This window comes from Coptis chinensis, chromosome 3 (genome assembly GCF_015680905.1).
Source record: "Coptis chinensis isolate HL-2020 chromosome 3, ASM1568090v1, whole genome shotgun sequence".
NCBI lineage: Eukaryota > Viridiplantae > Streptophyta > Magnoliopsida > Ranunculales > Ranunculaceae > Coptis > Coptis chinensis.
The window spans coordinates 1,863,689-1,915,712 of NC_141458.1; the positions used below are offsets into that span (position 1 = coordinate 1,863,689).

At 35.0% G+C, this 52,024-nt stretch overlaps 4 protein-coding genes and 2 pseudogenes across 5 annotated transcripts; 1 reads left to right on the forward strand and 5 right to left on the reverse strand.

The window, feature by feature from the left end:
* Positions 1-14,745: 14,745 nt before the first annotated feature.
* On the reverse strand, positions 14,746-17,160 carry LOC147507158 (uncharacterized). Its single transcript, XM_086599025.1, has 3 exons — positions 16,958-17,160; positions 16,197-16,492; positions 14,746-15,814 (listed from the first exon to the last, which is right to left on the reverse strand). Exons 1-3 carry the CDS (start codon positions 17,118-17,120, stop codon positions 14,951-14,953), a joined length of 1,323 nt encoding a protein of 440 aa, XP_086455151.1. The 5' UTR covers positions 17,121-17,160; the 3' UTR covers positions 14,746-14,950.
* A 14,737-nt stretch (positions 17,161-31,897) lies between these two features.
* On the forward strand, positions 31,898-32,268 carry LOC147507159 (small ribosomal subunit protein uS12 pseudogene; annotated as a pseudogene).
* A 1,755-nt stretch (positions 32,269-34,023) lies between these two features.
* On the reverse strand, positions 34,024-34,968 carry LOC147507160 (cytochrome P450 93A3-like). The gene is made up of 2 exons (XM_086599666.1): positions 34,279-34,968; positions 34,024-34,119 (listed from the first exon to the last, which is right to left on the reverse strand). Exons 1-2 carry the CDS (start codon positions 34,966-34,968, stop codon positions 34,024-34,026), a joined length of 786 nt encoding a protein of 261 aa, XP_086455792.1.
* A 1,169-nt stretch (positions 34,969-36,137) lies between these two features.
* Positions 36,138-39,250, reverse strand: LOC147507161 (uncharacterized; annotated as a pseudogene). Its single transcript, XR_015217563.1, has 2 exons — positions 38,888-39,250; positions 36,138-38,776 (listed from the first exon to the last, which is right to left on the reverse strand). The product of XR_015217563.1 is annotated as an uncharacterized LOC147507161 (transcript).
* A 594-nt stretch (positions 39,251-39,844) lies between these two features.
* LOC147507162 (anoctamin-like protein At1g73020) lies at positions 39,845-41,083 on the reverse strand. The gene is made up of 3 exons (XM_086599880.1): positions 40,950-41,083; positions 40,382-40,540; positions 39,845-40,299 (listed from the first exon to the last, which is right to left on the reverse strand). The coding sequence occupies exons 1-3, from the start codon at positions 41,010-41,012 to the stop codon at positions 40,192-40,194; spliced, it is 330 nt and encodes a 109-aa protein (XP_086456006.1). The 5' UTR covers positions 41,013-41,083; the 3' UTR covers positions 39,845-40,191.
* A 61-nt stretch (positions 41,084-41,144) lies between these two features.
* On the reverse strand, positions 41,145-46,008 carry LOC147507163 (anoctamin-like protein At1g73020). The gene is given in 14 exon segments (XM_086599667.1): positions 41,145-41,239; positions 41,344-41,385; positions 41,388-41,470; positions 41,597-41,667; positions 41,763-41,876; positions 41,996-42,128; positions 43,339-43,608; positions 43,705-43,809; positions 43,917-44,008; positions 44,169-44,269; positions 44,348-44,474; positions 45,112-45,227; positions 45,321-45,390; positions 45,503-46,008. Coding segments are annotated over 14 exon segments (1,584 nt in total). The 5' UTR covers positions 45,668-46,008.
* Positions 46,009-52,024: the final 6,016 nt, after the last annotated feature.

Below are 52,024 nucleotides of genomic sequence, written 5' to 3' on the forward strand. Positions count from 1 at the left end.
TCGACTGATAGTGGAATTGAAATTTGACTTTCTTTTTGTGTGTATTTAGGGGGGGGAGACCCTAATTTCCCATCTAGTGGGGAGGAAATCCTAATTGGCTCATCTAATAGGGGGTAATACTTGTTAACCCTCAAATTAATATATAAGAGCAAGTTGAATAATAGTGTAATATAGAAGATCTGAGAATTAAAGACTTTAAAAAATCAGACCAAATTAGGATTGCCATTGATATGCAAGTCTTACCTCACTGATCTTTGATGAAGTATCGACATCAACTGTTGAAATGTCAATGTAGCATTTTCCCTCTCCTATTTGCTCAAGCACACCATCTTTGTCAAAAACTACCTGCAAATCTTCCAAATGTTGCAACTTGGTGACCCGTACAAAAACATTTGATGTGACAAAAAATAGAAAACAAATAATTTCTCACTAACCGAGATAGAAGCAGATGGATCAGAGAGCATTCCAATGGTGTACTTACACTTCTTGACTACTTCTGCAGGGGTTGTTCCAACAGAAGCCCCATGCTCGAGAGGCTCGTCGCACTACAAAAGTTATATAAAGTTGTGAAAATGATTTGATGAAAGAAGGAAAAATGACTCCATAAAAATATAAACAATGATATTTAGGTACGTACATATAAGCGGACATTCTGCTGACGGTAACATTGCTTAAGATGTACTTCAAACAAAAAAAAAACTAAAGTAACACATTGGTCATTATATTAAATAGCATACTATTCCTTCAATATTTTCACAGCTCAGACATGAAACTGCACAACTTTTAGTATTTCATGTATGACCTACAGATCAGCTGCTCATTGAATCCCCCCATCCCTCTCCGACACATGCATGTTTAAGATAACCACCATTGCAACTCCAGGACTGTGACATGATAGACTAAATTATTGGTGACTTACAACTGCACAAAGAGTTACCTATCCTACATTCTTTGAGAATTGTTATTCTAGCATATCTCTTTAGAAGTTACATTTTTTTTTGCTAATCCTTAGGAGTTACAACTTTGACACATAATTAATACTTTTGTCCATTTGGTCAAGTTCACGAAACAGATAAGTAGAGACCATGGATAGTCCAACATGTTCCACTTTGACACATACGATGCGCTGTTAAAAAGCATTTAATTAACACACGTACATATTATGTTATGTACGTCCTTTAAGGTTGTTACGGTGCCGTCTTGGTTTATATCCATACAACTACAACATCATAACATGAAGTAGATTAAGACCAAATTTCATCAAAATCATGTACATGCAAACTTTTGGTTCATACCAAAGGTATGCTGCAATTTCTTATGCATGCTCATAAATCACACAAAGTATATACATAACAAGGGTAGTTCTCTAAATAAGCTTAAAAAAAAATTAATTCAGTGTCTCAATGACCAAAGTAAGCAAAATTTAACTTAAACCAAAAGCTGATAGCACGACATACTATATAGTTCAGATACAACCAACACCATTAAATTACAGTATATATACAATGTAAAGAGCAAGTCTTAGGGAATGAATCACCCCTTGATCTTTCCATGTAATTCTATTGGAAAAATGAAGGTTTCAAATTTCTCAATTGCAAACGCACATACCTAATATTCATTCTTTCTTTTGTTGTGGTTGGGTCCTCCTTATAATTGTTTCTCCTTCTAATTGATATTCGTCATCACAAATCAGAATAGAATGCTTTCTTTTTTGCTTTTTTGGTTATAAGGTTTGGTAGGTTATATATTTATCACATTCTTGCCAAAGGCATGCATTGACACGCTGAGTAAATGTTAAGAAGGTGTGCAATGCTGATGGTTGGGCAGTTATTGTTTGTAGTTCAATTAGTGCTGCAAACTAATTTACTTTTCTATTAATTATATATGAAATGAAATGTGAAGTCATTGTCAACATGAATTAATTAAGTGCTTACCTGACGGTGCAATTTCAAACACCTAATGCACCTTATGATGGGCAAAAAAAAATCATTGGAAATTGATTGCACAAATGTCAAGATCTTACTGTAATACCACGTAAAAGAGAACGCTGTTTGCCATTGTCCATTGAGAAGATAATCATAGACTAAAAGCAACTCATCCTGTAGGCATGAAAATTCGTAACTATTAGTGGCAGTTAACCATTAGCAAATGAAACTTCAAAAATGTTAATTGTCAAAACTATAATGAGTAATTATAATACTAATAACAATATATAGTAATAATGCAAACAAACTAAAAATATGTAATGCTCTGAACAACAAATCCTATCGTATCCATAAAGTAATAGTTATTCTATTTGTCGAAAAATAAACAAAATCATAAAAGGGTGAAAGATAGAAGTATAGAACCGGTAGCTGTTATGGAAGAAGCTAGCCAAAATATTGAAATTTATAGTTAGAGAAGAAGCACCATAAAAGGAAATCTATCAGGATGGGAAAGAATGAGGGAGTAACGGATGAGAACTTTAAGATGTAATTTGTGGAGTTTGGGAAAGGGGGTTTAAAGGAGGAAAGGGGGTTTAAGGGAGAGTAAGAAATGGGTAGGCGTTAATGCCATTTAAGATGAAGAAGGGCGTTGGTCTAGCAAATCTTTAAAGAGGACTCGCCATTTAAAACACCCATTTGTCATTTACTTTATCACTAAAGCCCAACCCACCTTCTTTTGAACGTTTTTAGGATTTAAATGAATTTATGTTAGTAATTTAATGGTTTTACTAATTTAGATATTAAATGAAGCAATCCCGTCCCCTATGTTTAATGCACTCCTAAAATTTCTCAATTTTTTTTGTGGATGATATTTTTTCTCAAACCCAAGCGTAATATTTTTAAATGGCATTGAAAAGGAGTTTCAAAATGCTCTAGATCGCACATCTGCCCCAATCTAACTCAGATCACCAGACAATTCTGACCACCCAGCTTTGTCTTTCCATTGTGTTTTATTATAATAGATATATATTCTAACATCGGGCCGGCTACGTCGACATACTATTCTAACATACTATCTTGACATACCCAGCCGACCCTCCGATCAAACAAAATCTAGTGGCTAGATCTACTTCTAGAAAACCAAACAAATAATTAAAAAAAAAAAAAAAAAAAAAAAATGACATTTTATTTCGCAAAAGGAAAAGCTTTATTCTTCTTCATAGCTTTTAAGCTTTTACACCCAAAAAAAACACCAAAGAGAAGAACTTTTGAGTGTTTGCTTCGATTGCCTGCTATTTGTTATCCCGAAGAAGAAGTTCTGACAAGATAGGAGTGAGACCGGCGCCCTTGGGTTTTGGCAGTTATTTCTCATCTTTTTGGGTGAAATACTTATTTATTTTGGACGATATATTTCACAAATTCCGTATTTTCCAAAAGAAAATTCCAGGCACCAGTTTGTACTTGGACGCTTTTTCAATTTCTCCCATTTTCAGCTTTGTAACATTTCTCAAAATATATGACAAACAATACCTACTTGTTATTTGTAACATTTTAAGTGAAAATGTTGCAAGCCCTACAAATTGAACTTGGTAACATTTAAAAAAAAATGTTGCAACCCAACAAAAATTTGGTAACATTTCACAGACAAATGTTGCAAGTCAACTAAAATTTGTAGCATTACACTATAAAATGACACAAAAACATGTGATATCTTATAATCAATAACATTTTATAGAAAAAATGTTACAAATATTTTATCTGCATAACGTTCCCCACAAAAATTGCAAAAGGCATGTTACAAAAGCCCATAATTGTTGTAGTGATGGGGACGAAATAGAAGGCAGAACAAGACTAGGAAATAAAGGCTGCAGGGAAGGTACCTTCATGGGATTTTCCACGATGGGTAATTGATGTCTTGAGTTCACATATTCATGCATGAACTAAGCTGTTCGCTGCCTAGGAGGATATTTTCCCTTCGTAAAACACAAGAGTTCTCTTAAAGCATTCTGTATTGCCATCTTTATCTGTCACAACTTTCTCTTCTAATTTCCAATGACCTTTACCCGCCCTAAGATCAGGTCTGTAACTATTTCGGGTTAATCGCTTCCTTGGGTTGAAAAAATAGCAGTGATACTCCTTGTTTAACCTGTGCTTAGCTGCGGAATGACAAAATTGTTAAGATAGTCAGTACTTGCATAAGATCGAACCAATTTGCAGATGTCTGTATAATAAAATCCTAGATGTAATAGTACCATGTAATATGAACAATTCTAGCATATATATATATATATATATATATTGAAAGACGACATTTAGAGCCAGCATATTGAAATGTTGAATCCAATAAATAGAAATCATCAAATCATGCTAAAGGTTTCTTTTGTTCTTTACTTCAAGTAATTAATAAGTATCTCTTCGCTTCATGTAAAGTTTCCTTTTGCAGTACACCCGACAGAGAGAAGAATAGGTGAAATCGTTTACATACCAAACAACTGCTCTGGATGATCAGCATAAACGTTGCCCTCAATAATCAGTTGGCACTGAAACTTGGAATATGCAATCTTATTGTTGAGATAAGACACCACGTCTATGTGATCTAGAACAACTCCTGTGTTTGGTTGGTCTGTAGTGACTAGAATGCTCATATTTCTTGAACCTTTACAAATTGATCAACATATATCGTTCTGAGTAAGACTGAGTCTTAAAATTCATATTGACATGAAATCAAAATAGTAAAAACACATATGAATCAAGTATAAACAGAAATTATTGTGAAAACTATTTTCGTTTATATACATTCTATTTAGTGTTGCCAGAAACTGATTCAAAGCCCACTTTATCAGCTAAACAACCACTACAACATTACATATCACAACACAAAAAGAAAGAAAAAACTATGTTACAACATGATTTATCCATACTTTATCAATATTCATGTTTCTTTTTATTAACATGGTTGAACATAAAAATCAAGAAAAAGGAAAACAACCGTCGATTATAAACCAATTCGTTCTAGATTACCAATCTTTAACCCATGCAGATTGTTTCACTTCATTTATCGAAAAACATACAAACAAATGTTTATCAATGTTGGGGTTCTTTGGTTTTACCTTTTTTTCCTATAAAAATTACTCAAAATCAGTTTACAAGTAGTTTTAACTCGTCCCCAAAGACAATTTGTTTTCGCACTGAATCATATCAAATGTTCATAATAACCATGCAAGATTACGAACACATTATGTTTATTATATGATAACATGAAACAAGGTGCTACCAAGAAAGTAAGAAGTTGAAAGAGTGAAGCAAGTACTATATATGTGATATTCTTGAAGAAAGAAAGTATGAATTGAAAGAAAAGATCGAGTAGTTAACTTACAGAGTTCTTGGTTGCAATCACTACAACATAAATGGTATTTTCCATTACTTAAAAAGTGATGTCAAAAGTATAAGACATCACTTTTGAGAGTGATGTGAATGGTGGCGACGTGAAAAGTCATTGTTTTCCACATCACTTTTTAAACGATGTCCACAAGTGATGTTATTTCACATCACTTTTGAGAGTGATGTGAATGGTGGCGACGTGAAAAGTCAGGGTTTTCCACATCACTTTTTAAACGATGTCCACAAGTGATGTTACTTCACATCACTTTTTAATTGATGTCCACAAGTGATGTCATAACTTTGTATCACTTTTTAATCGATGTCCACAAATGATGTTATAACATTTAACATCACTTTTTAAGTGAAATCAATAAGGCCCGATTAACATTTTTTTTTATCAGAGGCCGATTAACATCACTTAGGAAGTGATGTTTCATTCAGCTTCCAAATTACTTGCAAAGTGATGTGAAATAACTTTATAAATCACTTTAAAAGTGATGTCCCATTTATCAAAATAATAATAAAAAAATAATAATAATAAAAACAAAATTGCAAATATCATCCCAATATAATACCATTTTCCTGGTCATTTATCATCAAATAAAGATAAAATGTATCTTAAAATCACATTCATCACACAAATATCATCTCCAATTACAAATATTATACTATATACAAAAAATTGTAATGAGCCAACATATACTTACAAAATCTAATCTACAATAGCAAAATGAGCCAAAGAGAACCACAATCACCCAACCAAGAACCTATCACAGCCTGGCTTGATGCAATCAATTTAATCCTCGTTAAGAAGAATTGAAACCCCAATGAACGAGTCATCACTTAATCATATAGGAAAGTAAGATGATTTAAACTTCATGAAATGGAAAAAAACAAAAAAAAAACTTTACAAGTACAAGACAAGTGTTTGGGCAAACCCTACCCTTTCTCTCATGATGTGCAAAGACATCAATTGTGCTGCACATCTTAGATGTTGACTAAAAAACAACATTCTTTCTCTAATGCTATTTAACCAGTACCTGGGTTTCCTGAGTATGGCCTCATGAGTATGTAACTGAGAGAGAGAGAGAGAGAGAGAGAGAGAGAGAGAGAGAGAGAGAGAGAGAGAGAGAGAGAGAGAGAGACTTCTTTATAAACTTTCTCAGCCATCATGTCAGCTACCTCGAAAGACACCATAACCATAGACTAATAAGCATTTTATCTATCTGATTGTAGTCAGATCCTAACATATATATAAAAAACTTTACTTGCATCGCACTCAGAAACAACACCTTGAGTCATGTTCTTGGGAGGACCATATGACTTAATAAAACTTGATGCACTTTCCCTGACCAAATGCAATTTGAGCAGTCTTCTTTACAAGATATCAAAAAGAAAAGAACTAGGAAAAAGAAACAGTTAGCAAGCCTGAAGACTTCCTAAAGCTATGTAACAAAGATACTCCATATATAAATAAGTCTTTGTAAACGGCTCAACAAAAACGAAGTCACAAATAGGATGACACAAAGAAAAATCCTCGCAATGTAACTTGAAAAGTTAGAAAAACGTACATGTTTTCTGAACATTAGGCCTTCCCCTCCCAGAACCATCCTAAAAGACAGAAACAACAAGTAATTTGCTGACAGTCAGAAGGATCTTTGCACCAGTATGAGCTAGTCTTTGTATACTCTCTTTATAAAATTAGGACCAGAAGAAGCTAAGTGCTGGTTATCACCCCTTGCAGCTTGTAGGTCCAAGGCAGTTGACATGTGTTGATATGAAGACATCCGACGTGCATCTTCTAGGGGGACTTGGGAACACCCTATCGATACTATCTCAAAATTCATAAAACTACACCGGGTGCTTCTGTCCCGAAACATCATAGTGCAATATGATTAAGCTAAGATGATCTTAGCATTGGTGATAGCAATAAAATATAAAATATCATATATTAAGAAACTACCTCATTCTGTAACACAATATTCTCCTTAAACAATCTTCTGTTCTCATCTTGACCTTGACTACAATTTCTGCAATGCACTTTATCCCAATCTTCCTTGAGACGGCTGTTCTCAACCCTGAGTGCTTTGTATGTACCAGTGTACTCGTACCCCTACGAACAACCATCATTGGGTACTACTATAAGAGCCGCCTACTAATGAGGCGTGTTTGCTTGCCCACTACTATGGCAGTCCCACTTGCCTACTAGTGAGGCATGGTTGCTTGCCCACTACTGTGGCATCACTTGCCTACTAGTGAGGCGGGTTTGCTTGCCTGCTACTGTGGCAGTCCCACTTGCCTACTAATGTGGCATTCGGGCATGCCCTCTATTGGAGCAATGACACTGCCCACTAATATGGCACCCAAGTTATATATAGCAGGTCCAAAGATATATCAAGGGATTTTTTCCATATGAAGCTTTTGAAAAGATTTCATACAAAAAGGGAAATATCTCATCAAATAAGGAAAGGATATTTTAAGCACATATTCATTTTCCTATAAATACCCAACAATCATTTCAAACAAAGAACTACATGCATTTTTTAGACTTGATTCCAAAGAACGATTTGGATACGTAAGCAGTCATTGGTGGTACAGTCTCTCTCACTTCATATCAACGTCTCCAACAAGATCATTGGTGTGTTTACGTGAGTTCTCACCCAAACATGCTTCATTCTTTGTACCAAGTAAATTCAACAAGCCTTCTAATAAAATGAAGGCAGTACCAAGTAAATTCAAAATAAAAATTGCACCTTTGAACCAAGAAAATTAAAATCGAATTGGTATCAACCCTAGTCTAGCAATGGAACCCTAGAAAATGGAAAATAGAATTCGAAAGTGATAGTTGAAGATTCGAATGGGTACTTACTAAATCGGGAGAGAGAGAGAAGATTGAATAGCGTCCGCAAGAGAGAACATTGAGAAGTGGCAGACGAGAAATGTTTTTCGGTTTGAGAAGATTGAGCAGGTGGCAGAAGAGAAGGAAACCTAAGTTTAGAAGAAGAAGTGTGAGAAAGAGATGGTTGTGTTTTCTGGTTCATGGAAAATAATAGAGCACGATTTTGTGTTGGTTTCGCTCTCCCGAAATTTCAAAGTTGTTTATGGGTTTTTGGATTTGCAACCCTTTTCACACAGTTTGGATTTGCAACCCTTTTCACATAGTTCCATGCAGTTGCGCGCGTGCGTCTAGTTTCCAATTTCCCGTTAATTATGTTTTGAGGTTAGTTCGATACACTTGCATAAAGTTTTCGATTTCCTGTTAATTATTCTTTGAAGTTAATTATCCGATGCATTTGCATCCAGTTTCTGGTTTCCTGGTAATTATTTTTTGAGGTTAGTATGATGCATTTACACCCAGTTTATGATTTTCCGTTAATTCTTTGAGGTTACTTTCATGCAGTTGCATCCAATTTTTGATTTCTCGTTAATTATGTTTTGAGGTTAGTTTGATGCATTTGCTACTAGTTTCTGATTTCCCATTAATTATATTTTGAGGTTAGATTGTTGCATTCACATCCAATTTCTGATTTCCCGTTAGTTTTTTTATTTGAAGTTAGTTCAATGCATTTGCATCCAATTTTCCAATTTCCCGTTAATTATCTTTTGAAGTTATTAGTTAAATGCAGTTACAACCAGTTTTCAATTTATCGTTAATAATTCTTTTAGGTTACTTTCATGCATTTGGATTCAGTTTATGATTTCCAGTTAATTATTCTTTGAGGTTAGATTGATGCATTCACATCCTGTTTACGATTTCTCATTAGTTATTCTTTGATGTTAATTCAATGCATTTGCATCCAATTTCTAATTTCTCGTTAATTATCTTTTAAAGTTAGATACATGCAATTTCATCTAGTTTTCAATTTGTAGTTAATCATATTTTTAGGTTAGTTCCATGTATTTGCATTCAATTTTTTATTTTCCATTAATTATTTATTGAGGTTAGTTCAATGCAGTTGCATCCATTTTCTAATTTTCCGTTAATTACTTTTAGAGGTTAGTTGGATGCATTAGCAAGGTAGTGGAACTGGGATAAAATCATATATGGGTGGAGTCGGATTCCACTGCTGCAATGAAGTCATTTAATAACAACCAAATGCATTGGTGAGTGCGAGCGGCATAGAAAAAAGTCAAGCATCTAGTCGATTGGATTCTAATCACCAGCACATGGTGAGAGGTAAACTTAAGACATGGTGGGTCGGTACTCCTAATTTTCTATACAGGATAAAAGACAGTAATATGACCTACACACTATAGATTTGCAAATTAGCTATCTGTCGAAATAAAGACATGATACTTATATTAACTTTAACTCTTTTTTTTTTGACTTGTAACCTTTTCTTAATCAATACAATTATATATATATATATATATATATATATATATATATATATATATATATATATATATATATATATATATATATATATATATATATCTGATAATTACTCTTTGAAATTTGTTCAATGCATTTGCATTCAATTGTCGATTTTCCGTTAATTACTTTTAGAGGTTAGTTGGATGTAATCACATCTAGTTTTCTATTTCCAATTAGTAATTTAAGGTGGTGTGTAATACCAAATTCTATTAATCCTTCTGTTGTTTCCTTGCAAACATGGCTTAAAAAATATCATACAAGCACATGATTCACTATATTGGATCATAAAAAAAAAATTCCAGTTTTTGATTTCCAGTTAATTATTCTTTAAGGTTAGTTCATTACATTTCCATCCTATTTCGGATTTCCCGTTAATTATTTTTTGAGATTAGTTCAATGCATTTATATCATGTTGCCAATCCCCCGTTAGTTATTCTTTAGGATAGTTCGATTCATTTGCATCTAGCTTCTAATTCCCCGTTAAATATTCTTTGAGGTTAGTTCGATGCATTTGCATATACTTTCTGATTTCCTATTAATTATTCATTGAGGTTAGTTCCATGCAATTGCGTATAGTTTCTAATTTTCCATTAATTATGTTTTGAAGTTAGTTTTATGCATTTGCATACAGTTTTCGATTTTTCTTTAATTATTCTTTGAGGTTAAATTGATTCGCATCCAGTTTCTAATTTTCCGTTAATTATTCTTTGAAGTTAGTTCAATGTAGTTACACCTATTTATTTATTTATTTATTTTTATTTATTTATTTATTTATTTCTCGTTAATCATTAATGTCTTTTAGGTTTGTTCAATGCAGTTGCACTCATTTTTTGATTTCCCGTTAATTATTTTTTAAGGTTAGTTAGGTGCATTTGCATCCAGTTTGTGATTTCTCATTAGTTATTCAAGATTTCAAGCTGGTGTGTAATACCAACTTTTATTGATTCTTATGTAGTTTTCTTGCAAACTTGACATAAAAAAAATATATTATACATGATTCACTAAGTGTGATCATCAAAGATTATCCAATTTATGATTTTCTGTTAATTATTCTTTAGGTTAGTACAATATATTTGCATCCAGTTTTGATCTTCCGTTAATTATTCTTTTTTGTTAAGTCCATGCAGATGCGTCCAATTTCCAATATCCCATTAATTATTTTTTGAGGTTAGTTTGATGCAACTGCATCAAGTTTCTGATTTCCCGTTAATTATTGTTTGAGGTTAGTTCAACGCAGTTGTATCCAGCTTTCGATTTCACGTTAATTATCCTTTGAGATTAGTTCAATGCATTTGCATCTTGTTGCCGATTTTTCGTTAATTATTCTTTGAGGTTAGTTTGATTTATTTGCATTTAGTTTTCAATTTTACATTAATTATTTTTTTTAGGTTAGTTTGATGCAATTCCAACCACTTTCTAATTTTCCATTAATTATTCTTCGAGGTTAGTTCAATGCATTTCCATCTAGTTTTTTATTTCCCATTAACTATTCTATAAGGATATTTCAATACAGTTGCATCTAGTTTCTAATTTTCCGTTAATTATTTTGTGAGGTTAGTTCAATACATTTGCATCCAGTTTCTGATTTTTTTGAAGTTAATTCCAAGCAATTGGGTCTAGTTTCTGATTTAGCGTTAATTATGTTTTTAGTTTAGTTCGATGTGTTTGCTTTTAGTTTTTGACTTCCTGTTAATTAGTCTTAGAGGTTAGATCGATGCAGTCACATCCAGTTTCTGATTTCCTATTAATTATTCTTTGAAGTTAGTTCAATACAGTTGCATCACTTACATAGTTTGCTCATGTCACTGATAGAGTAATCTTCCAAGAAACCCTTCCCTTTCTCACTGATCCAAAAGAAAACCCCACCTTACACGCAAATCTAACACATTCTTGGAGCATTATGTGATGGTTCTCTTTTTGGTATAATATTTTAATAGGTTATGGACTATCATTACATAGTAACATATGATTAATATCGATCCAACTCTGTTAACATGCAACAATTTTTAGTGCAAAAAAAAAAAAAAGTTTTGTAACTCTTTAGGGGTTTTGTTTCTTTGGGGTTATTTTCTACATGGGTTTTCTAGGGTTTATCTAGCTAAAATTTCTAATTTAGAAGAAAAATAGGGAAAGAGTGTTTTTATGGGACTCTTCGTTGAACCCCCATTACGTGGATAATGGAAACTTCTAATTTTGATTTTTTTTTTCTCGTAATTAGTATTAGAGTTTACAAAAAATTGGAGACTCTGTGAAGCCTTGAAAAATAGAGCCAAGAGGGTATAACTATAATACTAGTTTGTAGGCCCGTGCATACGCACCGGCTCTTTTGAAAATATTTAGATTTTTTTTTAGAAAATTGGGACTACTGTTTTAGTTGCTAACCCGTTTTAATTTTATAACAAATTGTTTAATTAAGTTTTAAAAACCCGTTTTTTTCAATTGGGAGAGAGATCATGTTTTAATAGGAGAATAATTCTCATTTTAATTAGATATGTTAGATTTTCATTTTTCAATAGGGGAGGAATTCCCATTTTAATAGGAGAATGATTCCCGCTTTAATTAGAAGTGCTAGAATTTGTTTTAATAGGAAAGGAATTCTCGTTGTAAAAAAGGATTCCCGTTTTTCAAATATGAGAGAAATTCCCGTTTTTCAAATAAGAGATAAATTCCCGTTTTAATAGGAGATGACGTGGAATTTTAATAGAGCTCGAAAAATACCTCTTGTGGGAGCTTTAATATTAAGATATAGATATATACTAGATTTTGGACCCGGACATACGCCCGGGATCTATTAAATATTTTGTGGGCTGAAAATGCTTTACAAAATGTCTCACACACATTTTCGAATCAGAATATATTTTTATTGAAAATAAACTGAAATACATTAATGACCAACGATTATGGTGTATAAGTACTTGGAAACTAATTAAGAGATCAAATTGAGATAGCTTCATCACTTTGTGGTTTAGGATATTAATCCGTAATTTCAAATAGAATTATCTTAAACTCGATCTATCTTGTATAATAGTTTTATTATATTTATGGTGATTTAGCGGCAAATTTTCGAATCAGAATATATTTTTATTAAAAATAAACCGAAATACGTTAATGAGCAGCGATTATGGTGCATAAGTACTTGAAAACTAAGGGATCAAATTGAGATAGCCTATTCACTTTGTGGTTTAGGATATTAATCTATAATTTTCAAATAGAATTATATTAAACTCGATCTAGCTTGTATAATAGTTTTCTTAGATTTATGGTGATTTAGCGGCAAATTTTTGAATCGAGAATATATTTTTATTGAAAATAAACCCGAATCGTTAATGAGCAGCGATTATGGTGCATAAGTACTTGGAAACTAATGGATCAAATTGAGATAGTCTATTCACTTTGTGGTTTAGAATATTAATCTGTAATTTTCAAATAAAATTATTTTAAACTCGATCTAGCTTGTATAATAGTTTTATTAGATTTATGGTGATTTAGCGGTAAATCATCACCGTTCGGCTTACGTACTAATGTGTACAAATCACTAAAACAGATTGATTATTTCTATATTCTCAAATAATACACTACTCTCACTTGAAAAAATTTATCATATGAACGTGTCATACGAACGGGTGTCGTTATATTAAATTATTCTAAAAAATATTAGCAACTATGCATAGTTATGAGATATGAAAATTATATTAATTACTCATTTAAATTTCTTGCACCACTCTCTATAAAAATGAAGCACCAAATCTTGATAAAACTAATCGACTTTTTTTTTTTATTGTTAGGTTTAATAATTGAAGTTTTGTGAGAATGTCCAATGCGGCGAAGATAATATTGAAGATACTTAAATAGCAATGTATTCTCAATCACAATAAAAATAATTATAATAAACACTACTTAAAATGCAAAACTATATTTGTCGATTGAAAATCATAAACTTGGTGCAAATGCAGTTGTATCCATATTTTGATTTTCTATTAATTACTTTTTAAGATTAGTTTAATGCTTGCATTTGCATCCAGTTTCCGATTTTCCGTTAAATATTATTTGAGGTTAGTTCGATGCATTTGCATCCAGTTTTCCGTTCCCCATTAATTGTTTTTTGTCGTTAGTTTCATTCAATATTATATATATTTTAAAATATTTGTCATTATTGCTTTTCCGTTTTTTTTTTCATTTTCTATTATATATTTTGTATAATTGTTTTTAACTATGTTTTGAAGCAATGTTAAAGATATATTCGAAATAAGTCGGTGTTTTATCATAGATACTAAAATTGTATGATTTGTAATAGGGAATTAGTTTATACAAATCACCTATTTTTTAGCAATTTTTTTTTTTATCAAATATATAAAAATTGGAACACTAAAAGTGTTTGATTCGTATTTCTACAAATCACATATTTTTTTAGTAATTTTTTTTTTATTTGATCAAATATATAAGAATTGGAAATACACTCAAACTCTCCAAATATAAGAATTAGAAATACACTCAAACTCTCCAAAGAGGTTCCATGTACGTGGGAGACTATTAAAAAATATTATCTTTCATATTAGAGTGCCACATAAAATAGAAAAAAAAAGTTAACTCTCATATTAGAATGCCACATAGGAGAGAGAAAATCCTTCTTTAAAGGTCTCTGCTTTGGTATATAGATACTAGATAAGGATTTGAGGACTTTTACACAAATTAATCTAAAAATATGTTAAGCAATTAATATTACATGCATTATCAATTGGCAGCAATTGGAATAAACGTGCTTAGGAAAGTAGGAGCTGGCTTGGCTGGAGTGCGATGCAATGATGCAGGGGTTGATATTAAATTATACAGATATGATTCAAAATGTGGGCTTTTAACTGTTTTAAGTAAAATGCTAATGAGTTGGAAGATGAGATTTTTAATGCAGAGAAACTACCATCACCGTCTCTTAGATAGCACTAAAGATACCATTAGCAGCTAAAACTATATATTAACTATATACTCCTTTTCCTTGTCCTAAACACCTAAAAGGAAGCTAAAACAAATTCCCGTAACAAGCTAAGAGCATGTAAAACCCTAAAACTCCTCTGCAGCATATGGTTCAAAAGTCTAAAATGAATGTTGTATTACAACAATATCCTAGATATAACAAATCTGAGAAAAATAATAGTATGCTAACTATGAAGAAGAAATAGGAGACACTCCATCCAACGGTTTAAATCCAAATTCAGAAATAGGCTACCGATTTTGAAGGCGGCTGTAACATCTTTGTCTGCTTGTATATATATCAGAGGCATTGCCAACCTGATCGATCATTGTAGCTTTGTATGCTTAGACTACTTGCACCACTGTAGTCGCTATATGCCTGTGAAGTATAGACGCTGTGAAACTTGTTACCATACACTTCCGCCCCTTGACAATTGACACTGTTGCCACCATCATTTGCTTGATAGACTACTGCGCTTTGACAGTTAACATTGTTGCCTCCACCATATGCCTGAGTATGGACAAACTGCTGGTCATCATTGACTCCTGTCCTATGACACTTAACACTATTTGCCTGTGAAGTCTGGATATTGAGAAACTGGTTATCATACACTTCTGCGTTGTGACAATTAAAACCATTTCCACGACCGTTTTCCTGTGAAGTACCGATATTGGCAAACATTTCTTGGCTTTTATAATCAACTCCGCTCCCGCTACCAGTTTCCAGTGAATTTAAGATATTGCCAACTGGGACTTGTACTTGTTGATTGTCATCGTGAGCATAATCTTCTGGAGACCAGAAGTTGTTGCAGACTAGGGGTAAAGGAACATCTTCCATAGAACTAACAGGTATATAATTTTCATCGAAGAGTTCTATTGCTTTCTCTAAGCTTGCAGCAAATTCACTGTCAACCTCTAAGTTTTCTAGATTATTATTCCTGCTACCTTCAACTTCAGCTTGGCCTTTATCTACATCGTCTTCATTGTCATTTCCTTCTTGCCTTCTCCTTTTTCCATTCCTTCCTATATATTTCTTGCCTTTTCCTTTTGCCTCACCTTTAGCTTGGCCTTGAACTACATCATCTTCATTGTCACTTCCTTCTTGCCTTTTACTTTTGCCTCTCGTGTTATTGTAGTGTATTTTGTATAATACCCAATCATCTAGCTAGAGAATTGAAACAATAGCATAACATGTATAAAAATCAGTAGATAGAGATGAATCTACTTGAAAGAAGCAAAGCGTCACACATACATTCATTCATGTGTGACATATGGCATAAGTATTGAAATGAAACTAACAGCAAAAACAAACAAATTATTGAATTGTGCATGAATTGAGATGGTCAGTATGCAAGCTAGGACTTTAGAGTTTCCTATATTTACATTTTCTAAGGGAGCATAAGCATGGATTTCATGCGGCAGTCATAAAATTGCTCTAAAGTCTTTTGCTTAATATCCAGCAGTGCTCAAGACAGATAAATATGAATTCATAACTGTCTACAAATCATATTATGTTGAAATAGAGTTACAAAATGCTGAGAAGGTACCTTCATGCAATTGCTTTGCTTGTTCTTAGGTATTTGATATCCTTGAATCCAGAACTCATGCATGATCCAATTTGTTTTTTTCCCAGGATTATTCTTGACTTTCTTCCCTTCATAATAGACCAGAGCTCTCGTATGACCAACTTTTCTTTTATCTTGATCTATCAAATCTTTTTTGGACCCACTGGCTTTCCAATATCCATTACCAGCCTCACGATCTGGTCTGTCCCCCTCTTTGTATTTTCGCACCCTTTGGCTGAAAAAGTACCAGGTGTCCTCTTCATTTAACTTGTGCTTTTCTGCAACATGAATGCATTATTAGAAGAATATCTAGCACCACAAAGATATACTGATGAACGTTTAGGCGATAAAACTTCCACAGTTCCCTACTATGTTTAGTGATTTCCGGCATGATATATAAGATATGGTTACAACTTACAATATATAGCAGAACACAGAATGCTGAATCCAATAATTAGAGATCATCAATCTTGCTCAGTTTTATTTCTTTGATTGGTTCATGCTACATCTAATATATATATGGTTGCCCCTCCCTTCACGTTGTTGTTGTTGTTGTCTGATTCATCACTTCATACAAAGTTTCCAATAACGAAACCATCACAATACACCCGAAAGAACAGAAGAAGCAGAATTGCATAATAGAAACCAATAAAAGATGTTATCTACCTACCAATAACTATGAGCTAAGAACAAAGAGAGACATATATATAGTTCAAGATGAATAAGTAAGACTGATTACATACCAACCAGTTCCTGTGGATGACAGGCATAAACATTAGCGTCATTAATCATTGGACATTTGAAGTGGGGATCACGGAGCTTGTTAGTGAGATAAGGCACTATGAGTTGTAAGCCAGTTGGAAGAAATCGGAAGCCTGGTGGATATTTGATCACTGGTGTCGTCATATTTCTTCAACCTTGACAAATTGGCATGCAAGTGCACTGTGCACCCTTCAAAGTGAGATTGAGAAAGAAAAAGTTATTAAAGTTGACATGAAATATTATTAGGAGAAACACATCTCATATACAAGTGAAAAAGAGCCTACATATATTCTCTCAATACTCAAGACAAACCATGAAATCTACAGACCAAGCGACGTCCGGGATGACTATATACCAATAGGAAGTAGAAATCATGAGAACCAAAGCTTCAAGTTATAGATATATACTTCGAACTAACACATTAATGACAGACCGGCGATAAAGCATACTTCCACCAAATAAACCAAATAATTTAATTGTTGCCAGAAAATTGATTCACACCCCAATTAATTGTCATGACAGGCAGAAATAAAATCAAGATTTCTCACCAAGTCACAACATGAGAACGAAGTACTCAAAACTCATGCATGTTTCTTTCAAATATACATTCCGGGCGTGCGCCAGGAATCTAAGTTTGGGAAGAAGGGAGTAGTACGTGCTATAAACTTTTTACTGATAGTGATATGACATACAAATTCTTCCAAATTTCCCTCAACCCTCCCAATTTCTCTTAGCAACATTGACATGAGATTAATAAAGATTAATATGATTTGTGTACGTTGCATTGGGTGAATTCATATATTCATCAAAAACTTCATCAAAGTAAGAATTAAAATAATATTTATAACTTTCTTAACTAGTCCCCTGTACGTAAAACCATTAACGTAATGCTGCTCAGATACATATATACTATAAGCATGCAAGATTGTATTATTACCAGTATACTAGTTATCACATATCACTACATCATATCAAGCTAAGTAAGCTAAGCTAGCTAGTAGAAGCATGCAAGTTAATGAAGTTATTACTCATATTCTTCAAGATTCAAGAAAGAAAGAAAGACAAGAAAATAAAGAGGGAAAACATACTAGTAATAAATTTGAAAAAGAGAAGAAGTTGATCACTTACAGAGTTCTCTGCTTGTTCTACCCCAAGAAAGTTGGAAGTAGCTAGCAAGAAGTTTCTCAGAAGATGAACAAGTTGATCAATGTTTGAGTTTTTATAGTTTTATAGTTTTTGGAGAGGATATTAAGTTCATGTAGGATTGTGTTTTTCCAGAAGAGCGCGCAACAACCGGTTTTTGTTTCGTACTATTCGGGTTTTTTTATACTGATTTCCGCTTTTACCCTCCACTGAATCCGAAGTTCAAGGGGGTTGTTAAACCCGATTTGAGTGCAGAAAAGAATCTGAGTGATGGCTATGGCCCATTGACCACTACATTTTTTTTTTTTTTTGCCGTTCCACAATGATTGTGGATAAATTCACATACTACAATCAGCTTTGCAATGCTCGTTTCGTTCAATGTCGTTCACCGCACTGAACTACATAGTGGGTGAATTTTTGTTACCTCCTGGGGGCTTATTTTGAGAGATGGAAAAACAAAGCGATTTGGCACACTTTCAAGCAAGTGCAGTACAAAATAAATCCAAGAATCAAAAGATGAAGAGGATCCTAAAGACTGGCTGTTTCTTTATTTCTTGCAATAATATCAAAATACAAAAGTTACAACATGACCAATTCTTAAATCGATTTTCCAACATCATTTTCCTTTTATTGTTGCTATTAATCTCATGTTTACTTGGAGAGACAAATATAATCAATCAACACGGATATTCACATTCACAATATATAGATCAGGAGAGAAGGCCGACTTGGTGCAATGTTCTTTAGCATCTTTGGTATCATGATGCTCCCAACATGTAGCCTCACAATCCTCATCATTTTTGCAGCCAGGATAATATTCTGTACAATAACCATCCACCATCATCGCAGCTGCTTATTGTCACAAAATTGTTAAATTACACTTTTATATTTAGGGTGAACTAGTATTACCCCCCTAGATGAGCCAATTAGGATTTCCCCCCACTAGATGGGAAATTAGGGTCTCCCCCTTAAATACACACAAAAAAATTTCAGTCAACCTACTTCGACTTTTTTTTTTTTGTGTATTTAGGGGGGAGACTCTAATTTCCCATCTAGTGGTAGGGAAATCCTAATTGGCTAAGGGGGTAATACTAGTTAACCCTTATATTTATTAAGACTAGCTAATTTCCTAAGAAGAATTAAAATTTAGAGCCACTATAGTACTATACATTCTAATTGCCTGAAGGCTAGTGTTGCATTGTCACCTATAAAAAGGCAAGTCTTTGACAAAAGTTTACATAACGTGGCTAGGCTACATGTAGAATGTTGGCCTGGTAACTGCAATATGCTGTATGATGCAGAAAATTTAGTATGTTGGTCTTTTTGTATATGGGCGTGTGGGTCAAATGAGATATTGTCATGTGTAGTGTGTTATAAGATTCTAATTAAGGCTAAGTAGAGCCTAAGAGATTTAGTTATCTGATTCCTATAATTTAGAAAAGGTTACTGAAAAAATGGCAATTATAATTGCCAATCAAAACTTACTCAATTAAGGTAATTTAATTCTTCTAATAAATCCATTCGTCTTCCATCTTTTCTTTTTGGTAGAAATTAAATTTCAAAAGACTATAAGTAATTTAAATGGCTTAAAATAAAACGGGTGATCTTGGACACACCTATAAAACCACTCCCATACCCCATAACTAATTAAAGTTTTTGTCATACCCTATTAACCGCCTCAATCTAATAATATCCAGGATTTGAGTTTAATCTCCCTGGTTAAAAATATGGTCCATTAAAACCCCTTCAAATCGTAACAACTCACAAAACCTCCTTGCTTTTAAGAAAATAGGAAACTGACAAAAATACCCCCCACTTAACAGACTCGTAAACCCGTGAATCCGTGTATTTTCTCTCTTCCTTCTCACTTCTTTCTCTCTAGCTTTTAGATCTGAAATATCTTCTCATGCAAATCTAAATTCACATAGTTCAGGAAAATAAAGTAGACGAATCATCAACAAAAGAGAAAAGGAAGAACTCTACAATTTTGAAAAAAAATTGAAAATCCAAACAAAAAAAAAATCAAACTTTCAAGTTCTAGAAGAGATGGAGATGAAATTGAGAAGATGGATGCTCCAAAAACTACGACAAACAAACCAAATCTGGTGAGAATCTTCAACCTTTAATCCTATTTTTAGAAATTTGTATGAAAAAATGAATTTTCATATGCGAGTTAGTTTGTAAATAAGAATTTACATTTGTTTAGTGATTTTACTCTGTATTTTATAGTTGTCATAGTTTTGCAATTTCAAGTTTGGGTTTATTCTGATTTTTTATGTTTGTGTATGTAGTAGTTTTACCATGCATTTTTATATTTTTGTAGTAGTTTTTTCTCTACATTCTTAAATTTGCGTAGTGTTTTTACTCTGCTTTTTCATGTTTGTGTAATGTATGGTGGTAGTTTTACTCTGTATTCTTAAATTTGTGTAGTAATTTTACGTTGCATTTTCATGTTTGTGTTGTAGTTTTACTTTGCAATCTTAGATTTGTATAGTAGTTTTATTCTGCATTCTTAAATTTGCATAGTAGTTTTACTCTACAGTTTTAAATTTGCGTATTAATTCATTTATGTGATTTTAAACTTTGTATAGATAGTCTTTGTTATTAATTGGTTTTCTCTCATTGTAACAGAAGTCAAACGAGAATAAGTCATGCAAGACCTTTAGAGCTTCTGCATTACCTACACTTGTTCTTGTGGCAGATTTTGAGAAAAGGCTTACAGCTGACCATATTCCAACAATGAACATGGGATCCAAAAGAAGAATGCAATAAATGATGAGTTGATTTTTGTTTAATTAGTTCTTGGTGGATTTCTTATTAGATCTTTGATGTAATGACTACAATTGTTAGAATTCTGGATGTAAAAAGGTTGATTTGGCTTAATGTGTTGTTGGTAAATGATATAATGGGAATATGTTTTATCTTTTCAGTTGGTTTATCGTTTTAGTTGGTAAAACAGTTGGGTTTGTTATGTTACGTTTCATAAATATATTGTGTAAAAATAATTTTGCATAGGTTATGATCTGTTTTATCGGATATTAGTTGTAGTAATCTACTGTGTAAAAATACATTTTAACAGGTCGTATAAAATTACATGAGTTCGTTCTGTCAGATGTTAGATTGGTCAATTTCAAAGAAATGCTATGTGAAAACAATTTATCATGCATAGTTTCTTATTTGCAGACTTGTAAACACACTCTTCTAAATTTAAATTTTCATAGATCAAGTTACTATATAAATTTAAGTTTTCATAGCTCCAGTGACTGTAAAAATAGTTTTACATATATATGACTATGTAAAAATACATTTATATATATTTTGTCAGGTGGAAAATTTTCAATCCCAAAAATGACTGTGAATTTAAGTTTTTATAACTTCAGTGACTATGTAAATATAGTTTTACATATATATGACTATGTAAAAATACATTTACATATATTAATCAGTGTCGGGAACTTTTCAATCTCAAAAGTTACTATATAAATTTAAGTTTTTATACCTCCAGTGACTATGTAAATATAGATTTACATATATAATGACTATGTAAAAATACATTTACATATATTCTGTAAGGTGTCAGGCTAATTTAATTCCCAAAAGTTACTATGTAAAAATATCATTATACAGTAATACAAAACCTCTTTTGAATAGCTATTTTAAATATCTCAAACTAAAAAACGTAACATATAAAATCCAACATCATCAGGAAAAAAAAAAAGTTCATTAACATCTCGTTTTTATATACGAGCAACATCAAATACTAGATCAAAGAATGCAAATTCATCGACATCTTGCTTTTATATAAAAGCAACCATCAAAGAATAGATAATTGAATCGGTGCAAAACATGTTGTAGGAGTTGAGCCCACTTTTGGGTTGCGGTGGCCATAACAAGGGAGCTTGTTCTTTTGCTTACCTTTTGCAGCACCCGTGCTTTGCTTCCGTTTCTTATCTGGTCTCCTTATCTTCCTTTTCAAACAAGGAGAATAAAATGCTCCCTTGTCAGCACCCGTGCTTATCTTCCGTTTATTATCTGGTCTCCTTATAAGCAGACTAAGAGCAAGCATTTTAGTCTCCTTATCTGGTTCCTTATCTCCCTTAGCAAGCATTTTATTGTTCTCCACAGTTATTATAGCTCTTGAATAACTTTTCCAGAATGTCTGAGAATAGAAGAAGCTATCATAGTAGGTATACACATTCAATCCATCAGTCAAAATGGAGTGCAGTGCATGCGCACAAGGGAATCTTTCGATTCTCCACCAATTACAAGAGCAGTGACTTCTATTCAAGTCAACCAAGTGAATATGGGTAGCATGCACCACGAAAATACCCTCCCTTGACTTGAAAACCACCCAATTTCTCCCCACCTCGATCCTCTCAGCCAATAAAGTTTCCATAGACGGACATAAGATAATAGTCCAACTCCTAGACGACTCCTGCCGATCAGACATCATTTTCATACTTTTCTCACAGATCTTGTCCACCATTGCAATGATAGGCAAGTGGCGTTCCAGCAAGATAACTAGCAACCAAATATGTAAAAGTACAAAAAAAAGCTTGAAGAGAGACTTTGGAACTAGAACTAGCGTCGTGCAAAGCAAAAAATTCTCTCGGCAATGCCGTTATCAAGAATGTATCGAAACCTTTAACCAAATTGAAGCAAACAAGGGATTGAAGCTTCGAGTCAGTATCTATCACAATACGCTTCAAATCCCTTACAAAAGAAAGTTATATAGACAATGGAGTAAGGTCAGACCACTTTTTAGAAATTGTATGCTTCAAATCACCAATTATACCATTAGTCCCAACACAGACACTCATAATTTGTGTAGATAATAACAAAAAAAATAGTCTCATCCATGTCTACATTTGCAAAAAACAACAAAGAAAAATTGATGAATCTATGTAAATGTATTTTTACATAGTTATATATCTATAAATCTATATTTAGATAGGTATATATGCAGTATTTTCAGTAGTCATATATCCGTAAATCTATATTTACATAGGTATGCAATATTTTCAGCATTTAAAATATTATAATATCACTAATTTAAATTTTAATTGCATGAATCTAACGAAGAAGATATAGAAGAATTAAAATTAAAATAATGAAGAAGATTGAAAAGAGAATAATCAGAAGTTCAAATAAGAGTATTGAAAAGAGGTTAAAACAAAAGTTAAAGGAAGAAGATTTCTCTCATGCCAAACCTTATTCTTCAATGATGTGAAAATGAAGAGATCAAATCGCGAAAATAGAACTCAACTCCGACCTGAAATCGGTGTGTTTTTTGTGTCATTGTTGGTTAAAAATGGTAAGAATAAAAACCCCAAAACTATGAGTTGTGTGCTGGAAAAGAGAAAGGGTATAAAAGAAAATAAATTTTGTTTGAAATTTAGAAGTAGACCGAGATTTTATTACTTTCGCAAAAACAGGGAGTTTATTTCATAAAAGCTTAAAAATAGGGGGGTTTAAATGGGTTGGGCCGACATGGGGGAGGTTTAAAGTAACCTGTTAGGAAGGTAGGGGTGTGAGCCACTGCACATTTCTTGCAATAATATCTCCCAAATTTATTTGGGGTATTTCTAATTGGGGGCAAAAAAAAAAAACACACACACACACACACACACACACAACACACAACAACAACAACAACAACAACAACGCACGGGCTTGTAATCTTGCATTTTAGAATTCAAAATCATTAGTTGTTGATTGAGATTCAGGCTGGACAAAAAATGTGAGTATTTGTATTTGTCCATTGTAGTAATTCAAAATATAATAATTTTATGAGTTCTCCCGTTCGTCAAAATTTTATGAGTAATTGACTTGTTTTGTCTTGGATACACTTAATAAAAAAAGGTACTCGCTATGGGCACCTCCCATTTTGTGTTGGGCGGACTCCAAAAAAAAATATTACAAGTTTGCCATCGCCCTAAAATACATGTTTTGTGTTGGGCACCTCCCAAACTACATCAAGTTAACCTGTTGCAACGTTCTATTCTATTGCCTTTACCATCTTTGTCATCATCATACACCTCCTAAAACTCAACTCTCTTTCCCTCCATCTCTCAAATCTCAACCCATTTACTCACTATTTCTCCCAACCCTCAAAAATCAAAATTTGTTCACCACTTAATGATCAAGAACATTTTGAAGTAATTTTTTTGTATTTATTTTATTTTTTAAAAATTTTAGTTGGTTGAAGTAATAAAATTGATGTGCAATGTAATAATTATCTCATGTAATAAAATCAAGTTTTTGTTTTTTTTTGTTTTTTTTTTCCAATTGACGTAATTGTGTGCTTTTTAGTTGTATGTGTTTTTCAATTGATATATTTTTGATCAAATTGTATGTGTTTGAAAAATGAGTATTTTAAATATGGATGCTTCAAGCAGCCCAATCAAGTCGTAGGTTTAGTTTCCATTCGACTCCACCAAGTCATTCGACTCCACCAAGTCGTTCACTCAATCGACCCAATGAAGTCGTCCACTCAATAGACCAGATGAAGTCGTCCAAAAGATGCTAGATCGATTGTGTGGTGTCACTAGAAAAGTTTGCTTGAATTTTGGGCTTGGGGCGACACTACGAAGTCATTTCAAAATAGGTGATGCAACACTCATGAGTCGCTCCAAAAAATATTCTGTGTGACTGGGCCGTTCGTAAGGAACTAGAGCGACATAATAGGGTCGTTTGGTCCCTTTTACCCAACACTGAGGCATCGGCTGGAAGTGGTTTATGCGACCCAACTAGGTCGTTTGGGGTATGTCCTTAACGACACGGTGGAGTCGGTTGAAAATGTCTTCAATTTAGGCTTGGGGCAACACTTAGGCATCGGCTAGAAGTAGTTTATGCGACCCAGCTAAGTCGTTGGAGCAATTAGAATAGGAAAAACAATACTTGTGCATTAGGTGGTGATGGGTGTTTCGTCCATGTGCTTGGTGGTTAATAGGCAATTAACTACTGACCAATATGAAGGAACCATGAAAATAAAGAGGCAGCAAACATGCACACAAAGGTATCAATTCGTAATCAACCATTTTACAATTCAGTGCCTCACAATTCAGGTCTTTGCACCATTCTCTTTTACATCCATTTTACATTTTTACCAGCATAATCAACATTTCATCATCACCAGAATCAATATCCCATCATAATCTTCCAACACAAAACCAAAACAATATCAGAACCTGCAAAAAAAAAAAAAACAAACAAAAAAGAAAAAAAGAAGAAGAGATTGTTAGAAAAGGCCGCTAATCTTCTTCTTCAGATGTCGCTCTTGACGCAGAGCCAAAGGAACTAGACACATGTTCTACAATCAAAATACTTTTTCATAATAGAAAGTGACTCTAAGAGGCCATTTGTTTTTTTGGGTTAAGTTATAAGAGGGTCTTATAAGACCATGTGTTATAAGAGGGTCTTATAAGATGGTCTTATAAAGTGGTTTGTTTTTCATTTTAAGTTCCTCTTATAAGCACTTGTAAAAATAGAAAAAACAAATACATAACATCTTATAGATGGTTATTTGACAAATATAACCCTACTTTACATCACATTTAACATGAATAGATTAATTTGAAACAAAGATATAGTTTGATTTTCGATTTCAAATCAATTTTGATAATTATAATATCGATTTTAGAAAACTACTTTAATTGGCAGTGGTGGTAGTGGTCTTAATAGCACGGTGGTGGTGGTAGTGGAAGTGATGATGTTGGTCTTAATAATACGGTGGTGGTAGTGGTAGTAGTAGTAGTAGTAGAAGTGGTGGATATCTTAATAGCACGGTGGTGGTGGTGGTGGTGGTGGTAGTGGTGGTGATGGTAGTGATAGTGGAGGTGATGATATTTGTCTTAATAGCACGGTGGTAGTGATGGTGGTGATGGTGGTTTTAATAGCACGGTGGTGGTGGTGGTGGTGATGATAGTCTTAATAGTACGGTGATAGTGGTGGTGGAGGTGATGATGGTGGTGGTAGTGGTGGTGGTGATGATGGTGGTGATAGTGGCGACAGTAGTGGCGGTGGTTTTAATAGTTTGGTGGTGGTGGTGGTGGTGGTGGTAGTGGCAGCAGTGGTGGTAGTGGTTTTAATAGTTTGGTGGTGGTGGTGGTGGTAGCTAGGGCAATGGAGTTATTTGGAGAAGAAAATAATGAAAATGAAAGAAGAGATAAATGGGGTTAGGGGTATATGGACGGGGGTGTTTGAGTCATTTTTCAAATTATAAGACTTATAGAATTGAAGTAGATCTAATTTTGATACTTATAAAATTGGAGCCTCTTATAAGACATTTCTAGTAGAATGCCTCTTATAAGAGGCAAAAAACAAACAAAAAAAATGTCAAAAATCACTAGGCCACATCTTATAAGAGGTTATAAGACATCAAGGTCTTATAAGAGGCAAAAACAAATGGCCCCTAAGTTTAAGACCAAGCACGAAGAGAAGAAGAAGGGGATGGGAAACTGGTTCTAACCGGTTACCCAATTTTATTTTAAGTTGGATTTTTTTAGTGGGGGTGTATGAGACTCTATGTAGTGCCCAACACAATTGCAGACCCCAAGTTGGGCCGGAGTCTACCCAACACAATATGGGGTCTATCAATAATAGGAGTATAGGACCCTAAAAAAAATGGTAATTTAGGAACCTAAATATGTCTAAAATAATTTTATTTATTTATTTTAAAGTTGGGATACGGGAGTGTTTTTATGGGTGTGTCCAAGATCACCCAATAAAAATAAATCTCCAAACAACCAATTTGATGTTCTATTCAAGAGTAATTCTCACTTTTGGCAAACTAATGAAGTTTGAAAATGGTATGAATTTTAGCATTCAAAGCTAATAGAATCACACACAGAGAAATCTTTGTTGTTTTATTTTTTCCTAATTATTTTTATTCCTTGTTTTTTCCCTCTATATCCTAAAACCTAGTCGGACAGTAGGGATATATTTAGTTTCCTATTAAAGCCATTATTTTCTGATGTATGATGCGTCTTAAGAAAGGAAAAAATAAACAGTATATTCACTTATGTTGGTGGCAATATTCTGTCAAAAGTTTGTAATTTGGTAATAATCAAATCACTCACTACACAAAATTGCCCAAAGTACTGACAGTGCCTCGGGCAAAAACGGCGGTTAATGGCCCTTGTTCTATCAAGCGAAGTGTTGATGGTCGTCATTTATAAACTTAGGCCGTTGTTTTGTGTTATTGTGAGTGGGCTTTCTCTAGGCTCATTCCATCGCTCTTATCCAGTGAAAAATAGAGCAATCATGTTTGATTTCTAGAGAAAATTGAACTCCGCCGCTGTCTCTCTCTCCACCTCCACTCCACACGAAAGGGCCACCACTCTCTCTCTCTCTGCATACTAATGGCCAGATTTATGACCTTGCTCGGGGTCTCATCTTTTCTAAGGTACTCCCTCCATTTCTTCATCTCGATCACCTTATTTTTCTCTATTCATGGAGTTCTAGGGTATTGATTACTTTCGGTGATTGTGTGAAGTTGATTATTCATGTTGTTGTGTAAATTCCCCCTTTTGTTTTATTTACTAATTCACTTTGGATTTACAAAATTCAAATTTGTTGACTTTTTTGTTACAGTTTTCTAGCTTTATCCCCCCCTCCAGATCACACTACATCCAAATCAACCATGTTTGACTGTTATCTTTTTGGTCAATGCATGTAAAAAGACTTTATTACTCTTTGCCCTTTTAATAGTTTTCTAGTTTTACCCCCACCCCCGTGAACTTAGACCAATTAGTTTTATCCCCCTTTAACTTAGACCAATTAGCTTTACCCCCCTAGTTCTTTCATCTAAAGGTTTACCCCCCAAGACCACAACACATCCAAGTCAACTGAGTTTGACCGTGATGTTTTTGGTCAAGACAAATGAAAAGACTCTAATGCCCTTTTCTAAATATAATTATATAAATACCCTGTGACTTTGGCAAATACAAAATTGGAATTCAAATCATCTAGGACACATGTCATGATCTTGTGAACTATATCCGACGGCTACCACCAATCCTTATCAAATGACATCCACACCTTTAATATTATAAAATTACATAATTAATCTCACGGTTGTTAACGGAATTCTGATAATTCCAAAAAATATTTTGGTTTTTGAGAAATTCGGAATTCCAATTTAAGGGTCCAAAAATATATAATTTCATAATGCATTCGGAATATAGCAGCCTCTAAAAATTCCGGTTTTTAGATTTGTCGGAATTCCGACAATTCTAAAATCTTGAACTATGAATCAGACGTAGCATATCTTATTTTGTAGTACGTAACCTCATAGTTCAATACTGTAATATGGTGACTTAATGCTGGAATTTTGTGATAAGTGCGAGTGGGTAGAGTTTGCACAACAAAATGCTGGAATCGGCATATTATCTGCAGACAACGAGGTTGATTAAAAAAATATTTGAATCATATATTGGCAATCTTCAAGACAAATAAACATTGGCTAAATCTACCCTGCGCAAGGCGTATGGTGCGCTGTGAATTCACAGCCACTCATACCAGGGGTGCGTGTGTATTGCGTGGCTGAAGTACTGAATCCAAAGGCTCACATTACTTGCGCACGATACAACTTGCGTACTGAAGACCAGCCATAAACATTTGTTCCTCGAACTCTATCTACAGATAATGTTTCCAAATTCGTTATTAAGGTAGGTGTTCAAAGAATATCTTTAATTGATAACAATATAATCTGTGCTCAAAAAATTTCTTTTGCATACAAATCTACTAGTTTTATTAGTGTTGTTCTCAACCAACTTAGAGAGACAAATCAACACGGGTATTGACATTGACAAGTCATGAGAGCCAAACCAGGGGGCCTGTAGCAAAATCCTTTAGTCATTTTGGTATAATAGGGTGAACCATGTTTTTCCCAACATGTAGCATCACAATCATCATCGTTTCTGCAACCAATCCAGGCTTCTGTGCAATAAGCATCCACTCTCGTCACAACTGATTATATTGATAATACAAAGTTATGTATGAGTAAAACGAAGTACAAGATGATGAAGTAATTTTTTTTTTTTTGGTAACTAAGATGATGAAAGTAATTAAAATGGCTACTGGCTAGCCTATAAAGCAAATATACCTGAGAAAAGAACAAGGAAGACACTCAAGATGATTATTTTGGAAGAGAGCTTGGCCGCCATAGTTCTGTTTAGTCCCATCAGTTGTTTGATTTCGTTCTTGGGGTTATATAGAGACTGAAGATGTTTTTATAGAGGTGGCAAAAAAATCTATTTAGGCTCCCTTCATATATAACTCAACTCTATATTTTAAGTAGGCATTCAAATTAGATTTTTCTTTCCAAAAATTAAAAAATAAAAATAGAAACAAATAAACAACTAATAACTTACCCAATTAATTAACTAAAACCTAAAATAAAAATATTAACCAATAAATAACAAAAAATTTAATTATATTTTGACAAACAAAAAAAAAAGAATTCCAAAAAAAAAAAGGTTAGGTGCCCCAAAAAATTCACCTTTCTCATTCTCAATTCTCTCTCTTTTTTCTTCTCATAAAATTTCATTTTTTTTTATCACTTTGCTTTAGTTTATATTAATTTAGAATGGTTCTCTATCTATTGACTTGAACAAATGGTTCATATGTATAGTTGTATATATAAATGTCAAAAAAAATATAATGATTTGTTTCGCACTTGGGCGCCCAATTATTATTATTATTATTATTTTGTTAAGGCTTATTCTTTCTTTAATTTATTTGTTTGATTTGTTTATAGAAATATAAGTAAGTTTTTTTTATTTATTTGTTACTATTTTTTGTATTAGCTATTTAAGTATATAAGTTATTTATAATTAATTCGTTTATATGTTTGCTTTTTGAATTTTGGAAAGGGAGAATAGGATTTATGTTGTAGAAGGAACACAGATATGTGCATTATGAAATCTCCAAATTAATTTCAAGATTCCTTATTTACATTTGGCTATTGTTAGTTATTACTTTGCGAAATTAGCAAACAAAAAAAGTTATTACTTTGCGAGTGTGCAGTCATGCCAAGGGCCCAAGGTTACAACTTAAATCTCCGAATTAATTGCCACATTTTGGCAATCACATATCAGTTCAGTTGGGCTTTCACTTTCATGTTCTGGGTTCAAATTAAAACGCCTATTGAAAGTAAGGCGCGGTCTTCATGTGAGTATGTGACGATCAAAAGCTAGCCTGGTACCTGGAGAACACATTTTGCATTAACCTGATCTTGACGTGTAATCATCACCTGTAACTTTTCTATTAATCTAGCTGAGAACAATTTTTCAAAGGCCACTCTAGTTCTCTCAGGAGGTGTTTGTTATTTTCTACGATAATCTGTTTTGGGAATGCAATTATTAAATGATGTACCGTATTGATTGTCAAACCTATTATTTGATTTATATTTATTACAATCTTCATTTGTAATACCATCAAAACGTTGAAACTTTTTGCAAGACCAATTCTTAGATCAACATTCTTCCGGCTTCTATCATTTATTTATAATCACAATTCTCAAGTTACATAGAGAGACAAATCAACACGGGTGTTCACAATAACAATACATGGCACGAGATGAAATGGGTGGCACGAAAACATATCCTCATGTATTTTTCAGTAGTGGGTTACCATGTTTCGCCCAACATGTAGCATCACAATCTTCATCAGTCACGCAACCAGGATAGGCTTGTGTACAGAAGTCCGCCATCACCGCACCTGTTTATTGCACAAAATTAAGAATGAATATCATTTACTGTATGTATAGGTACTGTTAAGTAATAAGCTCATTTCTCTAAGAATTCTGATTAATAGCACTATTCGAGCAGAACCAAAATCCTATTATGAAGCATAGCAAAGTTAGTTTAAGAACAAAGTTATTATGTGTAGGACTGAAGGAGATGGAATTGGATGCTTCTATGTGTAAACTGTAAAGTGTTTGAAAGAGCTATATAGTGTAACATGCACTGTAACCTGGCCACCTGAGATTCTGGGAAGCATGCCTGCATGTAGCAGTATATCTTGGTAGTTTATTTTGCCAAGAGCTGTGGTTTGTAATAGTTCAACATACTACGTACACTCAGTTATTTTAAATTAAAAGTCAACATATTGCTCCAATAAAAAATTGTCCAATTTAGTAATAAAATGAATTCGATTAAAAAAATATATATATAGCTTATAAGCAAAATATAGACCTGAGAGTAGAGAAAAAGAAAAACATTGAAGATGACCAGGATGACGGAGAGCTTGGTCATTTTTACTTTAAGTCCCCAGTAGTGTTTCACTTCTTCTTTGGGGGCTGGGCTTATAAATAACAGCGAAGGATCGTTATTAGTTGAAGGATTTGGTAGGATAAGATTTCACTGGGATTACAATGCAAATCTCCATGAAGGAAAAAGTCCAATAATGCTAGAGAAATACTAAATGCATGTTAGTTATAGATTTCTTTAGTTTGAAGATTGCCTTTGGAATTAAATCTGTTTTTTTTCTTTCTCATGTTACAGTCCTTAACCGGCTATATGTTATGTATTAAGTTGTTTCCTATGGCTTATTTCAGACTTTAAAGGGAATTACATGACACCTAAGCTGTACTTCAAAAATATAATGGTGGTCTGAATGGTTTATGCATAAGTGAGTATACATACGCAGCATTATGAGTTGGCCTGGAAGTTAGTAAATAAAGAGCAGAGAGCAGCCGCGTTCACCTCGATCAACAGAAGACAAAGAAAAGCTACTCACCCTCAAACAAACATGGCCGGGGAAGACACGTTGGTATGGGAGCTGGAAGCAAGCCGAAGTCCCACCGCAGAAGGCAGAGGTAGGCTGACAAGAGCTACAAAATGTCTCACCTTGGAAACGAGTGGAAAAAGGCATTTGCTGGATCTTCCAACGCAAAAGGCATTGTTCTTGAGAAGATAGGCATTGAGGGTGAGTAGCTTTTCTTTGCCTTCTGTTGAACTCCCATACCAATGTACCCTGCAATGATGGTTGTTTGAACTACATCAAAGAAAATGATGAGGTGTTGATTGCAGGGTTTGGACAAAAGGGACATGCTGTTGGTGATATTCGTTTCAGGTTGGTCAAGGTATCCGGTGTCTCTCTCCTTGCCCTTTTCAAGGAGAAGAAGGAAAAGCCTAGGTCTTAGATTAGTGGCAACTGTGTTTTCTCTGTTAGTTTGTCTCTTGTTGACGCTTTATTGTACAATGGTTGGAACTCTTTGTTTAGCTTTGAACTGAACAGGCATACATGTATGACCTGTTCACACTTCACACAACTTTTGTAACTCTTTGTAAATTTCAATATACTATTCCTCTTACCAACCAAAAAAAAAAGACAATGGTTGGAACTCTTTGTTTAAGAGTTCGTGGGGTTTGCAAACTATTTCTGTTATGCAATATTAGGATGAAACTCAAAGTTGGAAGTTAGTACCAGAGGCTGCGGTTTGGATGATTTGGCAGGCTAGCTAGAAACAACAAGGTCTTCAGGCAACGCGACACGACAAAATAGTCATTGAAGTTAAAGACTTAAAGCTTGGTTGTGGTACTGGTCATCAAGGTTTTCTCGATCAGCCTTTGAGTCACTTATCTTCGGGTGGGGGAACTTATGGTGGTGAGATTGTATTATAGTTTGAGAATCTATATATTGGTTAGAGTGGTAGTACTTGGATCAGTTGGATGGATTGGATCTTGTCCAAATGTATATTTTAGAGCACATGATCACATCCATGTATGAGCTGCTGTGTTTTTTCAAATGAATTAATGTGAGGAACAGACACGTCATACATTGAAGAGGTGTGTTGGACGGAGCCAGGAATTTAGGTTGAGTTGGGGGGTGGCGCAATGTATATGAAGGAGCAAATAGTACACTATCCTCAAGAAATTCGGAGGGGCGAAGCCTTATATATTGAGAAATTTTTGTACTAATTGTAGTGTCATTTCTTGGGTTTTCAAAAAAACTGCCCCCCTCCCCTGTCTCTACTAAGAGGCGTGCTCTTTGAGGTTGGAAGAGGTGCGACTGTTCATACAGCATTGAAACTCTATAAAGAGAACCTTAGTAACAAGGAAACATATCGGGAAAATAGGTGTCAACACAAACTATATGGCTGAGTGCTTAGCCATCTTAGAGAGTGTGGAGGTAGGAAGAATGTGTGCGTCGAAATGTCGAATCAGATTCAGTGGCAGTGGTTTCGGCATTTGGGTCGGGCAAACTTCCATGTCAGCATAAGGATAGATGGAACAAATGTATCCACCGACTCATGATCACATCAACTTGGAGGGAAGCGAACTTCTTGGCAGATCAAGCGGCAAAAAAAGCAACAACTATGTCTTCTGAGTCTCGTTTTCTGTATCATGGAAAGCCTCCATGGTTATATAAATGGGAGGCTTGCACAAGTACTTACTTTAGATTCGACTGAATGGGTGAGGTGCTTGAAGAAGTGTTGTATTGGAACCCTACCTAGTAGGGTTGCAATTCACTCCTTCAATTACTATTACCTAAGACGGTATCCCTGTGAGGCTGTGATTTTGGTTTTCCTTTTCATTCTTTTACACTTTCATTTTTTGTAATTTCCCTCCCCTTTTCCTGTGCTTAATACAATTCTCAGCTCAAAACATCTGTTCTCATTATCTCTCTCTCCATCTCCCTCCGGTGTAGTCACCTTTGTTACTATCACCAAGGAACCTCTCCGGTTGAAATTCTAGAGGATTCTCCCATGCTCCAGGATCTCTATGCATGGCCCAAACATTGAAGAATCCTGTGGCACCCTTTGGGGATAGTGTAGCCGGCCACCTACTGTGCGAGATGAACTTGGGCTATGAGGAACCAAGAGAGGTACTACAGGATGCAACCTTAGCGTCTCCTTCAGCACTGTCCGCATACGGCAACCTGGGTAAATGAGAGTCTATTCTTCTACCATGTTTGTCATGCCTACTACTTCCTCTAACTCAACTTGGGCTTTTCTCTTTATCTCTGGATGTTGCATCACTTCCGCCATAGCCTACTCCAAAGTAGTCGATGCTGTGTCAGTGCCAGAAGTAATGATATCCATTTTGCAGAATAAAGAAACGAAACGTATTTCAAAATTATTATGTGACGTGAGTACGTGACTGATTTAAACTAGACAGTGAAACAAGAGTTATCTGGATAATTAGCATACCACGAACATGGTCTTCAGCTGTGTTGTGGTTATTGATGTTTTAGCGTCCCCATTCTCCTTGAGCTTTAGAAGAATGTGTAGAAAATCCATGTTTTCTTTCTGTTGTTGTGTTGTTTCTCTTCGTGCTTCACCCATTTTCGGACTCTGTTTGATGATTGAATCAAAAATCTTATCTAACCACGACACAATCTCCTTTGCTCGTTGTCCAATGCCTTGTGTGTTGAAATGTGCAAGCAGGGGAAATATATCCGAAACATTAAGCTTCCCTGCTAACAACGCAATCTCCTGAACAACTGGCAGAAACTTGTCTTCTAAGGTATTCCTCACCTTTCCATAGAGTGTACCACCCCACAACATGCTCAGTATCATAATAGATGTCATTAGAAACACCTCTTCGCCAATATCAATTTGTGTCCCAATCTTTGCATACAAATGTTTCATTGTTTGATGAACTTCTTGTCGCCTAAGACCGTAAGAAGCGTCAAGGTTTTTAGTACTCAGTAACTCTCCATTGAGTACCTTCCGAAGCATGCGCCACATTGGGCCATGAGGACTCCATGCAATGTTGAGTCTACCATATGTGATAACTGACGTTGTAATGGGAGCAGATCGGTTGGCGAAGATGATATCATGGTCTCTGAGGACTTCTTTTGCTAAGGAAGATGAATTTATCACAAATTCACAATACATAACTGTCTACCCAATCTGAGCTTCATGATTGGGCCATACACTCGAGCCAGCTTTGAAAAGTATGGGGGGAGCTCAGCTTCGATATATAGAATAACTAATTGACTATAGATCCTGTTTTTGATCCGCTAGACTATTATTGGCCAACACAAACAAAGACCATAAAAGACATTATATTACTGTATAAATAGGTATCATCACCTTAACCATAGTATCTGACACATCATCTTGTCTTTTGATATTTGAAGGAGACACTATCAGAATATAATGGAAACTATTATTCCAGCATATGCCATGTGAATACCCCCTTAAGACTCCAGCTAAAAACGCACATTAAGCTCGTTGATGTCTTATATCCAGTTCAAACTTCAAAGCTAAGAAAAGGTGTTGTTGTCTTTTTTGTCCACTGTAAAAAATGCTTGCAAGTTGTTGACTACTGCAGAGTGCAGAACAATCGGTACATACATTTTACATCATCTTTTTGATATACATTTTACACTCTGTCGAGGGAAGGCATGTTTCAAGTGGCAGATGTGTACTGGTGAAAACCCTTTACAACGGTCTGACGATTTTGAATACTTGCCATCTCCAACCAGATTAAGCAGTTTCAATTAATGTTTCTAATTCACCATAACTCTTTCCTCCTCGCACTTGCCTATAACCGTGTGGCCCTGTAGGTTGTCAGAAGATTCCATACGCATCTTTCATTTCTGGCCAAAAATTGAGCCACTCCAATATCATATCCACTGTCTATTCATTCAAAACGAAACCTCTGAAATTTCCCAAGAACCATGATTATCCTATATCCCTTTCAACGGACTATCTAGTATCTAAGCAACAAAGATGGATTTTGTTAAATGGTGTGAAGAACATTAGTAATTATACAAATGAAATTACCTCTTTAGATCATTTACAGGTTTGTGAAGCACTTAATTGATTATCAACCTTAATTATCGCCAAGTTAAAGGAGCATAACAAAAAAAATCTATTGGGCACATGGTGACTTGTGACGCCAGCTTGACCTAAAATCTTCTGGTCCTATTTATGAAGTTAAGCAACCCAAACCCCTAAATAGCACCTACTCAATGCATTACATAATTTATAATGCTTTAGATCAAGCTTCGCCAAGGTCCAATAATCAGACAACAGACGAAAATAAATGCTCATAATCATAAGAAATATGCGTAATTCATAATAACAGTAAATGAACTTCTCATTTTCTGTTAAACAAGTTCAAGACAAACTTAAATACATCACTTTGCTAATCAGAAAAATGTAACATTACTACATTGCGACTTTGAACTGGTTGAATTTTCTGAATAGCAAACAAAAATGGAGCTGAATAGACCTATAAACAATCTCCTTATCTATGTGCTCAGCATGTAAAACAGAAGTCTCCTTACCTGAGACAATTCCAAAAGAAAGTGAACAACGACCGACCCCATTCACGCAAGTTTCAAGAGATAGGCACAGATGAGTAACGCAGTGGACCTTCCAGGGGATCAAATACGTTGAGATGTTCTAGTATTGGAGTCGTTTTTAACCCAATGATACGTACAAATGGATTTGAGTGGCCATCCAAAAACGCATTTGAAATCTGAGTACAACCAAACAGTTTGATCAGCCTAAGAGATAAGCAACCATCCACAATATATCCTACAGCCTCATCCGTCAAGTTGCGGCACCAAGATAGGTCCAAAGTCAGCAAGTTCCTTGTACAACGTCTGGCAAGAGAAATGGCTGTGTTGGGTCCAACCTTTTTGATGTTATTGAGTGAAAGCTCTGTTAAGGACTCTCCTGAAGCTTCAAGAAATGCCGCGATAGCTTCATCACTTAATGTGTTCCGGCAAAGTTTGAGCTTTTCAATCAAAGGACATCCATTTGCGATATGACCAATTGAAAAATCGCCAGCTTAGCAAATTAGTGAGGTCTAGAGCACACAATCCAGAACATTTTTCTGCTATGGCTTTCAGGGATATATCAGTAAGTTTCACACAATTTGCCAAACAAAGTTCCTTCATATTTGGGCCACATTCAGTGACCAACTGACAAATGAAATCATCACAAACAGTTTCCATGTCTGCTACTGATAACACTTCTAGACACTTTAGCTTCTTCAATGCCGAAAGTATCAGCATAACGTCTATGCTTTGGCAATCATCTAAATACAGTTCCCTCACCAACAAGCCCAGAGAATTAGCGATAGTGTCGATACCAGTAGAAGTTATAAGGGAGCACTGTCCTAAATTAATAGACCTTAAACATGGTGCTGAAGCTACAAGTGAACTTAGTCCAGCATCTGTAACACGACACGCACCCCTCAAAGAAACAGCAGCTAGACAAGGCAAACTTTTCGGTGACCGAGCTAAAGTTGCACGCAATACATAATCAGGCAGACAGCGCCCACATAGATCAAGTTGTAGTACAACCAATTTGCTTGTGTCGCACTCACCAAAGGTTTTACTCATCTGTTCCTCTGTCATCCAAGAACAGTCCTTCACCCGTACCACATCAGGAGATTCGGCTACCAGGAGGTTCATAACATGACTGTCCATCTTTCTAGAATCACATAACAATTTAGTAAGTGTGTTCCTCAGGTCATCAGGAACATTTTTTAGCGAAACAATAGCTTCAGCATTTTTGGCTAGTAGGCTCACGCATAAATCCTGCAGTGAAGGAACAAATGGCTTCATAGGATTTCGATTCCGATCCGTTGAAGGCATCCACTGAATCACGGGTGTTGTCTTGCTTGAACCTTGAGTCAAAGTCACCTGCCGACCATTCAACTTCGTGCTTCGGTCCTTAATAATCTTCATTGCAGTAGAAAATGGACCAGGCCAGTCTTCAATTTCAGGCAATTCATCTGCGCTTGGAGCTGCAACATTAATCTCTTCCTCTTCCTCCTCTGCATGGAAATGAGCAAACTTAGGACCACTATGTTTGGCTACATCTTGGAATCTATTCCTGTCTCCCCTTCTTCTATGTGCTTTTGACCGCACACTCAACCTTGCACGCTGCCTTGCGCTCTCAGATTCTGCAGCTTCCTGCAACTGAATAAGACTAGTAGCTGCATCCTGCGTCGAGTCTGAAAAATCTTTTGCTGGATTTTCTTCCACAGGAAACAAGTTCAACTCTACAGGATCTACACCGAGTTTAGGTTCTGGCTGTTCTTCTGGTGGCAAGTTCAAATCCAAAATCCCCTTCCCTTTTTCCTCTCGACTGTACTTCCTTCTGCCAAGCCCAAGACTAGTTTCCATAGTTTCCAAAGTATCACCATCTCCAGTTTCACCAGACAAACTAGGCTTAGTTTCTTTATCAACCTCATCAGCGTCTCTAACATTAGAAACTAACTCATCACTTTCATTTTCTTCAACCCTCACTCTTCTTCGCGTGGATCTCCATCCACCAATACTCAAACCCAACGAAACACTCTCAGAATCCTTGTAAGTATTTTCTTTCCCATTTCTATCTCCAGTAGAACCAATCAAACTCTGTCTCATATCCAACTCATCCAAATCAATAACCTCCACAGAATCACTCTCTTTTGCCCTCTTCGCCATATCTAACCCGCTATCATCAGCCTTCAAAGTGGAGTCATCACTACCTTTCTTACACGAATCAGTATCGGAATAACTATCACTCACCCTATCAACCTCCAAACTAGTCTCATCTTCCAACATTCCATTCTCACAATCAACAACCTTACTTTTCTTTGAATCCAAACCCGGCCCACCACCATCACCACCACATTTTCTCTTCCCCCCACTACCACTCTTTACTTCCTCACCATTGATACTCAAATTATTATTACCTGAGTCAAAAATCCAAACTTTATCATCATCCTCATTATTCCCCACAAGTACAACTTGCTGAAATTTCATTTTATCAACAACAGCATTCAAATCAGACTTAATAATAATACCTTGTCCTCTTTTAGCAAGCCGACCACTTCTCCGCAGCGAAATCCCTCCTCCTCCTCGAGATACGAGTTGTTCCGAATCCTTAGAAAGCTGTGGTTGGGTTTTAGAAGGAGTGGGATTATTATTATTATTATTATTATTAATTTTGCGAGATTTTAGGGTTTTTTTTAGTGGATGAGATTTTGGGGGGGCAATTTCTCGGGATCTCAGAAGAATCCTCATTTTTATCCTTGTTGTGTGTTTTTAGGGGCGATATGAACGAAGAATTCGGTTAGGGGAAAAAAAAGTGTGGGGGGATGAATGGTTATTTTCGCGTGTTGGAGAAGCTTTTTCCCGCGTAAGTGTGCGCCTTTATGAGAGGGAAGGATAAAAGTATCTCTAGGTGGTAGTAGCAAAATTCATTGTAGACCCCATCCTGTGCGCATTAGTACTGGCGCACGACAGTTGGAGTGTCGCGCATATACAATTCCAAAACAACCCACATCATATTAGGAGTGGCGCGTAGTGCTCGTCAAAGTCAAAAACAAAAATTGGCCGCATCTACATCCAAATTGCCAAATTCTACGAGCGAAATCGCGAACAAAACAAAGTGATCTGGCCGGTTTGAAGCCATCCTATCCGAACTTTTCCTTCAAATATGAAAAAAAAGACAGGTTATACTACCACCTAGAGATGCTCTTAGTAGAAGAAAATTAAAGTTTTAGATATAATAATTGGTGATAGGAAACAACATTGTGAGCCTAATACTTTTCTTTGTAAGGGATTTCTACCATGATAAATTACAAAATCCTAAAATTTTCCTTTGTCAAGGATTTATATCATAATCATTTATAAACATGTTAGAGTAAGCCAACAAACATTCCATCTCCATCCATGTAGGGCCAACTGAGACTCTGCGGAGTCTTCACTATTCAACTATGGGCCAAGTACTATCAAATATGTAACTATGAAAGTTCATCTAATTGAATACAAATGAATCTAATTGAATACAAATAAACTTACATAAACATAAGATATCATTCAACCATAATCTGCATGTACACAAATAATAGAGGGCCACAAACTGCCGTTCTCCCCTCTACCAAAACTTTTAAACAACCCTCTACCAAAACTCTCTTTAATAGTACAAAAGAAAAAAGCGCATGGCCAACTTTAAACCTCTCTTTATTGTTTACAACAACACTTCGACTAGTGTTTCGTGAACTTGGAAAGTTGGAAAGCTTCCCGGCTCAAAGTTCTGTTCCATGTCTGTTCCATGTTGATGTTGACGCCAAACCAACTTCAAAATTTTGAATCCTTATCTTCCTTACTCTCTCTTCTTTTCTCCAGAAATGCTTCTTAGTAATTGCTTAGAGCACATGTCCTGTGCCTGCGCCGCATTCTTCACACGGTTTGCTTTGACCCAAGCAGGTTCCTGTCAAATATAAAATTTGTCATCTTGACAGCAAATCGATGAGATGAGATATTCATGGTCTAGTGTGATTTTAATAGTTCACCTCGGGCACAAATTTGGAAACTCCAAATTTGATCAGCAACAGGACATGTTCTATTATGAGGATTGCCGCAAGGCCGGGCTCTATTTTCCATTTGCCTTCTTGGTCGTACAGACATACAAGAAGCACACTATTGGTGCATATCGACATCACTATCAGAAACTGAAATGTTCAATAACACACATCTCATTAATAATACGAAAAAAAATGACAGAACACTACTTCATCATTGAGAGCTAGGCATTTGAAGACCTATTCCCAAAGGTCATAAGAATGCTCCAATATCAATCACAAATATAGTTAGATCACAAGCTCTCTTCATACTTTTTTCTGTCTTGAAGATTTTTTTGTAAAAAATAGTGTCGATCATATATTATCACGTCAGTAAAGTAAAGTTTCGTCTACTGGTCTAAAAGAAGTCAGAGGTACAGATAATTTAATAGTTAATAAAAGATGTTGACGTACATAATACTGATTGTATGGGACATCCAGCAAAATGTAACAGTAAGAGGTAAACTGTTACTTCCTCAGTAAGAGTGAGGTACAGATTACTTAATAATTAATTGCACACCTGAAAAATGTTTAGCCAAGCCCCGATTGTTGCAGAAGCACGAGGTATAGGCCTTTTCAGCATAGCAAGCAGTTTTAATGCATCCGTTCTGATCTCTGTGATATTATGCTGCAGAAGGAAAATGAAGAATTCTACTCTTTTTCTTTTCTTTTTTTTGAAAAGGATACAAGCTGAAATATAACTCAATAAAAAGATTTAACAAATTGTACCAAGGCAGCAAGGGCAGAGCGAAAGGAATGCACAAGCAAACATCATAATCATTCCAAACTGTAGTGCCATCTCTAGAAAATCTAAAAAGCAGTTCACAAGTTCTCAGTAAACCTAGAAGTAATGCGGTTCCCAAATCATAAAGTGATTGATTTTTTATTTTATTTTTTTGTAAAAGGTTCATTACCATCAAATAGACCATCTTCAAATTCATCACCAATACTTGCGAATAAGAAGGTTTCATATATTCCTTTTCTACTCTAGTAGTCACCTGGACTTTTCCCATTGACAATCCATTCTCAAGCTTTTTCTTGCTTCATGATACAGGAATTGTGTTAAAACCTAAAATTAACAGCGTAAGTGGAAGTAAAACCACAGTGTATGCTAATTCTGAACTAGTGTCTGACAATCATAACAAGTAAGAAGGCCAAAAAGCTTACTGAACAGCTCTGTACTTTTTCAGTCTGTATTTGAGGTAAGGAATGGAGTTTTCGAGCAGATTTTCCAAAACCTGACAGCATTCCAACTATGAAATATACATTCATCCGACAAAAGAAGCAAGAAAAGAGAGAAAATGTTAACCAAAATGTGATCACCTTTTCTTACCTGAGATACAATCAATCGCTGAGTCAGCACCAGACGTAGAGTCGTGAAGTTGCGGTGCAAAAGGGCATGATAGAAGACGCCGATGTATGACTGCATAAAATAAAGACCAAAAACCTGCAAACAGAAGTAGCTTCTGGCGTTACTAAAACATATGTTACCAATTTGGTACTCATAAAGGTCTTGTAAAGGTTCTTCCTTTATTCACTTTTCGCCTTGAATCACATGTACATTACCTTATAAACCAAGCTATCAGCTCTATGTTCTGAACTTTTATTCTTCTCATTTTTTATCAGCTTTACTGAGACCTTTCCCCCAATCTTTGTCAAGTACTGAATGGTAAAAATATATAGAGCTGTAAGTCCAAACCTGAAACAACCATGAACATAACATTGTAAGAGTATGCAGCTACATCGAAAAATTGCAGCAGCGCCGGACGTTAAATAAGAAAGACATGCGTCATTAAGCACAAAAGTTAAGGGAGGGCCAGGAAAAACATCCCTTTATGTATGATGTCAACAAAGAAGTGGGCAAATAGATAACAAAACTATTAATTAATACTATAACAGAAAACAAAGGAGAATTTTCACATGAATATAATAATCATATATACAATTCACTTCCAAAGGTTCTGATGAAGATGTTGACTACAATTAACAGGTAGTTTTTCCTGAGATAAGTCACTCTTTTCAGGATTTACTGTTTCAAATTGACAAGTCTTTAATATAATATAGGGTACCCTATAATATATATACCAATGTTGGCGATAGCCTTATCTTATTTAGCATTTTGGGATCAAGCAATAACACATTTTCTAATTGATACTATAACAGAAGACAACGGAGAAATTTCACATGAAAAATATAATTTCGTATTTACCATCACTTCTAATTACTTTCGTTTAGTGGCTGCAGTTAACAGGGTTTTGCTCCTGATAACTCCACTTGTATCAGGATTTACTGTTTCAAATTGAAAAGTCTTTACTGTAATGTACCAATACTGGAAATAATAATACCCTCTTCGGCATTGTAGAATCAAAGCACATTTGGGTAAGCTACAAGGAGGGCCTGACTGTACGCCTCACTCTAGTACCCACGAAGCAGCTTGCAAATGTGCTGACTAAATAAGTCCACAAGTGCAATAATAAATATCCAGGCTAAGTACAAGAAAGAATTATTCAAAAAGGTAATCTACGTACAACCCAAGGCAGGTTCTGGCTTTGATGACAATGATATCATTAAACAGTGAATTCTTTCAAAAGGTGAACGGAAAATTTTATATATTTTACAATTGAAAGAAAAATAATCTTAAATATTTTTAAAGCTAAAATTCACAGCAAAAGAAATATGTGAATGATAGTGGCTTAAATACGAGATTAACTCATTCAAAATTTCCATGGCATACAATGTCAGTAAGCGGCATCGCTACTAAGACAATTGCTTGAATGCAAACTTAAAGGGTATAATAGTTTGAAAACAGCATTGTCCAATGATTGTCCTCATAAAATTATATTTAAGTATATGACCAAGTAATAATGGAATCACTTCTCAAAAATAAATGAAGAACATCAGATTCTTACTTCACAATGTCAGACGACACAAGTTCATATAGATGAGCATAAGCTAACTCGAACGGCAATTGGAGACAAATAATACTCAAGATAACCAAGGCATCATTTCTGAACCTCAGCAAATGTCCCGACCACTCATCCCTTTGAAATGCTGCTTTCTCTTTTATTTTGTCTGTGCCCATTTTCCTTATGTGCTCCATGTGGGACTGGAGGGAACTTCTTTCTGTGTCTGAATATTTAAATCCTGTGTCCACTCCAACTGTATAGCCTATCTGCCATCTATGGAATATGAACGATAATAGCTACAAAATCCTTGAAAGAAGACCTTGTAATTCACCGAACCTAGCAAAAAAGACACAGAATAATATAAAATACCTGGCTAAAAGAGCAGCACTCTTGCGCTTCCAGAATTGGAAAAAAATTACAGCCCATAATGTTACAAAAATGAAGAATATGGGGAGCATAAGTAATTGCCGTGACCTGAAAAAGAGGTGATCAAGCACCACATTAAAAATAAGAAGCATCTAATGCAAATAGCAAAAGATGATATGACAACATAGACGTACTGAGCACACAACAGACCCTACCCAAAATCAATCAACTGCAAAGTAAGCGCCAAAGCTGCTGGGAAAAGCATCCACCGAGTGTACATTCCGAGAAATGCAAAATACGTTGCAATCTACAGAACAGAAATGGAGACTTCTTGATTACACTTCAAAAAATGCATTATATGTTGGAAGCTACGGAACGGAACAGAAGTAGAGATATCTTAATTACTAGTTAATGAGATTTAATGAAATTTGAAGATAAGTTGAATCATGTAAAATGTATAGTACCACCTTCGTTCCAAAATAGGTATATATCTCATCAATTGGCTGATTTGTCATGTCCAACCAGTTGAGTGCCCAAGTTCTCATGAGCTGTTTCCTCTTTGTTTCATCTATACACAACAAAACCTAATTGCGGTTTAGGTACCACCAATACCAGGGACAAAATGGAGATAAGTTAAACAGAATACCATGTAATGGAAAGACTTTCTTAACAATGCCTTCAGACTCTAACTTCTTAACCAATGATTCTCCTGGCCTCCAATTGATCACCTTGTTATTATACATGAGTGTGACGACAGATTCGGTCTTGTTAATCTGCAAATGTAGATTTCACAATTTTAGTTTCAAAACGAAAAACTGGATGTAGCTCGAATGTGTTGACCCTTTGAAGTTTCATTTAGAGCAAACTAAAAAGCAGGTTAGGAAGTGGAAATTAAGTAACTTGGTAACAAAAGTAAGAGCAAATATATCTACCAATTTCCATTTAAAACAAGACCTCGTCTAAAAAAATTATCAATAAGAACATAACAAAAAGAGGGATATGATGTTTAAAAACTAGGCTACAAACTCATTTCTCTAAAGCCAACAAAGTAGTTCACTTGTTCTCCTTTAACAAGACATAGCACGCTACAAATGAAGTGCTAAACGGTCTGGAAAGAAGTATTTAGTGCAATGACTTTGGAATATGTTTTCCACAAACTACAGAAGAATAACCAAACATCCAAACTGAACAAATTCCAAAACTCTTTCCAAAAAATAAAACTACAGGGCAGCACAGCTTGGTACGCCGTAAATGCTAAAAGAAGCCAAAAGACACAATCTCCATTGACCAGCAAGGAGCTGGTAAAGATTTTGACATACTACTGATTCAACCATTTGTTTATTATATGTTTCAGATTCACGAATGGCATAAGAAAAAACTATTGAAACTAAATGACACATGAGTACTCACAATTCCATAAAGCAGATGAGTAAAGCAACAAAAACGCTCACACCAACTGAACAATGAACCATCAGGCTGTCTCACAAACGCTTCAACCTCGTCCCACTCAAACTGTAAATCCATTCCTGAAACCAATTGCAAGAGTGCATCAACCATCTAAAACCAGTAGACAAACATTAAAGGTAATAACAATAAGGTTATATTTATTTACTCATTACCAATATAAGTTGGTTTTTTTATTTGCAACTCAGCTGCTGCCCTGCCCAAAGTCTCTAAAGGTGCTGCCACCTGAAGGAATCACACGCACATCATATATTATTTTATACTAATCCTAGAAGCATTTCATTTGGAACTACTCTAAACATAAACATAATCAACACACTAAGAAACAACTACATACCTTAATGAACTCTTCTGAAAGACCAACTACTCTCTCAATAACCAATCCAACATTGTTAAACTCCAAAACCAAAAACTCAACACACTCAAAACTCTCATTGCCTTCTTTCTTTGAAACCACCACGCCAATCTCAAACCCAGTTTGTTTTTCTTCATTCCCATGCATTGTTTTTTTGCTCTTTACTAAAACCTTAACAAAACTTTCAAATGGCAAAATGTGTCTGACTAATAAAACCTTGAACACTCTCAAATTCCAACACGGGTAAAGACAAAAACTTTGAAAACTACAGAACGAAACTCATAAATGACCAAAAAAAAAAAAAAAAAAAATTGAAATGAGTGTTTTGAACTAATAAAAAGAACAAAGATGGGTACTTTTGTGAGTTTGAGATGATAAAAAGCATGAAAAAGGGAGAGAGAAAGAAGAACAGATGGATGTTGGAGAGTGAAATGAGGGGAAGAGTGTTGGTGTGGTGGCAGAGAGACGTTGAAATGTACACGTGGTGACTTGTGGCACTCTTGAATTGGCGGTTTTTTTTTGTTTTGCTAAAATTGGTGGGAACGTATCTCGAGGCACTTTTTTTTTATCACTCGTGAGTCGTGTGACTCACCCCTGCTGCTGCTGCTACTACTGTTTTTTTTTTTTGCTGTTTCGCTTCTGTTTGGCAGTAACAACTTATGCTGTACTAGGTGGTACTTAGCCAAATTTGGAGTATCCAATTCTCGTGGTTCATGTTCCAGAGATGATCAATAACACAAGTTGTTTGGTTCTTGCCTACTCTTCCTCAAAACTTATTGCACCAGAAACACACAAAATAATCATGAAAAACTTCAAATAGAAAACCCAATACAATGTAATCTTAAAACATATTGTTAATCAAACTCCCAAATTAATATACCAAAACAACCACATATATATTTTCTATTTTCTTGAAAGAAATTCTACAAAAAATATTACATAAACTTCTTTAGTAGCAACAATTTGGAAATCGAAAAATCAAAGTGGGTTTCATTTTGTATCTTCAAAATCGGAGAAATCAAGAGATGATATGAGTAGAGAGATGTTCAAATTTGAGAAAATAGAGATTTTTGTGTGATGAAAAACGGTGGGTTTTCTTTTGAGATATTAGACTTTTTTTTTTGTTTAAGTAAAAAAAAGGTGTGGAGAGAAGATGGTGGTGGGGGAATAAATTGTTGAAGTGGTAAAGAAGAAGAGAGTACGGCTGTGTTTTCTCATATTTTTTTTTTATTTGTCGGTCATTTTCTTATTTATTATGATGTAGATTGAAATCCAACCTTTTCCAATGGATACCGTTATTCATACTTTTGTGGTTGGGCCAACCAACTAGTAGCTTAAGGTCTACAGGCTTGGGCTCAAAAAATAGGAACCAAACATAAAAATCGGGATAGTGCACCCTAACCCATGAATGGGTTGTGATTTTGTATCTGCAAAAATGTGACGATTGGTGATTACTATGAAGATGACCTTTCAATTTTCAAGGAATCATTGTTGGAAGTTGGTTAAATGCCTGAAATTTAATGAGCATATCTGCCATGTACTTCACATCCTTTACTACGAGAGAAATGCTAAGAAGCAATGTTTTTTTTTAAAAGAGGTGCACCATGCAAACTATATTTTAAGACTAACCTATCGAATTATGGGCTAGCAAGAATAAAATTAATTTTGTGAAAATTTCGATGATTGGTTGCCTGAAACTGGAATAACTATACTGGGGAGCAAGGCCGAAAGTTTCGGGATTTGAAGATATTTCAGACCCTCTCAAAACCGATATATATTGGAAAAATTGAAAAATCGGATCGATATATCATTTTTGAAGTGATAATATTCAAAAAGAAAATGAAAAATCGGTATATATCAAAAATATCACCAATATATAACGATATATATCAGGATATATCGGTCAACAGTCAACAAAATCGGTCAAAAGTCAAACTGTCCAACCAAGTCAAACAAATATATCGCTAATATATATATATCGGTTTAAAATTAATTTAAATTTCGGAGATGATATTTCAAATGTTTCGAAGTCGGTAGGTTGAAAAAACGATAAATATCGACAAAAAATCAAATTTTCAACTGATATTTTTGGGCCTGGTGGGAAGTGAGTGGAAAGAATGAGAGAGAAGGCGAAGAGAGAGAGGGGGAGTTTTGGGTGAGTTCAGCGAAGAAGAAGAAAACAGAGATTAAGTTTTGAGGACAGTCAGGCAAACACTATCTAATTGACATTCTAAACCCCTACCCTTTATAACCAAAAATGTTTGCTCTGCTCACTTAAGTACTCAACTAGTATATCTTGTTATCACGATTAAAGAGTGAGGCAGGAAAAAAGAGGAGGGAGAGGGGAGAAGAGAGATTGAGAGGGCGTGGATAGGGAAATGGAGATGGACGAAGAGAAGAGATGAAGAATAGACAAAAACCAACAAATTGACATTTTGTCCACATATCCCCCCTCGCCCAGAATGTTCGCTCAGCTAACTTGATTATCACAAAATTTGAAAAGATGCCAACATGTTTTTTCTCTTGTATGATGGCTATAAATCGTTGAGTTAGCAGGGTAATGAGAAGAGTCACAAGACGAATTGCAAGTTCGTCCCTAAATGAATGGGCGTCACATTGCCAATATATATATCAGAGGTGGCACAAGTTTTTCAAGAAAATCCTTATTACTGCCGGACCCCAATTTGTATTGGGCAGACTCAAAAAAAAAAAACAATTATTACAAGTGTGTCATTGGTTTCAAAAAATCTAAAAAAAAACAATTATTACAAGTATGTCATTGGTCCCAAAAAAGTTGGATTCAAAACTCCAAACTTAAACGACCCTGGCAGGTCGTTTGGACTAAATCCCAAACGACTTGGCCACACCGTTTGGGACTTACTCCAAACGATGTGCCCCATTGCCGTTCAAAGCCCAAAAAGCGAGAACTTTATATTTTCAAAATCCAAATCCCAAGCGACATGGCCACACCGTTTTGGATCAAGTCCCAAACGGTGTGGCCATGTCGCTTGAGATTTGAACTTTGAAAATATAAAATTCTGTTTTTTGGCGGTTGAACGGTGTAAGCGTTTGGGACTTAGTCCAAACGACCTAGCCGGGTCGTTTAAGTTTGGGGTTTTCGAATCCAACTTTTTTGGGACCAATGTCATACTTGTAATAATTGTTTTTTTTGATTTTTGAAACCAATGGCACACTTGTAATAATTGTTTTTTCGAGTCTACCCAACACAAATTAAAATAAGAACAAATACCTTTTTTATTAGAAAAGTATTGTAAGGTACCTCCAACCACTCTGAAGTCCATGAGGCACAATGTTTTTGTGGGAGGCACCATTAATACTGTTGAAGGAATTATCACAGTCAGCTTGCTATTGTAATGACAGTTGGTTTACGCAACATTCTTTCTAGGATTTCTCTTCCGGTGAAGAGCACTTCCAATGGTCAAGCTTTACTTACATTCTTATTACATTATTTGGAGAGATTTTTGTTGCAACTCGCTAATCACTTGCAAACAATTTTAGTTTCAAAAATAATTTTGTAATAATTGTTATGTTATCCAATTACTTATATTTTCCTTATTAAAAATGTTATGCGTTATTTACCAATTTCCGAATGCTTTCAATGAATTAATGACAAAATTTTAAAAGAAAACTACTTTTCATCACTAAATAAGTTGTTATTTTCTAGCGCAATACGTTTTTTGAGTTGCCTACTTTTCGAATCTCTTTTTCTATTACAATAGACTAGGTATTACCCGTGCTTACAGCACGATTTGTTATGAAGTGTTTATTATGTTGTTTGTGGCATTAATCTTGGTACACCGTACCCTAATATTTTTCATGTGTGGCCTATGTGATAATTTGTTAGGACCAAAACACTTGATACAAAAAATTAACATTTAATTTGCATCAATATCGAGTCCTGTGTAAACAATTAAGGCATCAAGCAAAGATACCTTAGTAAATTTTGCAATGGAAGAACACATTTGCATCTTGGATAGGATCGTGTGATCTCGCTTTCATCTTGAAGTTGGAAATTCTAACACCATCTAGAAGTGTATCAAGTTCGTGTCAAAATTCCACAACAAAACTTGGTCACACAATAAAGGGACTCAAAAATGACAAAATTGAGTTTATGAAGATATGCAACAAGTGCCTTAATAGCCCTGAGATATCATTCGATTTTTACTGAGGGCACTTAAATCTAGACATCCTCTCCACATGCATATGACACTGCCAGTACCTTTGACCACCTGACACACCATCTACAATCGAATTAAGGCATGCCCACCCAAGGCTACGACCACTTGACACGCCTTCTCCACTAAAAACTTAATTTTAGTGCAGGTATCATAACACATTCAGAAAAGGTTAAAACCCTCACATCACATTCACCTTTTTAGGCATTTTTTTTTTTTAAATATTTAGAGAGTTAAGACAGACCCACACCAGTTGCATTGAAGGACCCCTAGCCCGAAGGCTTACATTGCCCGAAGGCTCATCAACCCCAAAAGAAACCTAACTCGAAGGCTCTCGTTGACACGCCATTTTTTAATAGACCCAACCGCCTCCACTTTATCTATAAAGACTTGTTTTCGCTCCTCGATCCACCCATTGTAGCAATACCATGTCTCTAGCCCGAAGGCTCACCTGGCCCAAAGACGCATCACATAATTGCACAATAAATAAATCCCAACCAACACTTGGTGGGATTCGAACTTGCCTCTCCCACGAGGTGAGGGGTACACAACCAATTGGGCTAGAAGCTCTTGTACCTTCTTATTAGAGATTGGAACCCACATTAACAGTCATTGGAAAAATAGAAGTGCAACATATGAGGCAAAAGGAAATAAATTAGTGTTGTACTATGGCTCTTACAAAATTTACCGAATTGAATCACATTTTGTATTCTATAGTTTGAATTATAATCAACAACCTCATTTTGGCACGGGGCGATTTGCAAAAGTTGAATTGCTACATTCATTGTTTTATCTGTAATGCACACAAATTTAAAGTTGTAAGCACTAATGTGGTCGATCATCATCATCATTTTTATTTTTTTGATCAGTTGAAACTCCACTAATAAGTTACAGTAACATTACCACTCCCTTGCTCCTAGTCCACATCCTATATAAATTTTTGTCCCCTTTTAATTGCTAACTTTGTAGTAGCAAGTACAAAATGCATGTGCAGAAAAAGAAAGAAAGAAATGCAAGCATAAGCTTCAAGTCCACAAAAGTATTTCCATTCCCAAAAGTCTTCACCACTCCCATTGCATGTTCTTCTATTACTACTCTATTGCCTGCAATGCAATGCAATCCATATATGTTGAAGGTTTGTTGGCTTTGTAGCCTAAACACTTAAGTTGCTACTTCCACAATCCTAGTGATCCGAGCACAACAAGCCATATTTTTTTTGTTAATTTGTCAATAATACCATCAAGGTTAACCTTACGAAAATCTAGATAGAGGATGAGCAATCCATTCCTCCAGTTGAGGAATTTCAATGTTACCCATATTGAGGTAACATTATAGCCCATCCACACTACAATAGTCCACTATGAGAGAGCCAAAAAATGAGCTTGTAAATGGCTTGCAAAGTACCAAAAAAAAATCTAACTCATCCAAAAGAGTATGCTCCTCAATTCTTCCTCCCATCAAGTCCTAAAAGGTAAGATAATATACATTAGTTCCTTTATTTAAACCCCTTGTGAATAGATCGAGCTGATTCTTAACCCAAAACATAATGGGAATGTATGTGACTGTAACACGTGAGTTTATGGAGTTTACTGGAGTTGGCAGTCTTTAGAGCACAAATCCATTATCTGTTAAATAGACATACACCATTGCTACTGAACGGAATAATCTAACCCGACTCGATGAATCTTCCTTGAAGCAAGAAGCAATAATCACTATAGAATACAAATAAAACAAAATCTAAAATAGTTCTGTTTACGAAAACTTGAAAAACAAAAGCCCAACAACATAGTTAGGAATTGAAAAACAAAAACATAGTGTGTGTGTGTATATATATTGGCCAAAGTGCCAGATCTAATTAAAGCTATCAAAGGTAGGAATTTATATGACTTATATTGGAAGGTGGGGAACACTGGCAGACGGGTTACAGTTTAAAAAACTCTCTTTGTCAATATGGACAGCCTATATATTGTGGCGATGATGGGAACCTGTGTTGGTCACCCTAAGTGGTGATCTGGTTTAACAAAGAAAACATTAAGGTTGTAAGGTTAAATCAAGTGTTAAAAAGATGGCATGACACTTACACACAAAAAACACAAAAGCGAAATTCTAAATCTAAAAACAATTGAACAGACGCTAAAAAGTAGTTTATCAAAACATCACATTATCTACTTGACCAAAAAAGAACCAGCCAAATAGTAGGTGTGGGCACACCGGCCTCTAAACTCCCTGCCGCCCAAAAAATAAGTTCAGGTTTGTTGTCCCTATCAACACAAAAGTCCACATTTAATGCAACACTTTTTAACCTCAA

Bases quoted from the DNA above. Each gene is read 5' to 3' on its own strand.
- LOC147507158 (XM_086599025.1), bottom strand. From the start codon at position 17,120: ATGACGACACCAGTGATCAAATATCCACCAGGCTTCCGATTTCTTCCA. The intron at 16,493-16,957 runs GTATGTAATCAG...TTCATGTTGCAG, and splicing joins TCATCCACAGGAACTGGTTG to AAAAGCACAAGTTAAATGAA. The intron at 15,815-16,196 runs GTACCTTCTCAG...TCAATTCTCTAG, and splicing joins AGCAAAGCAATTGCATGAAG to CTAGATGATTGGGTATTATA.
- LOC147507160 (XM_086599666.1), bottom strand. From the start codon at position 34,968: ATGTATTGTGAATTTGTGATAAATTCATCTTCCTTAGCAAAAGAAGTC. The intron at 34,120-34,278 runs GTATGCTAATTA...ACTTTGGAGTAG, and splicing joins AGCTGAAGACCATGTTCGTG to GCTATGGCGGAAGTGATGCA.
- LOC147507162 (XM_086599880.1), bottom strand. From the start codon at position 41,012: ATGCTGAAAAGGCCTATACCTCGTGCTTCTGCAACAATCGGGGCTTGG. The intron at 40,541-40,949 runs GTGTGCAATTAA...TGAACATTTCAG, and splicing joins CTTGGCTAAACATTTTTCAG to TTTCTGATAGTGATGTCGAT. The intron at 40,300-40,381 runs GTGAACTATTAA...TATATTTGACAG, and splicing joins TTTCCAAATTTGTGCCCGAG to GAACCTGCTTGGGTCAAAGC.